Raw genomic sequence first — 60,948 nt, forward strand, 5'->3', positions numbered from 1 at the left:
CCTTGAAAAGGAAACCAACACCTGGAGCGCTGCATCCTCCCTCGATAGATCAGTCTGGGTCAGTGTCTTTGATGTATCATGGCAGAGTCTCCAGACAGTGCTAGGCAGTGTCCTCTGCAGTACACTAACACCAGCACTGCTGAGCACCACCTCGGAAGATATTCTGGCTCCCTTCTGCATGAAATGCTGCATCTGTTAGTCATATAAGTTATCTGGGCTCTAGGTTTTCTCTTACATTTCCAGTTCCAGCTGTCTCTGAGAAAACAGTTAGCACCTTACTTACATTAAACATACTCTTATTTTCTTTTGCAGAATTGAAATTCTGTTGGTTTAGCAATTTTATTCCAAAACCCTCTAAGCTCTGAATATTTCACTTATAATGAAGAATGAAGACTGTGCAGGGATATGCCTTGAAAGACTCATAGGATCATAAATCACAGAATGGCTTTGGTTGGAAGGGACTTTAAAGCGCATCTAGCTCCAACCCCCCTGCCATGGGCAGGGACACCTCCCACCATACCAGGTTGCTCAAAGCCCCATCCAGCCTGGCCTTGAACACTTCCAGGGATGGGGCATCCACAGCTTCTCTGGGCAACCTGGTCCAGTGCTTCACCACACTCTCAGTGAAGAATTTTGTCCTAGCTTCCAATCTAAATCTCCACCCCTTTTTTTTTTTTAAAAAAAAAAAAAAATCCCCTTGCCCTGTCATTATCTGCACATGTAAAAAGTCATTCTCCATCATTTTTATAAGCCCCTTTTAAGTACTGAAAGGCAGCAATGAGGTCTCCCCAGAGCCTTGTCTTTTCCAGGCTGAACATCCCCAGCTCCCTCAGCCAGTTTTCATAGGAGAGCTGCTCCAGCCCCCTGATCATCCTCATGGCCCTTCTCTGGACTCATTATAATACGTCCATGCCCTTCTTGTGCTTTGGGCCCCAGAGCAGAATGCAGTGCTCCAGGTGGGTCCTCACAATGACAGAGTAGAAGGGGAGAATCACCTCCCTCAGCCTGCTGTCCATGACTTTGTTGATGCAGCCCAAGCTGTGAGAGCAAGATGAAAAAGTGCAACTCAAACAGGCTAAGAGATAGGAGGCAGTGGCTATGGCTGTTCCCTACCTGTCATAGTTGAAATGCATCTTAGAAAGTCCAGGTGAGGGATACAAATGTAGGTTAAATAAGTACAAACCAGGACTGTGTCCTGAATTTTAGTTTGAAATATTGTTTCTATGCTAAACCACCAACCCCATGACTTGCTAGAATAAACTTACCAAAAAAAAAAAAAAAAAAAGGACAAATTTGGCAGATCTTGTATGTCTGGAAGGAATAAGTACAAATTATAATGTTCTAGGCACGCACTTCATTGCACTCTACAATGTCTGAGGGATCCAGGACGTGGGAGGTGTCCAAACTTCTACAACTGGTATTGACAGCAAGCTGCAAACAGGACTAAACTTGTGCTTTCCTGTAAGGAGCAGGCTGCAGAGAGGAGCCATCCAAAACACCAAATGGAAATATAAAAGGTAATAAAGCTGCCTTAAGTAGAAACAGCTGGAGTGACAGGGTTTTGCAAGGTAAACAAGAAAACCTTAAACAGCAACTATACCTGCGAATTCATGAGAATGGTCTTTCCCCAAAGAGTCTCAGTAATATACACTTTTCAGGGTAATGGATACAAATAATCTTACTTAGCAATTGATCTGCACAATATAATAAAAAAAGACTTATGTGATAGGGGTATAACCTTGAAAGTTCATGTGCTATAATAAGATAAAAGGCCAAGAAAGAGAAACACGAATTCAGTTATAGTTTCAAGATGAATTTGAGCATCCACAGATCACAATCTCAGCAAATATTATTAAGATGAACACAAACTTTTGTGAGATCTCTTTTTATTATGCAAGCAATATAAAGTGTTCTTACTTATATAATTACCTATGATCACCTTGTTTTATTTTGCTATAAATGAAGGGATACATATGCTTACAGGCACCTTGGCAATTCTACTTTTTCTTTGTAACCCTCAATGAGGAAAAGGCTCTCCTCTCCTCTTCCCTCCCCTCCCCTCCCCTCCAGCTTACATGGGCATTGTCACTAGGCTGAATGAACACAGTGAGAGGCATCTTCCAGTTGTCTCTGAAGCCCTCAAAAATCCCTACAAAGAGAGGAAAAGCTGAGGGTCCCCTAGAGAGCAAGGGAAGTTTTTCTTGGCATGTATTTTTTCCATTACTTCATTTGTAAAAATCTGATATTGCTAGACACCTGTCATGCCTGATATGGTTTTGGATACCTGTCTGAGCAGAGGCATTGCCACGTTAGAGGCAGTCTTGCCCTGTCTTCTGCTTCTCTCTACACAGCTGTTTTGTTCTTTTGCACATCTCTTGGATTTCAGATACTTTCCACACCACTGCTTGGGGACACAATATTAAAAGATGACAGAAACAGCCATTCAGGTCTGAAGAGACATAAAAAATTACAGAAAATCTAAGGACCTGGTCAGATCTTTCAAAGCAATAAGCTAACGAGAGCCTTAAAGCACTGGCTTTCACATCTGCCTGGAAATAGCCATCCTGGATCCTAAAGAAATATTCTCCTTCCTACTTCTGCTGTCTTGCAAGTTCTCTCCTTGCATTATTTTACCTGTGAGTAGTCTGCTAAAGGGAGGATAAATATTTTGAGTTTCTTATAACCCCTTAGCCCAGCCTGGATATCAAAATACCATCTTTTTATCATGCCTCTTGCACTGTGCATCCCAGTCTAAAGAACTGTCAAATTTACAGGTTTGTCATAAAGAACAAGTTATGTGGCCTCACCAGAAACCTTATCTCTCCCCTGTTATAAAGTCAAAGGATTCCATTTGACTCTCTCAACTCACGTATTCCATGGTATCATCATAATAATCTGCTAGAAGACTTAGGTAAGTTCAGTCAAGTACCTACAGGAATGTGCTAAAAGCTGAAACAGAGCATACCAAATATTCACATAACTTGATGTCTACAGCTGCTGAAAAGATTAAGTCAAAGGAAGAGTGAGTATTGGCAGGGTGAAGTACACTGGGTCTTGTCTTCAGCTAGTAAAAAAACATCAGTGGTGTCTGAATAGTGGTTACCTCAAGACAAAGCTGAAACACAGTAAAACCTGGGGCAGGGAGTAATTTGCCCCTGTGGTCTTCTTCTGGGATCAATGGTGGGATCTCCCAGATTCTTCCAGAAGTTAAGATTAAGCAGAAACATGCAGTGGAAAAAAAGATCTGATGTTTCACAATACAACTGATGCTGTGAGTTTCACTTTAACTCATTTCGTTTGCACATTTTAAGAGTGAAAAACTGTCATTCATTTAAAAGTGTTTTACTTTGCACAGTCTTCCATGTAGAAAGCAAATTTTCTGACTTTTTGTGATCATCTTTTTCTTTTCTTGTAAAAGCATTGGTTGTAATCCACAGTTTTAAACAACCACCCGAATATGCAAAAATACACAGCAAGGTCAGAACAGTTGCTTTGTTCGGATTTATTTATGTACTTATTTATTTCCTTTTTTTTCCAAGTAAAACAGCTGGAAAAATCCAAAGCATCTTGTGATTGTAGTTAGTGATAAAAGGAAAAAAATTAAAACTGGAAACTTGGCTGTAACTATCAAATAGATCTAAAACTTCCACGGAGAAAATAAACTCCCAAAATTGCTACCCTTTTGGAACAGGTGGGAGGCAATGTATGAAGACAATTCAACCAATGGCTCATTGTTAAGTGAGTGACCGCTGCCTTTAATGGCTGTTTCCTCATATGGTGCTCTTTCTAGACACCTCATTTCAAAAATTGGCTGCAGTAGATAACCTTGTGGGCATAGTTGCTGCATAACTGCTCTCCCAGTTAGTAAATACAAAAGGCTGTTATTTATTAGTTTGGAAATACCCCAATATGGGCAGCAACAGTTCTAAGGCAGTGAAAACATCGTTGGCACTAATTGTCCTTGCTTGTATTTATATAATGACTAGTATGTTTATACAAAGTCTCCGCTTTCCTGACAGGCATCCAAGATCATCTCCAAAGAAAGGATGAAAACTCAGTGGTTTTATCCCACCTACGGGGAAGCTTTCAGGGATCAGTTAAGACCAATATCTGGGTAACTCTCAGACTACACAGGCAGGCTGCTATAGGCAGACACTCATGCACAGGGTGTTTGTTTAAAAGAAAAGGTCAAAGCTAAATTATTTGTATCTTGGCATAAAGTATTGGTCACATGGGGAAGCAAATGTCTCAAGCAGGGATTGGCCACAGCTGGGTAATGGAAGGAGTCCCTGTTGCAAGAGTCCTTGCAATGATCTCTTCAGCTGTAGTGAACGAGACTCCATGAAATGCTGTTCTGCTCAGTCCTAATCATCCAAACGACCCATGGTCATATGTCAACTCTCCAGACCATGTGTCATCCATCGTTTCTCATGGTCATAAAGCATATTAGTTTACCCTAACTTACTCATGCATGAAAGACCATGCATATGAAAGACATTGCATCTGCAGGACCAGTTTCTACTGACCATTTACAAGTGTCTTACTTACGTTCAGACTCAGCAAGAACTACCTAGGATTGGCCACATTATACACATAAAATGTAAAATTACAGTTTTTAAATTGTTCTCAGCACAGCAGGATCCACCTGGGAGGAATTCTTCAGGACAGTCCAAATTCTCACTGAAAGACCTCCTGCTCCACTTAGCCAAATATTCTGCTGTGAGGGTGGCTAGGAGCTCAGCCAGTCTCCTACTTTCAAGTTGGTCCGTTTTTATAAACCAGTTCATTATCTCATCTATGAAAATAACTAGAAGTGGAGTCTCTGGACCACCCAGGGAATTAATGACTGAAGTGAACCAGGTGTGTACACAGGCGTTGCCCTGATACCTAGGAATACCATAATTATAAGTAAATGATTACTCATACCTCACTTGTAACTTAAATCCCATCACTCTTGCAAAACTTCGGTCTAAATGAAACAAGAGGCTCAGCTTCTGCTGTGAGAGGCAGGTCTTTGGTCCTAGACACCAGCAGTCATTCCACTCACTGCTCAACAGATGACAGAGCCAGCATAACCTGACTCTGAGCTTGTAAAAATTGTTCAGGCAGAACAGACCAACCTTCCTTAGGAAAGTGATCTTCAGAGAAGTCATAGCAGCCTCCTGCAACAGGCAGAGGAAAATAGAGAAAGCAAGAACCCCCCAGAAAGCACAGCTTTTATCATGGGTACTGATGGGTTGGGTGAAAGTGCAAAATCAGCTTTGATCATTTCTACATCTACCAAAGTCCTGTCATGGAGCTCAGGCACCCAAAAGGATGTCTAGCACACAGTGACATCAAATCCAGAGAATAAGGTTATTTCCTACCATATGTGGTAGAAAACCATTCTCAGTGATTACCTAGAAGGAGAAAGATGTAACCATAGAGTGTGCTTGAAAATGGTAGTTCAGACATAGAAAATTTACCTAAGAATTTTACTGGATTAAACATGAATGCCCGAGTGAGCACCAAATTGTTTTTCACATCTTTTTCCAGCTCTGAACTCTTCAATTCTCTTCCTTTCCTTTTTCAGTTCTAACCAGAATTTAGATAAAAAACTATAAGGGTATTTTCCTAGGTTTGCTAATCTTCTTTGACACCTATCAAACGCAGGTGATCAACAATAATGTTATTTATAGTCGCAATGTGGTTTTCTGATGAGTCTGGTTTTAAACCACCCTCAGCTGTTGCTGTTGAGCAAAAGGGTGGCAAATACCTTTATGTACTTCTGTGTTTCCTACTTAAAAAGGCTCTGGCCCAAACACTCAAAACAGTTCCTGATGTTTTCCTTGACACTACTGTGTCTTATCTAAAACAGACAGCTGTGATACAGTCACAAGCCCTTTCAGCTCTGTTCTGCCTTCACAGAAAGTGTCACCTGAAAACAGAGACAGGAAAGATGTCACTAACATTTCATCTGAAATATCTGTCAATTGGCATGTTTTATGTTCCCTGCACCAGCTTGTTCCTAGCTAGAAGGGAGCAGCTGCTTTCAAGGAAATAAATTACCAGCAAAACAGTTTGCCCCAAGAAAGCACAGGCCTGCTTACCAAGCAAGGTCAGGCTGAGGCCACAATGCTGGATGTTGAAAAGCTTTATTGGTGTACCCTGAGCCTCACAGAAGCCTCAGCTGCTACAACCACTTTATTCTTCCGCTGAAGTGAAGGAAATGGTGAGGAGGTCTTGCTCAATAAGGCAATATGACGTCCATCTGTGCTGAGTGGCCTGCAGATGCCCCATTCAGATCTGCTCTCCAATGGGTGCAAATAATTTTTTTGTTATGAATTCTTCCAAAGACTGCTATTTTAACCTTTTCCAGATTTCAAAGTTTCTATTATGGTTTGATAGATTTTTAAATAATACAATATTTTTAAGGGACAATATTTCTTTTGAAACAAGTAGTATTTTTTCCTAAAGACTTACAGCATACATTTTGCTTTGTGAAAACTTTGTGAGAATTAATTCAACAAAATGAGAAGCAGGTAAAAAATTATGTTTCTCAACTTAAGCAGAGTCTATTCTGGCATCTTAGAAAGGCTCTTGTTGCCTTGGCTGACTGATGGCTCAGTCCTGACAGCTGTATTCTAAATGACTACAGCTTCCCAGCTGGTAAGAAGTGTATTTTTTTCATATTTATTGGATTGGATTTATTAGACAAAATTAAATTTGTTAATAATATTAAGAAATCCAGTACATTACTTAACCTTATTGTAAATAAAATGTTGTGTTTCCAAATGTGTTGCCACACACAGGTAAGGTTATTGGTAGTATATTTTGACAATAGCTTTAATTCCCCTGGGATTATATGTTGCATCATTACTTTTTTCAGCTTCTACTTTTTCTTTCCCCTCTACATTAAGACACCATCACAGCCCCACATCTTTGTGAACTTTAGCCTGTTAATACTGTGAAACGTTTTTGAAATTCACCATGTTGTCAGGTTCTGAGCGTTCAAATGGTTTTGGCAGCACTGTTCTACAACAGATTTCCTTGGTAGATCGATCCTGTGAGAACCATTCTCATCTTGTACTCGATCACTTGTATTTGACTTGTGCCTAGAGACTTGTCCTTTCTGCAGAAAGTAGCAAAGTAGATGTCACTTGAATTTTTCTGCTGCAGACAACAAAAACAGTATAAACTGTTCTGCATCAAAAAATAGTATTTTCACACTAATCAATTACATGGATGATGTTTTACAGCCAAACTACATTGTTACATTAATAACTCTAACTAGTTGGATAGCTCTTTAAGCTATGATGGAGGATGCTATATGTATATTTGTCATGAATCTGTATACTTTATATATTTCCAATTTTAAACAGAAGCTGCAGGTGACACTATTTGAAAATAGTTTGGGAAGCTGTACTTGTGTAATATTTTTTTTTTCTGTTTTCTGTCAAAGAAAACTTAAGTACACAAACATTTTGCTGCTGGCAGTGCTTCCATGTTATGTGCAGTGATTGCTGCAAAACATTTCTAACACATACTTTTATGCAGCAGAATTTCTCATAATGGAGAGCCTGCATTAAAGCCTGCATTGTAAAACCAGTTTAACTATATAAATGTAGAGGTATCCATACCAGACTTTTTTTTCTCAGTTGTGGCATTGTTTCCCTTTTCTGTTATACAGGTCTGGTGTTTTACCTCACATTACAATAGCAAAGCTAGCAAGTACGTTTTCAGTGGGTTTCTACTGAACAGGAGTTGAGCAGCAGTTCTACTTGCACAGTCTACTCTTTGTCTCCTCTTCCTGTTCCTTGCAGTCATACTGATCGATCTAAAACAATGTATATATGATGACTAATATCTTACTGCCTTGTATTTGTCGTATTACCAGACTGTGGATGTACAGCAGCTTGATTTCATTTCTATAGGCAAAGGTCGTCTTTTCCAATCATTGCATAAAATACTTAGGTCTGGGGCAGCTTGGCATGTGCACAAGCTCCTCCACTCTTGGCCTCCAGGGACTTTCTAAAAATATTCATCAAAACATGCTCTTGTGGGTAGCTCCTTCTGCATCTGACTGCATAGACTAAGTGTCTGCAGAAAAAGCCTTAACTGTTCTGTACTGACTGCTACGCATAAGCTTTTCTTCTGTCGAGTTAGGTGTATTTATTGGACCTCTGCTTGTTTCTAAGAGCTGCTAAGTCTCTGGCTCATTCAGTCTTATGTTTTGTCACATATGACAGCTGTTGTACCCAAACCTGCCAGAACATCTGGTACTCTCAAAATGGTTGTTCTGAGCTCTGCCTTCACCACTAGATAAGCCACTAAATTAACCAGGCAGTTTTTGATAACAGATGTTTATGTTTCCTTTTGCTGACATAATGACAAATTATGTTCCTCTAAATTCCATATTCAGATGATGGATGTGCATCTTGAACAAATCTTTTATTTGTTAAATTCCATGTGATTCAGAAGATGCAATTAACTTTTCTGGGAGTTCAGTCATGGCTGTTGCCTCCAGACAAGCAAAGATGATTTCAAATGGCTACAAACTGGCCCTTATATGCAGGTAACCAGACTTTCATTCTGCACTTTTCTTTTGTCCTCCTTACTGTAGTATATTACTTGATGTCACATTTCCTTAGTAATTGGATCTACTGAAATTGTGCACGTCATATCTGTGTTATTTCAGAGAAAGACCCTGGGTTCCTTCACAGATTAACTCCATAGTTTTGGAAACTGCTCCTGCAGCAATACAATGATATAGAGGTGTGCATATGCAAAATCAGTCTTACCTATTTTCTGTATTTTTGTCCTCAGTTATTCAATAGTGTCACCTTGCTACCACTCATTGCAAGATGCCTGCTTTCATGGTCTGATATGACTCTGTAACAGATGTAGGGATTTTGCACTTGTTTTGATTTGTCTCAGGAACAGTCCTTCTGATCTCTGCTATTGTGAAATTATTAATGATATAGTTACAGATATTTCAAGAGTAACTGGGTATATCCACAGAAGGGCTCATAAAACACAAAATATCCAAAATCTCCCCTCTCTCAGGAGACATCATGGATTTGTCGGTGTGTTTGAGATTTATGTAGGACAACTAGTAATCACTAACAAAACTGAAAGCTTCTTTAGTGGGTTTATGATTGCCTCATGATGTTAATATTCCAAGATAAGCTCTTAGACCTGGAAGGAAAATTAAAAAGTATTATTTGCAGTAACCTGTGAAATACAGTTTTTCCTACACTAGATGGGAACTTCTGTAGAGGGGAAAAAAAAAAAAAAGTATCAATTACAGCGTCTTCTACAACTCCATATAAATCTTCTCACTAGAATTTTAAAGCAAAATAACCTGATGTCATTGCAACTTACACAATACTAAATTCAAATTTTTTATCTAAAAAGGAAAAAAAAAAGTAATTTTAAAAACTGATTAAAACTTATATGATTTCCAAGAAAAATATCCAAAAAAAAAAATTAAAATTCAATCTGGCAGTATACAAAGCAGCTTTTAAATGTTTCTTAACTTTTAATGAACAACTTTACTTTGCACTTTTATTTCAGTGCACAATAAAAGTCTGTCACTGCTTAACAAACTAGTCAGTTACTCTTACCTATCTGTGACACGTCTACAGACATCAATGCAAATGTAAATATAGTGTGCATGCAGAGGGGTGAAGACTAGTGGTTTTTGTTTTAATCTCTGATACTTTAATACTGCGTCTAATTAAAGCTTCTCAAAGTATAGAGAAACCTCAGTCAGATCTATTCAAGTGCTTGCACTGAGATAATATTAATTTTCTAATCAGAAATTGACTGATTTCTTGAATGCCAAGCTTTCTGTGGGATCTGGTGAGGACAAGTACCCCTCAAGCTGGGAAAGCTTCTCTAATCCATTAACTTCTGTGCCCATCAGCCACTCCCTGCAGCTGCCCAGCACAGGCAATGTACAATTTTGCCAGCATAGCTGAGTTAAGGCACTTGTAGCCTGGAGACAGATAGTGTGGAGCCTCCAAGCCTCCTGCTGCACAGCTGAGGAATATGCAGCTCTGCCCAGTCTCTGATGCTGGGCCAAGGAACAGCTTGTAACCATGGATGTCAGAGAGGACAGTCAGATTTACTCTTGCCAGCAATTGGGAGCAAGTGTGGAACTCACTTCACCTGTAGCTTCACCACATTTTCATGCTTTGTAACCCCTTCACAATCAGAAATGCATTTTCTGCATATATGTCTATTTCTGCATGTAAGGATACATGCGAGTGTTTGTATATGTATGCATATTTATGCCTATGCATATATTTGTAAGTTTGGGTAAAAACGTTTTCAATATTTGATGTAGGTATGCAACAGATATTCCTGATTAATTCTAGCTTTTGGAATTCAGATCCACTTGATAAGAGGTGAACTTATCTAATGAGCAACCACGGTTCTGTGTTTGAAAATTAGTAAATGGGTGCTGCTGGCATTTACTACAGCATGACTCAAGCAGAGATGCAGAAGTTAGTATTCCAGCCTAAATGATTTTAGATTTTTTTTGCCTATTTGCACAAAAACTCATGCAATTCAGCCTGATTCCACTTAATAAAAAACAACTATATCCACATTCAGTCATATGCTGCAAATCAATAGTTGCCAAAATAGAGAGGAAAATTTTCTCACTTAACTATGGAAGACCAGCAATGTAATGCTAGATCTACAAGACATTTTAAAAAGGTAGGGGGAGATAGAATCTTTGTCAGCATGTAATAAAATTGTCAAGAACCCTACTGACTGCACAAAGGAGGAAAAATCCAGAGGTTGCTGCAATTTGTATGCTAAGCCTACAAAATTAATGCAGTTTACTTTTCATGTTCTATTGCCCATGAAAACATGGTAGTTTGTTTTTTTGGTGTTCTTTTTTTTTGTGTGTGTGGGTGTGTTTGTTTGTCTGTTTCCTTTTTATATTCATAACTTTCCATTAATTTAAACCTCAAAACTCAAGTGCCTAACATCAGGGAATGTTCTGTCAGCCGCCTTAGACCTTAATTTAGCAAGGTACATCCTTGTCTTAATCCAACAACTCTACTAATTCTGGTACATAATGACAGGAATTCTAAAAAAAAAATAAGACTTTTCAACCTGCAGCCCAGGCAAGGTCTGTGTTCTGACAAGATGTTCAGGAACAAGGAATAGTGTTGCTTTTTCCTTCCTCTCTGGTGCAGAAACAGAGTGTCATAACTCTGCGATGTCACGTGAAAGGAAGATTCCCTACCTGGCCCTTCATAACCAGCTACAAAATCTGACCCTTTAGAAAAAGGGTTTGCCGTTGCAAGAATGACACAACACTGAATCTCTGTATTGTTGATTTCTTACACTTTCAAAAATATTTTACAGAATTTCTTGCCTTAAAAGTGCATATGGTCCATATGTATAAACCTTCAGCTCCAAAATTAAGTGTTGTAAGACTCCAAAGACTCAAGCTCTACTTTGTCTAATTGTGTTACACATGGCATGGTGAGGTGATCAGCATCATTATTAGCAATTTTAAGGCCAAAATGCTCAACTTGACATGGAGGGGAGGGGAGAGGAGAGGGAAAGGGAAAGGTGGAGGGGAAGGCAAAGTCCTCTTACTGTCCTGACTTTTGTCTTAATTATCTGAGAATGATAGAAATCATCCATAACATAGGATGCTAATATGATTCTTTCTGGATCTGCAATATCTGTTAGGTCAGCCTCATAAACTGCAGCTCAGGCCTTTGTCTTGCTGTCTGACATGTTATTAGCTTTCGGAAGAAATATGAGATGGCTCCTCAGGCAAGGAAAGTGAAGATTAGTAATGAGACTTGCAGTTTTTAAAGGTATTGTCTTTCTGTCATTCATGTTTTCCTTCATCCATAAGACAAAGGCAATAGGAACTTCACAAAACTTGAATTCAATTTTCCCATTAAAAATAAAGAACAAAGACAGAACCTGTGCACTTTTCCATTATTTTTCCTGCAGTCTCTGTAGAATGGCTGGACATTTCCCAGAAGGAAACTCCTCTGACAGCAAAAATATTCAACCCTCCGTTTCCATACTGAAAAATGTTCCACATCAATAAAATAAATCAAGAGTTTCTACAATGATTTGTATACACATATACCAACGTCTTCTAGGACTCGGTTTAATAAACCAAAGCCTTTGGGTTAGTAATTCTGGGTCAATGAACTTGTAGTTCTTTTGCTCCCCTTGCACTAATAAAGCAACACTATTCTTCCAATATTCTCCAGATATTTAAATGTGCTAGTATGCCAAGGAATTTACAATCAGTGCAAGTAATATTGACATGACATTTTTAGATTACCACCTACACTTTTAAAGTATTTGTTTGACTCTGCTCACATGCAAACTAATGGTTTTTTCTGAATTAATATCTGAGTAATATCAAGTCTGCATTTTAAATGTATTTTTAGAGTTAAAATACATGCCACACTCTTGTTATTAATTTGGAATAAATTCCTGGATATGTCCCATTTAAATCATGCAAGTCATAATTATTTTTATTAGGTTAAATTGTGCATGACACAACTACCATAATGTAAGCTGAGGAAGAAATATATCACAAATGTGAGCAAACTGTTCTAGAGGTAGAATAGTAATACCAAGAAAAATAGTAGTATCACATAATAATATATTATGCATGTGGTAAGAGTACCAAGGAATAACAAAATCTTTTCAAAAGCTTTTTTCTTTTTTTTTTTTTTCCCTTGAATTTTTACTTTTGTAATTTGTATCTTGCAATATTGAAAATATTGAATTTGGTACTGGTTCTAATTGTGTGAGAAAGATTATGTCTAGGAAGCAGTAGTAACTCAAAGAGACCTAAACAGAGCTAAGAACACAGTAGCATTAGGTATTACACAGGTGGAAAGTCATTTCATGTGCATATACATTGCAATTGGTCGGCTTTGGGGACCTGTTCAAATGAAGGGCTCAGCAAAGAAAAATACTTTAAAAAATCAGTGTAACTAAGATTACAGCAAATTATAAAGAACCTTTGCTCTACTGTCTGTCTCAAAATGATTCATAACTCTAAACTGTTTGAGACAGATGGAGAGACTTCTCAAACCACAATTCCTCAGCAGTTTAATTTAATGAGAAATTTATTCTCAGTTAATTGTGTCACCTTTGTCTGTTATGTGGGGTACTTATTGGGAAAGTAAAACCTTAAACCTTTTCTTCTTTCACTGAAATTTGATTTTGGGGGTGGAAGGCGTGAGGGGAGTGGCGGGGGGAGACACGCAGAGATTTGTTAATGTTTTCTGTAAAACTGTAGAAAAGGCAATATGTTGCTATGGAATATGTTCTAACACCAATAATAGCAATGAATTGCACGGTGGAGCAAAGAAAGGCAAAACAGGAAAGAGATGAGAATTGTGAAGCCAATAACAAACTTTGAACTTATAGTATTTCACCGCTTGGTGTCACTGTAGCATTTGGTGTCTGTAATTACTTGCCAGTTTCTAGCTGCTTTTTTTCTTTTTCCGTTATTGCTGGTTGTTTGTTTGTTTGTTTTTGTTTTGTTTTTATACTGTAGTCATTGCTGCTGTCCTTTAAAAAGAACGGAAGGCATTAATGAGACTGGTTATACTGGCTAAGTATAGGCTCCTATCGAGGGCCCGTCAAGATGCCAACGCCGTCTGCCACAAGGAAACACAGCTTGGAGCCTGTCCTTAATGTCAGCATGTGTCTTGCGGAGAACAAGTACAATTGGTCCTTTATTCAGTGTCCAGGTAAGTGAGTAAGTTTTAACTGGTCAAACGTTTCAGTGGTGGCAAAAGTTAAATGCAAGGTGAGCGACTTCGTAAGATGTTAGTGATGTTTGTGTTCCCACATGGGGCAGAAAAGGAGCTTGGAAGACATGAGAAATAACATGTTTTGAGATGCAAGGAGTTGTAAGGTAAAGTAAGCTCTAGAGATTTGCTTTGTGAAGATTTAGCTGTGTTTTTTTCCCTAATCCATGCATTATTCTAGTGAGATTTTTTCTTTCTTCAGACCTTAATTGAGATTTTTAACTTTTATTTACTTACTTGCTTTTGGGGTTCTTAAAAAGAAAAGACTGTTCTTTCCCTGAAAGCTGAATAGCTCCTAGTAATGCTTAGGGAGATGCTGAAATAAAATATTTGACACTAACTATATAGAATTAAAATTACTCAACTGCTGCTAAAACCTCTCCTTCCTGTTTCTCCTTGTATATCTATCCCACCTGCTGTTTCCAGACCAGTCTGTCCAATATTCACGTAGTTGTTTGGAGTTCAGTTTACTGTGTGTTGCTTTAAATTTCAAGTTTTCTGTACACGCTTCTCTTTGATTTCACGTATCTGTAGCAAGACTGCAAGAGCCTCTTTGGAAGTTGTGTGAAGTGGTTTCAGTCAGCCTCTCTGGAGCACAGAGGTGCTATGTGACATGCTGTATCTAAGCACAAATACTCATCCTTCTCTTTTTTCTTCAGCCTGCCAGTGCAATGGGCACAGTAAGTGTGTAAATGAAAGCATCTGTGAGAAGTGTGAAAATCTGACAACTGGCAAGCACTGTGAAACTTGCTTCTCTGGCTACTACAGCGATCCTACTAACGGAGGAACATGTCAGCGTAAGTGATGCCTTAAGTCTTCCCGTCCTGGAGTCTTTGATGTTTGATTTTTTGAGACTGGCTAATAGCCCTCAGATCTAATAATGAATTTTGTTGAACATTCAATCAACAATATAAAGCCTTGGGCACCACACTGATTTGCAATAATCAGCAATGGACAGAGCTTGCACAACTTGATGTGTGGAAATCCCTCAAATCTGTTGATGTAGTTATTGACTAACTTGATCAAGTTCACTGTACTTTTCCCTTTACAGCTATACCCTTCTTAAAAAAGGAATCTTCAGACAATGACAATTTTGTGCATGTCTTTCTCTTGGTAACATGGACCGTATTTCACACAAACACATTTACTTGAAAACTATTCAGGCTGTAAATTCATTTCAGTGACTGTTTATGTAACATGCATGGTGTGTCTGATAAGGCTCCTGTGTTTCCTAGTGATCCTAGGCATTTGTCCTAAACTTTCTATGAACTGAAGAAAGAAATAAAAGAAAAAATGTCACTCTGAACTGAGAATATCATAAAACTGATGCTAGCAGAAGAGGACATGTTGTACCAGTGATGGAGCAAATGTGTCCCTCGGAGCCCATAGTTAGTGAGCTACAACCTTTCTTTTTGAAAGGGTACAAATGCATGGACATTTTTGAATGATTTTAATCATCAGATTTGTCTCTGCTGCTTTCCTTATTATCTTTCCATGCCTTTTCTCTCTAATTGGCCTTATCAGTTTGCTGTACATGCATATTTTTGTTCTTCATCGTCATTGGTTTCAAAGTAAAATGTAAAAATGAACATTCTAGTTGAAATATAAAATTAATATCGTGTCAGTCCAATATGCTAACACATGTTTTCTTTGTTTTCAGTTTTGGCTTCAAACCTTTGCAATATTCTGGCAGATTGGCAAGTATATTTCTAACATCAGCCAGTGCAAGGGATGCTGAAGAGTGAAGGGCAGGCCATCGGCTTAAAACCCAATACGATGACAGGAGTTTAATTTAATCTATTTACAAAATGAGAGGAATGAGTCAAAAGAGTATTGGCTAAGATACTGTATCCATGAAACCGGTAAACTGGATCACAAACAGAAGCAATTTCTGCTGATAATTAACATAATTAATACACGAGTGAAAGGTAACATGGCTTACAAGTGTATTAATTATATGCAAGTGTTTACTTATTTTGACTATTTGGAGAGAATAGATAAAATAATAAAAGAAGCAAGCTATCTTCAACAGACTACCTTCTTCCTCAGTCTCTTCTAAAATCCCTCCCTTTAAGGGAGAAAAGTAAAAAGCCAACAAGTCAGTCTTCCTTCTCTGCATTAACTTTGCACACACCTTTCAACCACGTTACCTCACACTGCTGTGGGGTGGCAAAGACACTCTGGAGAATAAAATTCCTAGTTGTGTCCAGCACACACATCCAGCCTCACACAGCATGTTATCTCCCATAAGTACGTCCACAGATGATGGTACTGGAAATGTTCTGGCCTGAGTCTTCAACTGAGATGCCAGTGTGATTGTCATTTCCTTACAAGTCAGACTGTCATCACTAAACACAGCCCACGTTGGTTATTGTGCTTTACACTTCTATAGTCCACCAATTTGTTAGGAATTCTAACCTGCCTTTTACAAAGCTTTTTTAAGTGGAAAGGTTCAAGAGCTGTTGCTAACTCATGCTAGTTGTTTCTGTTTACTTCTGCTCCTTTCAACAGAATAGCTCGCAATGCTTTTTGTGTTCTGTGATTCCTTGCTGATTTACATTAATATTTAATGAATTTTATGTCACCTTAAAGCAAGAAAAAGAAAAGTAAACAGCGTGTAAATCATATTACTAAAACAAACGTCATAAAGTGTGAGTTATGATAAGCACCTGAAGTCCTTTCCTTTCATGAAAGACAAGGTGGAAGCTTTTGGAAGGGGGGATCTGAACACCGAAGAGGACAGTTACTAGGGAAGTGTAGAATGAAAACAAAACAATGGATTAAATTGGGGTATGGCTAATAATGTGATTGTATAAGATGGCACATCTGCTTTTAAGAGTTTTCTAGCTTTCTATCATGAACAAATTTTATTCAAAAAAAAAAATGTTGAAAATATAAGCTCACTTTGCCTGTTCAAGAAATACCTATAGTGCTGATACAGACTTCATGCTGAGTCAAGTGTTCTCGTAATTTTCCATAAGCAAAATTAAAACAAAACTATGGTTTTAATTGTTCTTCTGCCAAATAGACAGTAATTTAATTGTTCTTGCACAATGACTGAAGTTAACCTACCATCCTAGGAGATCTAGTGCAATGCACAGGGTGGATAATAAAGACAGAGTAACCACAAATTATTGTGGTTAAATTGCATGAAAACTATAGGAACTGTCATTCCTTGCTGCTAAGATATTCAGTGGCAGCTTACTTTTTTCTAATTATATTTTTGATAAGTTTTAGTGAAAATTTTCTGTCTCAACAGCAAAATAATGAAAAATGCTTTAACAAGTAAATTAAAGTCTAAGAACAGATGTGTCCTGTTTAAAAATGATAATGGTCATCAGCTGGTGACCAGATCTGCAATTTGTAGGAGTAATACAACTTCTATACAAGGTTTAAACAACAGAAAAATAATCCTTAGCCTTTTCTTGAAGTATTTTTTATTTGACTCATGAAATGATTTATAGAAAAGATTCTTGATCCCTGTTGATTTGTATGGGTACCTTTTCAATGACTATGAAATCTCTTTTTTCATCTTGAATATTTTATGGAATCCTACCACATGCCCTGTACAATCCCATTCCATGCTGCACTTTCTCCATGCCCATTATTTCATAATTAATATAGATCCCTTATGTCATGACCTTGTCCTTTATTTTAGCAAAAAGCTGGAAAGTGAATGATGCCAAAGACAGCCCAGCTCTCAAACCAAGAAGAACACAGATTTTACAGGCTAATGGATTCCTTCAACTAAGATAAGTGAAAGCAGAGTACATTATTCTCTAAGGTAGTTGATTTAGAACAGTTTAACTTTGATTGATGAAGGTGTACTGATACTCCATTCTCTTCAGCAGGCCTGCAGCATTTGTCATCTAATCATTTTAAGTGTCATGGCTCATAATTTAGCCTCTTTTCTGGCACAAGAAATCAGTGTTCTAGGGGTTCCAGTTTTATTCTGAGTTGCGTACTGTCTACACTCAAACATAATTGTGCATGAAGAGAGTCATGGTTGCCTGTTGGTTGTAAAAACTGCAATCTGAGAAGACAAAGTAAGGACAAGCTTTATGTGAGGGCTGGTAAGCTCTCTCTCAGCACTCAAGTGCAAGGAGAGGGAAATAAAGGGCAGAACATGGTCTGTTGGCAGGTTGTGAGTGCAGGATGGAGGTGCTTCTTTTACCTGTAATAATTCAGCCTGTTTAACAGCTTCAAAAATTTCTGGGCTGGAATGCTACTTCCACACAAATTTCTCATCCTGTATTTGGTTTAGGCTGTCACATAATGGACTAATTCAGAGGGCCTATCTAATGTGACTGACATCTTTTTACAAACAATGTACATGTTCTATAAACAATGGCAGGATGACTTTATGTTTTCTGCTCTTACACTACGGTCTCAGAAACACTTGAAATAAAGGGACAACCTGTTGTTGAGTCTTATCACAATGCAGCTTGTTTGATTCTCCCCAGAATGGGCCTGCAGCTTTCAAATGAAGAGCCTATCATGCATTTGGAAACTTTGTCTGTTTTCAAAGATGAGATCTGAGATCCAAGCTACAGTCACAGGACTTAACAGTACTCTCCTCCAAAATAGGTTTTGCAGATTTCAGAACTCACAGAGTATGTGGCTAAGTGCTGTTGTTTCAGTGAATTCCTCTGAAAGCATTTTGTGACATTTCTTTGTACCAGACTAGAGCAGAGGCAAATACAAATGGTATGGTAATATGTAATATTTACTTCTTCAAGCAGGCAGGTCACAGAAAGAAGAGAGAAGTAATTCCTCCCTGCTGTTCTTCTCTTCTGTAGTTATTTCTATTTCCTTTTTTAAGATGGCGAGTTTCTTGTAGCTGCTTTTCAAAGGGAGAAGCATGTGATGTATGAATCAATTGGAAGTAGGCCATGGGTGTTACAAAAATATATCTTTGCTTTCACTTGTTACCGTGTCACACAAATATACCTCCCACTCATTTGGAGGCAGAGAACCAAACATAATTATCTGGCTCCATCAAGTGCTAGAACCTTTTCTTCTGAAAACATCAGCATCAAAGGAAACGTGTTTGCTACAAACAATCCTTGAGTTCATACGCTCTAGGATTTTTATCACACATTCCTGGATCCTTCCTAGAAATGCCAGCTGCCGTACAAAGCACCTTAGCTGGAAAGAGAGAAACTTTTGCTTCTTTTTTATTATGTTGACCAGATGTTGTTGATTTAACAGACATCTGACTAGCCTTTATTATCCATTCAGTTGGTTGTTTGATATCTGAATGGGGAAAGCAAAATATGATTTTAAAAATGAATTTTATCAGGTCTACCTATATGCATGTTTTCCTCTGCCACAGTCCTGCACGGAGTAGCCTTCTCAAAACCAGAAGGTCCCTGAAGTAAAGGAAAGATAAGAGCCTGAACAAACTGACTTTCCCCTTTGTAGGAGCTGATATGCATAAGCATCGGTAGCAATAGGGAAGAAAAATTACTTCTATATCTTACTCTTCTAATTAAATTCCTCAGCAATTTGGAAAGCTGCTGCCAGGGTCATCACTCTTGGCATCTCTCTGCTGCACTGATCCAGCCACCAGCAGAGAGACCTCATGCAGCCTGCTGCATGGAGGAGACTGTGGAAAAGACTGCAGTCATGGTCTCCACTGATTTCCTCTGCTCCACCAACAAAACCCTGCAAGTATAGTCACTCTGGTAGCCGTATGAGAGGAAGCTGAGCCTGTATTATAGCAAATGGCACCTACTCCTCAGCACTGATTTTTTTTTCCAAGCCCAAATAGCTGCCGTCTGCTGCTTCATCCAAAGGAACAAATCCTACTCTACTGATCCAGGTGGTACCAAGCTAAGAGGAAAGCAAAAATAGTGCTGACACCTCCAGAGACTACAGCTCTGATATTTGGAAAGGCTGTGACAGGCTTGAGCGTCACTACCTCAATTTCTCCCACTGCAAGGGGTGCTGAATGCCATAGACCCAGGTACAGCGAGGGATGGGAGTGGGACAGAGGCGCCCACCCCTCTGCACCAAGGAGGGTGCACTACCATGAGAGTCTGCCTGCAAAAAATAGCCTGGTGCTTTCTGGGGCAGGCTGAAAGACAAGGATCCAGACCCCCAGGTCCCAGGAACAACCCCAGACACCATCCTTGTCATTCCAGCTCCAGGCCTTCTCAAAAGAGGACCAAGGATTTAGCAGCTCTCCAATGGTAGTTGTTGGCTACTGGAGACACTGCACCTGGCAAAGCATGTGCAAGTTTCTTTCTCACTTTCATTTTTTTATATTTTATTTTATTTTATTTTTTTATTCATTCAGCTGATTAAATCAATCTCTGTGTTAGGAAGATATATTCCAGCCCACAAAACATTGCCTTTCACAGGATAACCCTCAATACTCATTTACGCTGTAAAAATACTTATGTGTTTTAAATTAAATAAGAAATCCAGTCTCCCTGTCTTTGTCTGTTTTTATGTGTTTGGGATGTTCTTCTTTGATTCTTAAACTTGTATATTACTTAAGACCGTAATGATATCTTTTGTGATGTAATCTCTGGGAATGAAAATGCCAACAGGGAGATGCATCATTATTTTAACAACATCAGACAAAAGAAATAGATTAGGATCATAAATCATGTAGGGGATTCCTGAATCCACAGGCTGGGAACACAGTCTATGGGAGTAATGTGTGCTGTGTGTGCAGCTGTGACCTCTGAAAGCAATGTCTGAGCCCTGCAGTTATGGTGGTGGGGAGGTTTCTCTAGGGAAAGACAGACCGGTTAAGCGCTTTCATGGTTTCTAACCCTCAGTTGTAAACAGCTCAGCTGTAGCACTGGAAATGATGGACTGAGTCTGTGGACCTCCTTCTTTGCTAACCCCTTTTCAAAGACAGATTTTTAGGAGTCACCAAAAATTATGCCTCACTGAAAATAACGTACAGATTTGGGGCTTTTCCTTAAGGCAGGTGGTGCCCATTTGTTTACCTGCTGTGCTGTGTGACAAGTGTGTATTTGTTCACATGCACATAACAGTCCATCTCCTGCAGCAGACAGGAGGCTTATGTTTCTGTCTCTCTAAATAAAGATTTTCTGTAGGACTGCTGGCAGGTCATCCCACAGATCTCCAAGTGCTTCTGAGGTGAGAAATATGGCTTCGTAACCAAAAGATAACATCTTTATCTGCAGAATATGCTCAGAAAGCTTTCTAGCTTTGCTTCACTCTCCTAGTAAACCTTTATAATGCCATTCATTCCAGGACCACTTAGGTGGTAACATTTTTACAGCATGACTGCTAGTGCTGTGAATGAAATGTAAATGCTCTGACACCTCGTTGTATTCCATTTTTTCACACTAATATGTTGATGGATTTGGCAAAAGGTGCTTCTCTGTTTGTACACATGCATTTGCAGCTTGCTGCCTCGAGGGTCATCTCTGTTTTGATGAGGATTGTGAGTCCAGCTGTGGTGCATATACCATAAAGTAAGTCCTGTGGCTAGATGTGTGGAGAAAAGAGGGGTCAAAATGTTGAGGTCACTGGTGCACCCTTAACTCCTATCAAAAATTTGCACAGAATATTAGGCATACAATACATTTGGGTGCTGTGAAGAAGGTGCATATAGTTCTTGGAGAACCTCCAAACATGTCAGGATGCTTCTGGAACTGAGCAGCCAGCTCCCCTTTCTTCATTACTGAGACAATGAGAAAAGGGAGAGAGGTTTGGGATTTTTCTGGAGGATTAAGAGTTTTTTTGGGGGAGCGAGGTGGATTATTTTTGTTTCTTTTGTTGTTGTTGTTGTTGTTCTGTGTTGCAATTCCAGTCACCATTCTCGTAGATTGTCCCATTACTGTAAAATAATCTTTATGCTAACTATTACATTTTGTTAATTGTTTAAATTTGCAGATTGTGAGGGCTGTCTACTTCACATCTCCCTGTCAGTGGAGACAGCAGCTTAGGGAGTATTGTCAGTGTCCTTTTGTCCCGTGTCCTTTTGTGATAGGGAGTATTATCAGTGTCCTTTTTTTGTGTCCTTATTTTATTAGGACCAATCCACACAAACCATAGCAAAAACCTCCAAACTTTTCAAGTTCATTTATTCATTTTACCACTACTGAAATGCACTGGGGAAAAAAAAATGTTTGGCAACTTTCAATCTGTTTTCTGTTGGACCTATTTCATCTATCTGTGCTACATCTGTACTGTCACCATATGACTTAATCTTGGTAAGCATTGTTACAAAGCCTGTTTAATTGATTAATAATTGTCCATTTAGTTGCAAGTGCAAACATTAAGCCCATAAAGTTTTAACATGTTAAAATAACCACAATATTTATTCCTCTGTAACTTCTAGATAAAAGATAATGTGAGCAGTCTCACTTTTACTTTCTGTTCACTAAAGTACGCGTTATTTTTATCAGCTGGCAAATAACCTTTAGTAACAGCTTTATTAAAACTAAACACTTGCTTGTGATAGTTAGTTTGAAATATAAATACTTTGAGTGCCAGAATATCTTTTGGTTTCACAATATTTCCAATTAAACTAGTTCCTGTACAGCTTTCCAGGCCACAGTCACAAAGGTCTGCGATGCAATGAATAATGACAGCAGAAGTACTAAAATGAAAATATTGCATTGAAATAGAAAATCTATTGAATGCTAATTTACTGAGTTCTCAGTGAGATCGGGAATGAAGGTTTTTTTCTGTGCTCTTAATCTTTTCTGTGAAAAAAGGTGTCTCCACATATCTTTCTTTAAAAGCTTGTTTCAGCATAGACTCACTCAGTTCAAGAGTCATGCCCTCTATGTGCATGTTTGTATGCTCATCTCTTTCAGTTTATGCATACCATAAAGGATTTTATTTTCACCAGGATTTCAGAATTGCATATTGCAAATGCATTGGAACATTTTAAGACCAATGCTCATCCTCACTAACAGGCATCAAAAAATTCTTCTCTAACTGCATCTATTTATGTTACTAAAATTTGTTTGCTTTTAAAGTGTTTTGAATCTTTTTATCAATCAAGAAATACTTAACTGAGCAAATTCTGTTGAAAAAGAAAGCATTGCTGTACAAAGCTCATCCGAATTTGGTTTTACTGCTGTTTCTCAACCATGGTGTAACACTCTGGTATACTGTTCTCCTTTGAAGCTATATGCTACCCAAGTCTTTTGTATTGTATCACCTGCGTTTACAAGTTCAGTGCTGACACTTCTCTTGATTCTACTGTGAGCCCCGCTGTGTTTTGCTAACATCACAGCTTCTGGGATTGTTAGTGCTTGATTTAAAAAAAAAAAAAAAAAAAAAAAAAAAAAAAAAAAAAGAAACCTTTAAGCTCTCAGGGGTAATTTCAGGGGTGAAAAAGGAAAAAATAGGTAAGGGTATACCAGGTATGCACAAAACAACTCACAACTCATCCCTCAGGCCAATTTTCCAATTTCCTTTAAGCAATATTTTAGGAGTTGATTTTTTAAACAGGAATTTGTGGTGTTGAATTAAGAGTTGGATGACTGGTACTTATTTGAATTACCTGAAAAGTTTTCAAGTTTCCTCATCTAAATTAAACCCAGATTTGAAACATCAGATCATCTTCCAGCCAGTGGAAGCACGACAAAATACATCAAGTTACTATAACCCCTCCTTTCTAAGGAGCAACAGAATCTCTGAATAATGCCTTTTCCAAATGAACTTCTTGATAGAGTGGAATATATTCTGTTCGTGAACAGTTTAGCCTTATCCCCACAAATCAAATTATTTCCAAAAGATCCTGAAGGAGTAAAGTCTCTTTTCTGTCATCAATTCAACTCCTGACGAAGTAGAAAAACCATGACAATCTCAGTCACTTTAATTAATGTATGTCTCAAATGACATTTTCTCTATCTGTATGATTTGCTTATTAGGGCAAGAAAACCAGCATGGGTTTCACGAACACATCAACTAATTAGGCAACATTTTCTGAAATTTGCACACACTTTGCAGCCAGTAAAGGACAAACAATGGTCTGTGAGAAGGTATTACCATTCCTTAGGATGAGGAATCCTAAACAAATTCACTTATCACTGCAAGAAGTACAGAACGAGCCTTTGGAGCATGGGAGGAGTAGTTTCCCACGGTTTATTCAATTTGTTTAGTATACTGCTGCACATTTTTCTGTGAAAAAGTGTTCACTACAAATTTGGTAGGATGCTGACTTCCTACAGTAAACCTTCTGTAACCAGGGATATATCTTACTTTTAAGCCTTATCTGGAGCTACAGTGCTGAGGTTCTTGTCTCACAAGACTGAAGTAATGGAAATAACAGAGAGGAGCTATAATTTGTAGATAGTGGGATTGTGCTTTTTTCCACTTGTCTGAATTTTAAGAATACTAGTAGGTGATATTTTCAAGGTGAGATTATGTTTGATGAATTTTCTCAAAGTTTCTTTTTTTGTTAGTTCAATTGGTTTTAATAAAGGGGAAAATTGAAGGTGTGCAGAAAAAAAAAAAAAAAAGAGAGCAAGAGTGAGATCAGCATTTAACCAAGCACTTCTCTTTTTAACTGACGTGCAGAAAGCAAACTCCACAATCAGTGAAATTGTAAAGTAGGTATGTTTATTCAGCGCTGGGCAGCACGAGGAGTAGTCCCACCAAAGTCGTGCGCACCCCAACGCGGCACTTGCCTTGGTTGTATGTGGTGAAGAGTTACATATGCATGAAGTTTCTCGAGACGCCTATACATATGCATGACCTATCTCCGCTTTGTATTAAAATTAGTTCAGGGAGTCATTCTCATAGATTCCTCCTGTCCACGCTTGCGCAGTGTTTTCTGGTAGTGGTTGCCAGGGGTCGTGGAGATGAAGATTAGTGGATCTTCCTCGTCACTGCTGGTTGACCTCTTGTCTCAGCGCAGACTCGTAAGCTTCTCAGCTTCTGCTTAAACTGCAGATTCGGTTTCAGTTGGTTCTTGAAATGTGTTTCCTGTTTTCTGTCAGGAACTGTTAATCGTGAGGAATCCCAGAATTTCCTGCCTCAGTTTCTTTGCAGAATAAGTAGCGGAAGATATAGTACATGTCCCTTACCTGTCTTATTTACTAAAATTCTTTTGGCTTCCTTTCACATGCCCATTAGCCTATCTTATCTACTGAAATCCTTTTGGCTTCCTTTCATGTGCTCATTAGCCTATTTTATCCACTAAAATTCTTTCAGCCTCCTCTCATAACCTCTAAAGTAAATTTGCCTAAAGTCCCTAATACACCTCAGGCTGGAAAAATTTCTTTTACATCTCAGCCTGCACTAAGACCAAGACAGGGAAAGAAGTCTCCATAGAGAAAAATCATATAGGAAACTCTCCGCCACAAACAGGATTGTGAGTAAACAGACTTTCCATTCTTTTGAGTCTGGTAAACTGTACTCTCCCTGGTTTATTATCTTGGATCTGCTTTTGTATGTTTTACGAAGTGCCTGAATGAACTACTCAGGTTGAGCCAATTTGAAAGTTTTATCTTTCTAGAGTATCACATAGGAGTTATGAAGAGATAACTTCTTCATGTGAACTACTGGAGGGTTAAACCCCCTTCTGCCACAGCTTGAGACTCCACTTCAGCCCAGGAACTGTATATAACTCCCACCTGAAATCCTACACACAGGATTTAATGTCCTTGCAAACATTATGGAATAGGGTATTTTTGCAACATGGGATGTTATTAGCAAGTATTACAATCGTTAAACTTGATGGGATATGAGGGGAGAACAACACAGAAAGGTGCACAATATGGTTTATCTCATTTTCACTGGATTTGCTTGAATAATTCAGAAGCACTGCAATAGCAGTGGTATGAGGTTCCAGACTGAGTGATGACAACGTACAGTGAAAAAACTTTCACTATCCTTGATCTTTCTGAACTTTGTGCCTACCTCTCTTCCAAACCTAAACAACAAGTGGTCTTCAGAGCACTAACATTATTTCAGTTCTAGTTATGCATTAAAAATATATATATATATTCATTGTTTGAAGTATCTGTTTTTACTGCTACTATTATTGTTACTACTATGAGGTTAAAGAGATATAAACTGTTGGGGGAGAAATATTTTGTCTTCTGTTATGATTACCGTTTCTCCTAGATCTGATTTATTCGTATCATAAAGGTCTAATGCTTTAAGTTCAACTGGATGCAATTCATTATTTTAAAATTATAGTTGTAATTTCCAGCCTTTTTCTGCAAATCTAGGAAATACAACTTCATATTTCCTCAGCACTATTTTAACTGTGGACTTTATAATAAAGATTTACCTATTTTATTTTCAAACAGTCATCTTATTAATAAAAGAAGTAAATTGCATAAAGTTGTACTGATAAAGTCCATAAGGTGAACATTGTTATTAAATGACCTAATGTTCTTGATCAACAATTATGTTTCCATTTTAAAAAAGGGCTTGGACATTACGAATCTATTTATATGCTATGCCTCAGGCTTGTGGAAATATTAAATGATCCCCTTAATATATTACAAAAGCAACAGCGAACCTCAGTCAAATACGAGTGACCAAATATAAGTGTAACAATTTTAGGCCTACAGTCCTTAAACTCAGTGCAGTGACTTTTTTCTTTTTTTTTTTTTCTTCTTTTTTTTCTTTTTTCTTTTTTCTCTTTTTTTCTCCTTTTTTCTTTTTTTTTTCTTTTTTTCTTTTTTTCTTTTTTGTCTGACATAAGAAAATGAACAAATACTTCATCCCTCTTTAACGGTATCAAAAAAAGGTAAGTGATACCATTTAATCATGTGGCTGCACCTTCTGTTTCACTGCAAAGAAGTGCTCAGTAGGTAATTATGCACAAGGTTCAGATTTAATAATGGGAATGGGATAGCTTTAGTCACAAGCCCTAGGTTTCTGATCTATGCTGGGTAAAAACACCCTTAGCATCATCCTCAGAAAATATTTCTTTTTTGGTTTTGCTGGCAGTTTAGCAAGTTCTCAGGCATTTTACTGAGGAAAACATAGTTTTTGAAGCTGAAAAGTATAGTCTGACCAGGGAATGAGGTGCCAGATGCACTGTTCAGAATGATTCAGGGGGATTGTGTTCGGTGTATGTGGCAAGGATTTGATAGCAGGGGGGCTGCAGGGGTGGCTGCTGTGAGCAGAGCCCAGCAGCTGCCCCATGTCAGACCAGAGCCAGCTCCAGCTGCTCCAAAAGGGACCCACCGCTGGCCACAGCCAAGCCAGGGATTGACGTTGGTTGGGCCTCTGGGAGAGCATTTGGAAGGAAAAAAAAAATACTGCTGTTCAACAGCAGCTGGGAGAGAGGAGTGAGAAGTGAGAGAGCTATATCCCTGCAGCCCCCCAGGTGATTGCAGCAGGAGGGCAGGAGGTGCTCCAGGCAGGCAGCAGCAGTTCCCCTGCGGCCTGTGGAGAGGCCCCTGGTGGAGCAGGCTGTCCCCCTGCAGCCCATGGGTCCCACATGGAGCAGATCTCCACGCTGCAGCAGGTGACTGAGCACTGACACAGGTTGTCCAGAGAGGTGGTGAAGCCTCTCTCCTTAGAGATATTCAAAAACTGTTTGGATGTGGTCCTCGGTAACCTGCTATAGGTGGCCTGCTTGAGCAGAGGTTTGGGCCAGATGGTTTCCAGGGATCCCTTCCAACCTCAGCCATTCCATGTCCTCTGACTCTGGGAAAATGGCAACTCATTGCAGTCCCTGTGTTTCAAGAGAGAGTACCACTTGTGGGGAATGAAAAAAGTAAGTGAACTGGGGGAAGACCTTTTTCAGCACCAAAGATGGTATTTCTCACCAAAACAGTTTTGGACACACTGGACGTAAGGATATCCTTGATAATCCTTGGTTGATCATGGGGGCTGGGAGAAATGCCCTTAGACTAGAAGAAGGCAAATGATATTCCTATCTTCAAGAAGGACAGGAGGGACTGTCCAGGGAATCCAGGCTGGTCAGCCTCATGTCAATGCCTGGGAAGGCGGTGGAATAGCTACTCCTGGAAACCATTTCCAGGTAAATGATAGAGAAGAAAATTGTCAGGAGTAGTCAGCGTGACTTCACCACGGGGAAGTAGTGCTTTACCAACTTGATAAAACTCTGCAATGAAATGACTGGCCAGGTAGCTCTCGGGATAGCAGTGCACGTTGTCTTTCTATACTTCAGTAAGGCCTTTGATGCTGAGGCACAAGATCCTTATAGACGTGCTAGTGAGCAGACAGTGAGATGGAACAAATACTGTCTGAACCAGGATGAGAGAGTGGTAAGTGGTGCAAAGTCTGTTTTGAGGGCCAGTAACTAGTGGTCTATTCCAGGGGTCAAGAGGGGTCTGCTCTTATTAAATATCCTCATTGATGATGCGGATGATATGCCAGTGTGTACCCTCAGCAAATCTGCTGACAACACAAAACTGGGAGGAGTGGCAGATACATGAAAGGATCATGCTGCCATCCAGAGGGATATGGACAGGTTGGAGAAATGATCTCACAGATCTTCTTGAAATTCAACAAGTTCTTCATCTTTGGAGGAGCAACACCAGGCACTAGTACATGCTGGGGTTGACCCAGCTGCAAGGCTGCATAGAAGAGAAGGCTGTAGGGGGCCTGGTGCACACCAAGTGGAACAAGAGCCAGAAGTGTGCCCTTGCCACAAAGAAGGCTAATGGTAACCTGAGTTGTGTTAGGCAAGGTATTGCTAGCAGGTGGAGGGAGGTGATCCTTCCCCTCTCCTCAGCACTGCTGAGGCCACACCTGGAGTGCTGTGTCCACATCTGGGCTACCCAGTACAAGAGAGACATGAGCATAATGGGGAGAGGCGACAAAGCACAGGGCCACAAAGGTGGTGAAGGGACTGGAGCACCTCTCCCATGAGAAGAGGCTGAGGGAGCTTGGCCTGCTCATCGTGGAGAAGAGGATGCTCAGAGGGCAATCTCCTCAATGTGTATCAGCAGCTGCAGGGAGAGTGCAAAGAGGATGGAGCCACGCTCTTTTCAGTGGTGCCCAGGGCAAGAGGCAGCGAGTGCAAACTGGAACGTAGGAACTTCTGCTTGAACATCAGGGAGTGCTTCTATGCTGTGTGGGTGACTGAGCACTGATACAGGTTGCCCAGAGAGGTGGTGGAGCCTCCCTCCTTAGAGATATTCAACAACTGTTTGGATGTGGTCCTGGGTAACCTGCTATAGGTGGCCTGCTTGAGCAGAGGTTTGGGCCAGATGGTTTCCAGGGATCCCTTCCAACCTCAGCCATTCCATGTCCTCTGACTCTGGGAAAATGGCAACTCATTGCAGTCCCTGTGTTTCAAGAGAGAGTACCACTTGTGGGGAATGAAAAAAGTAAGTGAACTGGGGGAAGACCTTTTTCAGCACCAAAGATGGTATTTCTCACCAAAACAGTTTTGGACACACTGGACGTAAGATAAGCAGGCATTCAGTGGCACTCATGTAGTTCTGGGAATCTCAGCAACTGTGGGCTGTAAAACTGGTTTTCTTCCAGCGCTGTCCATACAATTTGTCAAAAACTCTCTTGAATTGTAATTTTTTAACAGGTTCCTGTCTTGGTGACTGAGTTGAGGCTCTCCACCAGAATACTTAAGTTAATGTGAGAACGTGGCTGTTTTTAGTGGTGCCCAGCACCAGGACAAGATACGAGGAGCACAAGGTGAAACACAAGAGATTCTGTCTGAAGAGGAATCGTTTCTTAACTGAGCATGCAACTGACATACTTTGCTTGGAGAGGCTGTGGTTATCTCCATCACTAGAGATTCAAAAGCAATGCTCCTCTCCCAGCACATCTACCCCATTGACCTTTAGAACCATAAGGCATACAAGAAAGCAGTAGAAAGGTAGAAGAAAGCAGCAGTGGTGGGGATAGCAACATCAAGACATTGGTAGCAATGCAGAGACTTTTCCTGCAGTTTTCTTGCCTTTATTCATTCAGTGTCTGATAATTAGATTCATACTACTGATGAGAGCCTACATGTACCCCTGGGGGGCTGGTGTTTGCCCCAGCAGCTGGCCCAGCCCTGGTTTGCCCACTCCTGGGTCACTGCCCCAGTGTCACCGGTGCAGTGTCCTCTTGGGGGGCAACAGAGAGTTGTGGGAGGCAGAGGCCCTCCTTCCGGGAGCTTGTCGTCCCCCCCTGTGTGAGCGGCCTCTGCCCTGTTGACCAGCAGAATGACCAGCCACATCATCCTCTGGCTCTTCCCGGGCCACTCCATCCCCAAGAATGGGAAAAGGGACAGAAGAGGGGTGGCTGAGACCCCCACGAGGAGCAGCAGTGGAATATCTAGGGAGCTCCTCTGTGTTGGCTCTGGAGGAGGACAGGGCAGGAGTGGAAAACTCTCCGAAGGACGCAGAAGGCCCAGGGGAAGTTTCAGGGCTGTCTTCCAGCTCCATGGCATCAGTGTCATTTAGGCTCAGCAGACAATGTGCCTCCCAACCACATTGACGTACAGTGAACTCAATGAGCTGGTGAACAAATGCTACTGTGTGGCTTCGCAGGTAGAACTGCAGCCATTGGACTAAAGCATCTTCTTGCAGCCCAAAGATGCCCAGGCTGGACATAATGATGTCCTCCACCACATCTTCTTCAAAATTCTCAACATCAAGAAGCCGCTGAAGTTCACGGTGCAGCCAGGGCAACAGGGACTGAAGCAAAGCTGGGTAGTCTCGGAAAAGTGATGCCCACAGAAGGGGGTGGATGCCACTCAGAGGAGCATTGGACGCCAGCCCCACAGTCAGTAGCCGGGATGTTACAGGGCGAGGGGGGCTGTGTGTGGCTGGGCCTCCAGGAGCTCTTCTTCTATGGTTGATAGTGACCAAGGCCTCCACAGATGGTCTGATGGTCAGTTCTTCAAAGTCGTTGTCCGCCTGCACTGAGTGCACAATGGAGGTCACTCTCCCCTTGCAAAGGGGGCACTTGGGCTTCCTCTCCGCCCAGCGCTGGATGCATTCAAAACAAAATTGGTGGAGACACGGCAGTACATAGCCAGCATTACTCCACATGTCTAGACAGATTGGGCAACGCTTATCCAACGCTGTGGCCATGCTCCCCCTGGGCTCTGAAGGGTTGGGCAGAGGTGGGATCACAAGCTGCTCCCTCCCACTGGTGCTGCAGCAGCTGGTGTCACGCTAGAAAGGGAGGAAAGGACAAGGTCATGGGCTGAGCTGGGGAGTGGTGGAAGAATTGTCCAGGTCCTTCTCAGGGAAGAAACCCTTACAGCTGACCAGGGGGATGTGTCCCCACAGCGCTCACCTCTGCTCTTCCAAGATCACTTCCCGGGTGCCCTGGCTGCCTGAACCAGGCAGGGCTGTGGGAGAAGCTCTGCTGGCTCTGGGGAAGGGCCCTGAGAGCTGCTCCAGCAACTCCCACAGTACAACGCAGCACAGACCAAGAGCACAACCAAGGCAACCTTCGCTCCTCACTCCAGACTTCACATAAAAGCTCAGCTGGGACACAGGCACAAGCTGACTGTGTGACACCTTGCCCAGATAAACAGCGATGACCACACAGTCACAATCCATCACTTGCAAACATCACTATCCACCAGTCAGGGACATCACAATTGGTTCTCACCCACAGCACTTGCCCTAGCAGTGTTCCAGCCTGCATCAGCACTTGCACCATTACACGTGTGTCTGGGGCATCCTACAAAATGCCCTTGTTCACTCCATCCCCCACATTGTTTGGCTTCTGATGAACTTTCAAGTTTCATGACAGTTGACGAGGCCTTGGCTGGCCATGTCTTCCCAGGGCCCAGTCAAGTCATTCTGGCAATGGTATACACCTCTTGCAAGGATTAGTCAGAAGGTTATTTAACTTCAACAGGTCTCACAAACCCAAGCTGCCCCACAAAAACAAATTCCCAAAAGTGATATATCCCTCAACGTATGAGAAAGAATTCACTTTTTATCCAACACCTGTCCACCAAAGTGTGCAATGAAATTAAAGAATCCAAGAAATGAATGAAAGAATTGTTCCTAGTTGACACCTCATGTTCACAATTGATGACTTAAATGCAGAGCCAATGGAAGAAAGCTCTGGCACTGCCAATAAAAGGACACTCATAGCATCAGTGTGCTCTCTTCACAGTCCCTGCTGGATGCTTACCTATAACATAATGCTAGAGAAATCACCACAGTTCCCTCAATGTACTCATCAGAACTCATCCTGATTCTGATGCTCTAGGCATCAAACCCACTCACAATGAAGGAAACACTCTGTCTTAGAATTAAATTTTTAAACAAAGATGTTTGAGGAACTTTTTCTGCTCCCTCAGCAGTCTTCTGCACCTTGAATGTAGAAACTGCTTGCCTGGACTGAACAGGTGGTACAAACATTTCTCTTATGTGTCAGTGGCACTTGGCCCAAACCCACTGACAGACACAATGTCAGTACATCAGTACAGCATTTTCTGATTACTTCAGAAACTGGACAAAGGGCACCAAGAACAGACAAGAAAACTCTAAATAGTAAATACTAACTTTAAAGGAAAATACATAGGAAATGCAATAAATTAAATGGCTGCAGAAAAGACAAAATGAAAAGTCATAGAGAAGTGAAATTAATATAAGTTAATTTAATTTGTTTACTATGGAGACATCTACACCTGAATTGTCTATTTTCCTCTACAGTTAATGGAGAGGTGGTGATAATCCCCCCAGGGGAAGAAAAAGCAGACAACACTGAAGAAGTGCAGGAGCAACACAGCCAGTAGGGAAAGCAGTATTACTTCTCTGCTTTTCTCTTTCCCTTCTAGATTCTGGGGCACTGCATAAAAAAGCAGAGAATTATATAAAAAAGAAGAAAAACATAATCCCAACAGATGTACAGACTGGGAGATAAGTGGCTGGAGAGCAGCTCAGCAGAAAGGGACGTGGGAGTGCTGGTGACAGCAGGCTCAGCATGAACCAGCAGTGTGCCCTGCCAGCCAAGAGGGAAAGCCACAATGTGGGGTTCATTAAACACAGCACAGCAAGACAGCCAAAAAGAGATGATTCTCCCACTGTATTTAGCATTGGTATAGCCTCACCTTGAGTACAGTGTGCAGTTCTGGGTTCCACAATATAAGAAAGGTGTCAAGGTACTTGAAAGCATCCAGAGGAGGGAAACAAAGCTGATAAAAGGGCTGGAAGGCACGTCCTGTGAGAAGTTGAGGACACTCCGGTTGTCCAGTCTGGAGAAGAGGAGGCCAAGAGGCAATCTCATGGCTATCTGCAACTCCCCGGGGAGGGGAGGGACAGAGGGAGGTGCTGGCCTCTGCTCCCTGGAAACTGACAACAGGGCTGGGAACAGGAGAAAGCTGCACCAGGGGAAGTTCAGACTGGAATTAGGAGAATTTTCTTTACCATGAAGGCAGGGAAAAAATGGAACAGGATTTCTAGCAAGGTGGTTGATGCCCCATGCCTGTCAGTGTTCAAGAGGCATTTATATAATGTCCTCACTACTGAGCTTTAACTTTTGGATAGCCCTGAAGTGCTCAGGCAGTTGGACAAGATCTTTGAAGGTCCTATCAAACTGAACTGTTTTATAAATTCCACTCTGGTAGCAATACAATCTCACCCTAGATGCTTTCCCTAGTAAGAAGTGTTCTCCTCCTCTGCTTGCAGAAACACAGCTTTTCAAGGTAATGATGGGCTACTGTGCAGACAAAAATGTAACAAAAAACATATTAATCTTGGCTGATCCTGGTGCTGTGCCTTATGATCCAAGTGTAATTTGTTGACTGATGATAGTATATAGGAGTGAGAAGGGCAGGAATAACTAATCTATTTCTTAGGGTACCCCTGGGAAAATTTTAGAATACTTCTTAGCAATGTCAAGATACCTCCAGCAGTGACATAGGATCAGTACCTCAGTGACTACAGACAGGATGAACCCAACACCATTCATTCTGCAAAAATCACAACACAAACACCAGGGGTGAAACTTAATTCATAGCAAAGTGTGACTTTTACCCAAAGTTAACAAAAATGCTATTTCTGACTGTTCTGAATCTCCACTGCTAAGTGCCAACACCGCTGGACATTCTCAAATTAACTTACATATTCTGGAAGAGAGCCTCAACTCAGTCACCAAGACAGGAACCTGTTAAAAAATTACAATTCAAGAGAGTTTTTGACAAATTGTATGGACAGCGCTGGAAGAAAACCAGTTTTACAGCCCACAGTTGCTGAGATTCCCAGAACTACATGAGTGCCACTGAATGCCTGCTTATCTTACGTCCAGTGTGTCCAAAACTGTTTTGGTGAGAAATACCATCTTTGGTGCTGAAAAAGGTCTTCCCCCAGTTCACTTACTTTTTTCATTCCCCACAAGTGGTACTCTCTCTTGAAACACAGGGACTGCAATGAGTTGCCATTTTCCCAGAGTCAGAGGACATGGAATGGCTGAGGTTGGAAGGGATCCCTGGAAACCATCTGGCCCAAACCTCTGCTCAAGCAGGCCACCTATAGCAGGTTACCCAGGACCACATCCAAACAGTTGTTGAATATCTCTAAGGAGGGAGGCTCCACCACCTCTCTGGGCAACCTGTATCAGTGCTCAGTCACCCACACAGCATAGAAGCACTCCCTGATGTTCAAGCAGAAGTTCCTACGTTCCAGTTTGCACTCGCTGCCTCTTGCCCTGGGCACCACTGAAAAGAGCGTGGCTCCATCCTCTTTGCACTCTCCCTGCAGCTGCTGATACACATTGAGGAGATTGCCCTCTGAGCATCCTCTTCTCCACGATGAGCAGGCCAAGCTCCCTCAGCCTCTTCTCATGGGAGAGGTGCTCCAGTCCCTTCACCACCTTTGTGGCCCTGTGCTTTGTCGCCTCTCCCCATTATGCTCATGTCTCTCTTGTACTGGGTAGCCCAGATGTGGACACAGCACTCCAGGTGTGGCCTCAGCAGTGCTGAGGAGAGGGGAAGGATCACCTCCCTCCACCTGCTAGCAATACCTTGCCTAACACAACTCAGGTTACCATTAGCCTTCTTTGTGGCAAGGGCACACTTCTGGCTCTTGTTCCACTTGGTGTGCACCAGGCCCCCTACAGCCTTCTCTTCTATGCAGCCTTGCAGCTGGGTCAACCCCAGCATGTACTAGTGCCTGGTGTTGCTCCTCCAAAGATGAAGAACTTGTTGAATTTCAAGAAGATCTGTGAGATCATTTCTCCAACCTGTCCATATCCCTCTGGATGGCAGCATGATCCTTTCATGTATCTGCCACTCCTCCCAGTTTTGTGTTGTCAGCAGATTTGCTGAGGGTACACACTGGCATATCATCCGCATCATCAATGAGGATATTTAATAAGAGCAGACCCCTCTTGACCCCTGGAATAGACCACTAGTTACTGGCCCTCAAAACAGACTTTGCACCACTTACCACTCTCTCATCCTGGTTCAGACAGTATTTGTTCCATCTCACTGTCTGCTCACTAGCACGTCTATAAGGATCTTGTGCCTCAGCATCAAAGGCCTTACTGAAGTATAGAAAGACAACGTGCACTGCTATCCCGAGAGCTACCTGGCCAGTCATTTCATTGCAGAGTTTTATCAAGTTGGTAAAGCACTACTTCCCCGTGGTGAAGTCACGCTGACTACTCCTGACAATTTTCTTCTCTATCATTTACCTGGAAATGGTTTCCAGGAGTAGCTATTCCACCGCCTTCCCAGGCATTGACATGAGGCTGACCAGCCTGGATTCCCTGGACAGTCCCTCCTGTCCTTCTTGAAGATAGGAATATCATTTGCCTTCTTCTAGTCTAAGGGCATTTCTCCCAGCCCCCATGATCAACCAAGGATTATCAAGGATATCCTCACGACATTTGCCAGATCCCTCAGCACTCATGAGTGCATCCCATCAGGGCCCACAGGCTTAAGATTGCCCAGATTGCCTGAGCTGACCCTCTTCCACCACATGTACCTCATCGTTGCTCAAGCCTTTCACCCTGGCCTCTGGGATTCCCAAAGGCTGGTCTTGTCAGTAAAGATGGCCTTGTCAGCCTGAAGCGGCCTTTCCTCTCCAGTCTGCAGAGGGGCAAAGAGGTTCTGCAACGGTACCTCAGGCTGCAGGTGAAGGCTCTTCCTCCTGCTGGTCCTTGTACTGCTGCAAGCTCCATACTTATCAGCCTCCCCCTCTTAAATGCCCCTCCCTCCGTTAAATGCCTCGCCCTGCCCTCCTGGGTGGGCCGCAATTAACCCATGTTGGGGTGGGTGCTGGGGTGTGGGAGGGCATGTGGTGATCTGTGTGGTGCAACAGGACCAAATCTGAAGAGTTTTGTGTCTGGGTTCTCCTCGTGACAGAATAACGCAACTGAAATTGGGGTGTTTTGTGCTTGGTCAGAGGGAGGGCAGGCTGGAAACTTTGTGTCTCTGGTGCTACCTCAGTAATTATCCAGCCTGATCTGTAAGGACATAGAGGGGGAAGATAACCCAGTCCTGGAGAACGTGCCTGTGACCAGGTGGTGAGGTACTCACGTCTGTGGGTGTGCAGGTGATCTGGTTCAGTGTGTATGGCTGAGCGGGGATGGCAAGGTAAGGAAGAGCAGGATGCACTCAGCACGCACGAGAACAAGCAGTGAACATAGTGAGGAAGACCACCAACAACCACCAGAGACCCTCAGAAGACCACCAATACATTCAGGGACATTTGCATGTTTTTAACAAGTTATGGGAAATGTTATGGATATGTTGATAATCTCCCGGGAATGTAAAGGATATGTGTGTGTTGGTTGTTTATAACCCCTGTAGCTTGGACAATTCAGCACGCACTATAGGTGGGGCGATCCCCTGTCCATCTGGCACCACAATTAAAGAATGCCTACTTTCTAAAACTCCGAACTGAGTTTTTTCGACCAACTTTTACAATATCAAGCCTAGAAAAGCTTGCTCAGAGAGCTGTCCGTGTGAGTTTTGAATGTCTTCAAGTATGGGCATTCTACATCTCCGGGTCACTCATCTCAGCATTTTAGGAGACTTTTTTGTAGTTTTCATTAGTTTTCATGCCTTTATTTTATTATCTGATCATTAGGTCTGGAATACTAAAGAAAGTGCCCCCCCCCCCCCCCCCCATCTCCTTGGTGACTGCAGAGTGCCCCAGCTGCTGGCATGGTCCTGCTATTGCCAGATCCCGGGGCACCCTCCTAGTGTCATCTATGAGCTTGCTTATGAGGGCACCTGCCAGCCCTCCTCTGCTGGGGGCACCAAAGCCCCCCACATGAGCGATGCATGCCCTGGGCGGGAGCGGTTGGGCCTTCTGCAGCCTCGCCACACTCCTCCTGCAGCTGCTCCCCCTCCCCCGAGATGGGAGGGAACAGGGGTGGGGGGAAAGTAGCTGGGACCCCTATGCAGGGCAGCTGTGGAGCTGCTGGGAAGCTCTTCTGCATTGGATCCAACGGGGATGCGAGGGGAGGACAGGTCAGGGGCAAGAGTTGTCCCTGCAGAGGCAGAGCTGGAGTCTGGGAGGCCCAGCAGACGTCAGGCCTCCCTGCTGCAGCGGTGCACAATGATGTCAACAAGCTTCTGCACAAATATCACTGTGTGCCATCTCAGAGACAGCCGCAGCAGCCAGATCAGGGCATTCTCATCCAAGCCAATGAGGCACAGACTGGACATGATGACACCCTCCGCTGCAGCTGCTTCCCAGCTTTCTTGCCCAAAGAACTGCCTCAGCTCCCCGCGCAGCCAGGGCAGCAGAGACTGGAGCAAAGCTGGGTAGTCTCGGAAGAGCGATGCCCAGGTGCTGGCCTGAACAGCACCCACAGAAGAGCTGGGCACAGATCCTGCAGTCAATGACCGAGATGCTGCAGGGAGGCAGGGGGGCTGCATGTGGCTGGGCCTCCAGGAGCTCTCCTTCTATGGCGGATGATGACGAAGGCCTCCACAGGTGGTCTGATGGTCAGTTCTTCAAAGTCATTGTCCGCCTGCACTGAGTGCACAATGGAGGTCACTCTCCCCTTGCAAAGGGGGCACTTGGGCTTCCTCTCCGCCCAGCGCTGGATGCATTCAAAACAAAATTGGTGGAGACACGGCAGTACATAGCCAGCATCACTCCACGTGTCTAGACAGATTGGGCAACGCTTATCCAGCGCTGTGGCCATGCTCCCCCTGGGCTCTGAAGGGTTGGGCAGAGGTGGGATCACAAGCTGCTCCCTCCTGCTGGCGCTGCAGCAGCTGGTGTCACACTAGAAAGGGAGGGGAGGACAAGGTCATGGGCTGAGCTGGGGAGTGGTGGAAGAATTGTCCAGGTCCCTCAAGGAAGAAATCCTTACAACTGACCAGGGGGATGTGTCCCCACAGCGCTCACCTCTGCTCTTCCAAGATCACTTCCCGGGTGCCCTGGCTGCCTGAACCAGGCAGGGCCGTGGGAGAAGCTCTGCTGGCTCTGGGGAAAGGCCCTGAGAGCTGCTCCAGCAACTCCCACAGCACAACGTTAGTACCAAGGCAACCCTTGCTCCTCACTGCAGACCTGCAAACCACGCTTAGCTGGAGTGCGGGCACAAGCTGGTACAGTGAGACTATGCACCTGCATATCAGCAGCGATGACCACACAGTCACAATCCATCACTTGCAAACATCACTGTCCGCCAGTCAGGGACATCACAGTGAACATCCTCATATGCAACACTTGCCGTAGCCTGCACCAGCACTTGCACCACTGCACACAACCATGCAAAGAGAGCTCCTGGAAGCCCAGCTGCACACAGCCCCCCTCACCCTTCAGCATCCCAGCCTTTGGCTGTGGGATCATTGCCCAGTGTTCCTCTGTGTGGCCTCCAACCCCACATCTGGGCATCACTCTTCCAAGACTACCCAGCTTTGCTCCATTCCCTGCTGCTTTGGCTGCACCACAAACTGCAGCTACATCTTGGGGCTGAGAATTCCCAAGCGGATGTGGTGGAAGACCTCATGATGTCCAGTCTGAGCACCTTCAGGCTGCAATAAAATGTCTTGATCAGGCTGCTGGGGCTCCTTCTGAAAAGTCACACAGCAATGTTTGTTCACCCACTTATTGACTTTGGGCACCAATGCATTCAAGAGGACTGCCATTTGCTGAGCCTAGAGGACTTCTGTGCTGCCATGGGACAGGAAGGCAGCCCTGCAGCTTCCCCTGGACCTGCTGTGTCCTTGGGAGAGTCTCCTACTCCTGCCCTGTTCCTCGCCACCAGCTCTGCCAGAGACAATGCAGAGGAGCTCCCCAGCACCTCCTCTACTGCTCCTCATGGGGGTCTCAGCCACCCCTCTTCTGTCCCTTTTCCCGTTCTTGGGGACGAAGTGCCCTGGAAAGAGCCAGAGGAGGCTGTGGCCAGTCCTATGGCCAGTCCCTACACTGCTGGACAGGGCAGAGACCACTCACACAGTGGTGGTGGTGGGGGAGGGGAAAGCCCCCAGAAGGAGGGCCTCTGCCTCCCACAACTCTCTGTTGCCCCCCAAGAGGACACTGCACCAGTGACACTAAGGCAGTGCCCTAGGAGCAGGCAGACCAGGGGCAGGCCAGCTGCTGGGGCAAGCACCAGCCCCCTAGGGGTACCTGTAGGCTCTCATCAGTAGTATGAATCTAATTATCAGGCACTGAATGAATAAAGGCAAGAAACGTACAGGAAAAGTCTCTGCATTGCTACCAATGTCTTGATGTTGCTATCCCCACCACTGCTGCTTTCTCCCCACTTTACTGCAGCTACGCCTACTGCTTCCTCATGTGTTGGATGATCCCTAAGGTTATCTCCAGGTCCAGTGCTGAGGAGAGGAGAAGGATCATCTCCTCCCACTGGCTGGCAATATTTTGCCTAATGCAGCCCATTATCCTTCTTTGTGGCAAGGGCACACTGCTGCCTCATGTCACTCTTGGTGTCCACCAGGACCCCTACATCCTTCTCTTCTGTGCTGCCTTCCAGCTGGGTTGCCCCCAGCATGTGCTGGCCCCTGCCATGCGTTGTTTCCTTCCCAGATGCAGGACTTTGCAATTCCCCTTGTTGAATTTCATGAGGCATCCAGTAGGGATTGCAAAGAGATAACACGGGATGAAGATCTTACTGCTTTTTTGACGATCATGCCAAAGTTTTCCTTCCATTTAGTCTCTACTTCAGTCTCCAAATATGAACAGAAAGTTTCATGAAGTAAAATATCTTTAATTCAAGGTCTATTGCAAGGTCCAGCATCTACTTGTGTCTGCCCAGGTGCAGGACTTCACATCTCTTGTTTGCCCTTCTCCTCTAACAGGAACTTCATGTGGTTCCTGTCAGCCCATCTCACCAGCCTGTCAAGATCCCTCTGGATGGCAGCACAACCCTTTAGAATATCTGCCACACACCCCCTGTTTTGTGTTATCTGCAAAATATGTAATTGATACCTCTGCAGCTCACCCAAACTTTCCATCCTTCAGCTACTGCACAGCACTTCCTCTACACCATACCTCCTCATGGCTTTAAATTAAGCTATCAAAAGCACGCACTTTTCAGAAAGCATGTTTTTCTTCTGCTCATGGTTAATGCCACAAAAAGCAACGTACACATACTTGGGGTCTTCTGCTTGTTATTAATTACTATACTGATTTAGAATGATGATAGCCCTCTACAAGGGTGTCACTTTTCCCCACTTCAAGCTTTGAGATTACATTTTGTCCTTCAGCAGAAACCCTTACAGAACAGTGCACGGCAGGGAAGCAAACTCTTGCAACTTGCACTGAACAGGTACTGTGTTAAAGAAGCAGCACATAGAATCACAGAATCACAGAATCATAGAATATCCCGAGTTGGAAGGGACCCATAAGGATCACCAAGTCCAACTCCTGGCACTGCACAGGTCTGCCCAAACATTTAGACCATGTGACTAAGTGCACAGTCCAATCTCTTCTTACATTCAGACAGGCTTGGTGCAGTGACTACTTCACTGGGGAGCCTGTTCCAGTGTGCAACCACCCTTTCAGTGAGGAACCTCTTCCTGATGTCTAGCCTAAACTTCCCCTGCCTCAGCTTAACACCATTCCTGTGGGTCCTGTCACTGGTGATAACGGAGAATAGGTCACCTGCCTCTCCACTCCCCCTCGTGAGGAAGTTGTAGACTGCGATGAGGTCCCCCCTCAGCCTCCTCCAGGCTGAACAGGCCAAGTGACCTCAGCTGCTACTCATATGTCTTCCCCTCTAGGCCCTTCATCATCTTCGTCACCCTCTTCTGGACACTCTCCAACAGTTTAATATCCTTCTTGTACTGTGGTGCCCAGAACTGCACACAGCACTCGAGGTGAGGCCGCACCAGGGCAGAGCAGAGCGGGACAATCACCTCCCTCGACCGACTAGCAATGCTGTGCTTGATGCACCCCAGGGTACGGTTGGCCCTCCTGGCTGCCAGGGCACACTGCTGGCTCATATCCAACTTGCTGTCAACCACAACCCCCAGATCCCTCTCTGCGGGGCTGCTCTCCAGCGTCTCGTCGCCCAGTCTGTACGTATAGCCAGGGTTGCCCCATCCCAGGTGCAGGACCCAGCACTTGCTTTTGTTAAACTTCTTGTGGTTGGTGACCACCCAGCTCTCCAATCTGTCCAGATCTCTCTGCAAGGCCTTTCCACCCTCATCCGAGTCCACAACTCCTCCAAGTTTGGTGTCGTCAGCAAATTTGCTCAAAACACCTTCTAGTCCTACGTCTAAATCATTTATAAAAACACTGAAGAGGACTGGCCCTAAAATGGAGCCTTGAGGGACCCCACTAGTGACCATCCGCCAGCCTGATGTGGCCCCATTTACCACAACCCTTTGAGCCCTGCCCACCAGCGAATTGCTCACCCATCGTACGATGTTTTTGTTTAGCTGTATGCTGGACATTTTGTCCAGTAGGATCCCATGGGAAACTGTGTCAAAAGCTTTGCTGAAATCCAAAAATATCACATCAGCTGGTTTCCCTTCGTCGACTAGATGGGTGATCTTATCATAAAAAGAAATCAAATTTGTTAGGCAGGACCTACCCCTCATGAACCCATATTGGCTGGGACCAATGACTGCATTGTCCCCCAGGTGCGCTTCAATAACTTCAAGGATCATCCTCTCCATAATTTTACCAGGCACTGACGTGAGACTGACAGGCCTGTAATTGCTAGGGTCTTCTTTCTTACCCTTCTTGAAAATTGGCACAACATTTGCCAGCTTCCACTCAACTGGGACCTCTCCAGATTCCCAAGATCATTGAAAAATAATTGAGAGAGGTCCCACGATGATGTCAGCCAGCTCTCTAAGCACCCTGGGATGAATCTCATCCGGACCCATGGACTTGTATGGATCCAGGTGGAGCAGCAGATCCCACACACTTTCAGGGTCGGTTGGGAGTCTGTCATTCCCACCGTCATGGTCCTCCACCTCAGGGCACCAGGGGTCCTGAAGCCCATCATCAGCGTTGAAGACAGAGGCAAAGAAGGCATTAAACGTCTCTGCTTTGCCTGTGTCCTTGTCTGTGAGGTGACCCTCCCCATCTAGTAGCGGACCTATGTTTTCTTTGGTTCTCCTTTTTCTGTTCACATATCTAAAAAAAAATTTGTTACTGTCTCCCACAGACATGGCCAGCTTCAACTCTAGTTGGCCTTTGGCCATACAAACTTTCTCCCTACAAACACGAACAGCATCCCTGTATTCCTTCCTCGTCACCTGACCCTCCTTCCAGCAGCCGTACACTTTCTTTTCTCGCCTAAGCTCCAGTAGAAGATCCCTGGTCAGCCAGGCTGGCCTTCTGCCCTGCTTGCCTGACTTCCGATATTTTGGAATCACCTGATCTTGTGTGCTTTTAGGAGGCAGGGCTTAAAGATTGACCAGCACTGATGGACGCCAATGCCTTCAAAAGCAGTTTCCCAGGGGACCTTGCTGACTAGTTCCCTGAGCAGCCTGAAGTCTGCTTTCCCCATATCCAGGGCTGAAGTTTTGGTGGCAGTTTTCCTTCTGTCACCATAAATTCTAAACTCAACCACTTCATGGTCACTATGACCGAGACGGCTGCCAATTGTCACGTCTCCCACAAGACCCTCTCTGTTCTCCAGCAACAGGTCTAGGAGGGCACCTTTCCTTGTTGGCTCCCTTAGCACCTGCACCAAGAAGTTATCATCTAGGTGCTTTATGAACCTCCTGGACATGCTTGTGTCAGCCGTGTGGTAATGCCAGTTGACATCTGGCAAGTTGAAATCCCCCATAAGGACAAGGGGAGTTGATCTCGAAGCATCTCTTAGTTCTGCAAAGAATAATTCATCGGCGTTGTCGTCCTGGCCAGGTGGTCTGTAACAGTCTCCCACAACGACATCCCCTTTATTTGTTCATCCCTTAATCCTTACCCAGAGGCTCTCAACTTTGCCATCGCCAACTTGAAGTCCCACACAGTCCAGCCCATGCTTCACATACATCACCACCCCGCCACCTCGCCTACCCTGCCTGTCCCTCTTGAAGAGCCTGTAACCATCTATTGCAACACACCAGCCACAGGACTCATCCCACAAGGTTTCGCTTATGCCGATGATGTCGTAGCTGCAGGACTGGGCCAAAACTTCTAGCTCATCCATTTTATTCCTCATACTGCGTGTGTTTGTGTAGAAGCACTTCAAATGCGCCTCCCTACACATAGCACCTTGTGTAGCCGACCGAAGGGCCTCACTAGCCCACGGTTCCTCTGATTCTAGTGCACCATCCCTTAGCTCATCACCAGCATGCCTGGTTTTATGCCCTTCCCCCTTCGACTCTAGTTTAAAGCCCTATTATCTTCTTTCTCCAGAGAAGCCACAGCACTACTTCTACCATTGGACCTTGCATTCAGATTCGTACACCCACATGAAGCATCCACTGGTTTTGCTGGGGCCTTCTGAACAAGCAGTGTCTGTCCCTGCTGAGGTCCTCTGAGATGCCGGTGACCTGCCCAGCTCAGGCTTCAGGGTCACAGCCTCAACTTGGACAGAGGGTGTAGAAGGCTAGTGCTTCGCATTCAGCTCTGCAGAATAAACTTTCTGTGGATCTAGGAACAGACTTTCTGCACTGCTAGATGCCACAGATGTGTTGAATGGCAGGGGTCAAAGAGTGTAGTGAACACCTTGTTGGTGGACGGTCACTAACATTGTCACTAGGACACGCAGGAACAGCACGGCATTTTTATCAATGGTCTAGAGCAGGAGTACAATGCATCTGCAGCAAGTTTGCTGAGGGTTGTAAAACACTGGAACAGGCTTTCTAGCAAGGTGGTTGATGCCCCATGCCTGTCAGTGTTTAAGAGGCATTTGGGTAATACCCTCAATAACATGCTTTAACTTTTGGTTAGCCCTGAAGCAGCCAGGCAGTTGGACGTGATGTTCTCTGAAGGTCCCTTGTAACTGAATCTATTATAATCTAAAGCATTTTAAATAGCTACTTTTAAGACATAAGTACTTCTTCCTCCCACTCATACATATGAGAAGAAACAAAAGGCCATACTAGAGCAGGCTGACTTTTCATCAAAATAGTGAAGAGTAGCTGGCTTTGAAAGTGGTTAAGCACAGGACAGATAAAGTAAATCTTCCCAGTTATCCTTGTCATAGTGTGTGATTATGCTCAGATTCAGTCCTCAAATACATGCCAAGCCAAAGGTATCTTTGAATTGATATAGCTTTTTGACTGATTTTATATTTTTAATCCCTTTTGAAGTGATGTAAATCCTCTGTCATTGACAGCACGCTCTGACAAAGACTGAGTGTAGCTATGGATTACCATCACCTCCGTTTTGTTGTTTTGAACCTGACACATGCTAGCCCCATGTTCCTTCTGTAAGGCAGGACAGTGAACAAATATCCTCAAGCCATCTTTTCCATTCCAATCACTGTTCTACAGGCTTCTGTGAACTGTAGTTCCATGGTCATCTTTGATTTAACTTTCCTAAATGCTTTAGAGTTTCTCGAGTTTTACTATAGTTTTTCTTGGTCTTCTGTATTTTGAGAAGAAAAAAAGCAGCACACGTGTAAACTGTATATGCATCATGGATTTATACAGTGTGAAAATTATGCTTTCTGTGCTGCTTTCTCCTCCTAGTACTTTCTAACATTTCATTTGCTTTTGAATCCCATGTGAGCACTGTCATGTACATGTCAATATACTATTATAATGATCATCTTAGTGTCCACTGCTCTGTATGTAGAGTTGCGTGTGTGTCTTTTGGCACAGGCATCCCACTCCATTTATCTACACTGGTTTCTCAACGCACTTGTATACCATATATGTAAAATTTTATTTGACCAACCGTTAATTTCTCCTTTTCCTTTTTTTTTCCTTCTTCTCTCGTGACTAGAGGGCCCGTAACTTTTGTTTTTACTGATTTTGCACTGCTCGTCCTGTTTTTCTTAGCTATCCTCCTTATTTTGGAACAATGGGACCTTCTCCTTATCTTCTTAGATACTCCCTACCGCTATACTACTGTCATGCCTGCACAATCACTTTTGACTATGCAAGGTTAGTGGAATTTTACACTGCAAAAACACCTTCTGTTGCAAAAACACGACTTTATTTCTCACAAAGGTGACACGGGTGTCCAGACTCAGCTGGATGGAGGTGAGCATGAGGCAACTGAGCTGTCTGCTCTGCTGTTCCTGAAGGGGTCCAGCTCCACACTTCGTCTGCAAATCTTACATTGCTAAAGCCAAAGAGAATTTTGTGCTGATGAGTAGAATGTTGACTATTCCTTACACACTAGAAAATGCATCTGAATGATGATGTACGTTTCTAGATGTTTTCGGTATATTATCTGCAGATTTTATTTACAAAATCCAAGAGCTGTTCTGCTGATAAGCTGTGCCCCACTATGGAAAATCAGTGAGGCCATGAAACAGTTTTAAAGTATACATCACCTGCTGTATGTAGCTAATAAGCAAAGAAAGAAATCCACTTTTTTTTTCTCTTTGTAAACTGAACTCGCTTTCAGACAAAATAATTTACTACTGATGAAAGCTAATTCACCATGTCCACTATATTCTTAAAAGATTGTTTCCTTTATCATTTGAAAATGCACAGAAGTCAGACATGCACACACATGTGATATATACATGTATCTGAGAGGCTGGCTTTCAAGCTACCTTATGTAGTGATAGATACTAGACTCAGTAAGGTGAGACATGATATTAATGAGTGTTTTAGAAATTGTAAAGCAATTTCTTACAGCTATACTGTAATAGAGTGATTTTGGTTTTACTTCATAAATTTAGAGAGGAAACTACCTGCTACTGAGGTAAAGAAATTTTCATAGATGGTTGAGAAGGTAATAACAACAGGAATGCTGTTAGAATGAGCTAATATACTTTGCATTGCAACAGTCTTTGGAATAGCCTAGAACACTCTAGATTCATGTGACAAAGATATGCGCACAACTTTACATACAAAGCAGTGGGTACTGAGATGCTCATTAAAACAGCTAGTCTCATGAAAACAGAGTCAGTGCTCATGTGAATGGTTGTGAATATAAAGCCATGTGCATTAGAGAAATACATTACTGCTGAGTGCAATATTGTTATGCAAAGAGCTGTATGGAATAGCCCTAAATTTTCCTGAAGTTTTTCCCATGGTTAAAATCTTTTGTATATATATATATATATATATATGTATTTACTTTTGAGAGTCCTACTTGCTTAGCACTTTGAAAAGACAGCATAGTTCCACTAGTGTGGATTCATTTGCTGTCTCACAGTCTGGATTAGCAATCCCATGAATATCACTGCTATGAATCATTGCCTTCTTGGTGGTTGATAGCAGTCTCAGAGAAGAACAGTCAAAGAAATTGTCTTCTATTAAACACATACACTGAACCAATATTTCTTTCTTTTCATTCCTGCACACAGTGTACTTTTAAAGGGCAAAGAACAATAAAGTTTCAGCACCTCATTGTTGTTTCATTGAATCACAACTGCACAATTCTCTACCATTTGAAGAACATTGACAAGAACAACAAGATACACTGGAGTTTATAAATTTTCAGATCAGAGACATCTGTACTCTCTCAAGGTCAGCTAAAGTCAAGGATAGAAAGTAAAGAGCATGGGTTTGAGTTTTTTTGGTCTTTGTGATATACTTGGTCTTGACCACATTCTTAAAGATAATGTTTATTGTGATGTTAGACAAACTAAACAGTTCACATGTGTTCTGCAAATTTGCTGTTTTTAGAGAAAAAAATAAACAAACAAATGTATGCAAAATGCATGCAAGAATGTTCAATGTTGGGGTTATCTTGGATCACTGGGACAGAGATTGTCACTGGAGCCAGAAGAAGAGCTCTGAGGACTAAAAAGCTCTGCGGCCAAGTACTGTGTGCTCAAGAATAAGGGTACAAGTGAAAACGTTTTGAAGTCTCTGTGGCTGGAATCCAATGGAAGTTTTGTTTGCTTGTTTGTTTTCCTGCAGGAAATACCACCTGGAGGGCTTCAGTAATTGAGTTACTATATTGCCTTTATTGAAATTACCTCTGGGACGAATGCACATGCTGCCAAAAGAGGTAGACTTAGCTTTTTTTCTTTTCTCTCAGTTATTTGTGTCTGCATTGTCACTTCTATCTGGAGAGCCAGGGAACTGACCTGGCTGAAGAATAACATCTTTTCTGGCTAGGCCAGTTTTCAGCCGGATCATTTTCCTGAAATAATTCCTGTGTAACCTGAAACAAAAAGTATAATGCTATTTCAGGGAAGGCATGGAAATTCTTCTCCAGTCTGTCATTTTTATGATATGCACTACTTTTATGACACAGCTCACGCTTTTTGTGTTGTGTGGTGGGATGTGTCACACATTTCACGATAGGCTTTGCACTTTGAGAGTTGTGTGACCCACATCATATGTTGTTTGTTGTGTGACAGGATTTTTGTGTGGAATCCTTGTGTTTGAAAGATATTTCATATATTCATATTTCATTGAACATTTGAACTCATTTCATATTTCAAGAATAACTTATCTTTAACAAGTTAACATTTATCTGTATATGCACAGAAATTGAACCACTGTTTAGGTAGAATAGCCTATCTTGCTAATCGCTGTGGAAGCTGGATATGCATATGGAAGTGCATATTTTTGTTAATTGTATTTTCTTTCTGATTTGCATGAGTTTTCTGTTGTATCAAAAAGGGGCATCACACTAACTACCCATCCATCAGACAGTAACCACTGGATTCTGTTTTCTGCATCAAGGTGCTATGAAGATTCTCTGAAGCTCTAAAAATTAACCACATCCCACAGTGCCAGCTACTTCTATCTTAACTAATGGTAATCTGAACTTTATCTACATTTAGAACAGCATGGCACCATCTGTATCATGCTTTATTTATTCAATAGCAGCCTTTGATTTTGTCATCCTTCAAAATATGACAGGTCACAGTATATACATAGGCAGGAACCATCGATAGTGTATTAAATCTCATAGAAAATTGTATTTCTGGTAGATAACATATCTTTCTTTGTCAGTATCGAACCATCACTTTTCTGTATGGTGCCAATAGCAACACACCTAATGCTAGTCTGAGATGTCAGGTAAGAGCAAAGGCCAGTCTCTTGGTTTAATTGTTCTCATTAGCTAGGTCTGAGTGGCTCCTTGCTTCAGGTGTTAATGATGAGATTTCTTCTTAGCTCTCCACTGCATGAGGGACCTCAGTGCCTAACTCGAGATTTTCAAATGCCACCCAGAAACATGGTAAGCTTCTTGAACATGCACATCCCGCCGTTTTGTGTACACAGCTGAGGGACTATACATTTAGTGATATATAATAATATACTAATTATGAAGGAAGACATAAGCTGAATAGATCTACCTCGCAATCATTGGAGCTAAAACAACCAGAGGCTCTTTTCACTGAGTTTTTAATAGTTTGACTGATTTTAAATGGATTGGACTGTTGTGATAGTGACAAAAATAATAATAATAAAAAAAATATATTTCTGATTATCAGTCTCTTAACCAAGCCATTACTCTATATTCATTGACACACACACACCACACACACACACCACACACACACATACACACCCTCTCTCTCCACGCTTCTAGATTGTTCTTTTATTTGTTTCTTTTTATTGATACTGAGCATTTTTGTGGGGCTTTTCCTCCAGCGTTAGCTGAAGAAATCCGAGAATCTGCCGTGCAGATCAGCGCGGGCCATCTTCCCGCCCTACTGCTGCCGCTGAGGAGCTGCGGGCTGCGGTCGGTGCCGCCGGGCAGCCACAGGGTTTATATTTTATTTACTGACTGTAGCTGTGTTTGGTCGCACAACACCAGCCGCTTCCACAGCGGCCTCCCGACTCCATGTGCAGGGTACCCGCACCCCCCGCCGCGCACAAGATGGCGGCGCCACCCGCCCCGCCGCCATTCCCGCCGTGCCCCGCGCCCTGCGTCCCCGCCCCGCCGCCCCGGGCATCACCGCGCTGCGGTGTGGCGGCGGCGGTGGTGTCGGGATGGCGCTGGAGACGCGGCGGATGGAGGGCGACGTGGAGGACGGCGAGCTCTCCGACTCGGACTCCGACATGCCCGGAGCCGGCTCCCCGGGGGGCCAGCAGCAGGTGAGGGGGCGGCGAGGCGGGCACCGGGCGCGGCCTTCCCGGCTCCGCCGCCTCCCGGTGTGGGTGCAGGCCGCGGCCGGGCCGGGCCGTTCAGCTGGGGGACGTTTTTGGGGAGCCCCCCTCGGGCTCCGGTGGTCCTCGGGGTCTGGGGGAGCTGGGCGGAGGGCAGCCCGCCGTGCTCCCGGGGCGTCTGGTCGGGAACAAAAGGCACAAAGCGCCCCGGGCACACGTGGGGGTGGCGGGCAGCAGCTGGTGGCCTGCCCCGGGTGGAGGTTCGGCTGCTCCCCGAAATGCTGGGGAGGTGTGGGGTGCTCCGGGTGTCCCTGCGGGTGTGCGGTTGTTAGTGCTCGAGGTATATGCAGTAACGTGAAACATAGGTATTTTGTAATATAAAACAAGTTGAAGGCCTTTCTTCTCTCTCTGCTTATAGGAAGAGAAGAAATGTTACCATAATTGTGGTGAATGCAGTAAGGGTTTTTTAACCTCAGATTAAGAGAAGTGTAAATCTAAATATCGCAGCACAGTACGTAACTTTGTGATAAGAAATCAGCCAGGGGAAACCTGGAATTAGCAATAAGGGAAGTGCTTGTTGTAGAATGGCATGGGCAGCATGGCCAAAATTTCCTTCCAGTTGTGAATAAGAATCCTGGGTTATGTTGCCTGTGGTGTTTCCACAGATTACTCAGATTTGATTCAATGTTCTAAATTTACCCATCAGATAAATGGGGAATTACTATCTTATGAATATTATAGCAATTGGGCTTGTTTGTGGAACATGTTAATACGTTTTGGGTCTTTTGTCTAAATTTATAAGTGGCTATGGTGAGTCAGTAGCATGTTCTTGCTTTAAAAGAAGAAAAAACTGAAGCACAGGAGTTTCCGGCTGAATATGAGGGGGCACTTCTTTACTGTGAGGGTGGCAGAGCACTGGGACAGGTTGCCCAGAGAAGCTGTGGAGTCTCCTTTTCTGGAGATACTCAAAACCCACCTGGATGCCATCCTGCACAATGTGCTCTAGGTGATCTTGCTTGGCAGGGGGGTTGGACTTGGTGATCTCCAGAGGTCCCTTCCAACCTCAGCCGTTCTGTGAAAACCGAGTTCTTCTCTAAGGTGTTACCATCACTAACTGTTCATGTCCTGTCCTGTGTGAATCAGAATCAGCACACCCAGTTCAATTCTCAAAGTCTGAGCAGCATCCAACCATTGTGGATTTATAGTTCTTTTTTTCTTTTCCTCCTCACTGGAGACCCAAGAAGCACTATTGTCATTACAGGTCACTAGTCCAGATCTCTTTCTGGCAGGTCAGACTCCAGAGAAAACGTTATTTTCTCTACTGTTACAGAAACTTTCACTAAGTTGATCTGGTGGTTTGCTTTTTTAAAACTACTGTGCGTGTCTGTCATTGTCTGAATTGGGATTTGTAATAGCTTTGCCAGTCTATTAATAATCTTACTTAATGTGATTCAATAAAGGTTATGTTAAGCAGTTCAGTGACTCTTGAAATGTTTTTTTTTCTGTAGCAACCATGCTGTAGAAGCATTCAAAACAGAGGAGTTTCATAAGATGCTCACGTCAACTGTAGTCCATAACATGCTTATAGAAGACTGCCCAAACAGCCACAAATCAAGATTAATAACTGCTAACTAATGAAATTTTTGGCATGACTTGATAGCTCTTTTTCTTTGCAAAAGTTATTGGATTAACAGATATTTATTTCTTCATTCCAGAAATCACATGACGGCAGTAATTCAGGCAGACCTTTCCAGAGCAGCATTTCATCCTGTGCACCAAGCGTTCCTTATCGAACAACCAAAAGTGTGGATTCAAGTGATGAAAGCTTTTCCGAATCTGATGATGACAGCTGTCTGTGGAAACGAAAACGACAGAAATGTTTCAACCTTCCTCCTGCGAAGTCTGAGCCTTTTCCACTTAACCAGAGCCACCAAAAACAAACTGCTCTAGGTGGTAAGAAGGTCAACAATATTTGGGGTGTTGTGCTCCAGGAGCAGAATCAGGATGCAGTGGCTACTGAACTTGGGATTCTAGGAATGGATGGTAGTATTGACAGAAGCAGGCAGTCTGAGACTTACAATTATTTATTGGCTAAGAAGCTGATGAAGGAAGCTCAGCAAAAGGAGGCAGAGACATTAGATAAAGAACTGGATGAATACATGCATGATGACAAGAAAACAGCTCCAGCGGAAGAAGAAAATGGACAAGGCTTTCTCAAACGGAAGCGGCCTGTAAAAGATAGACTGGGTGAAAGACAAGAAATGAAATATAAAGGAAGGTATGAAATAACAGAAGAAGATTCAGACGAAAAAGTGGCGGATGAAATAGCTTATCGGTAAGTTGGGTAATGATGCATCTGCCTTAAATATGGGTGAGATGCTGATGGAAAAAAAGGCAAAAAAAGAAAAAAAAAAAAAAGCTTTCTGGCTGCTAAACCTGTAAAAAGCATGAGTGCCTTGTGGCTATTTCCAAAGTCCTGAAATTAAAATACAGTATTATAATTGTTGTCTTTTAGAAACATCCAGTAATGGTGTCCAAATTTTTGTTTCTTTTTTGAAAGGGGTAGGTAGAGGTTGACTGGAATGATGTGTTATTTGACAGCAGTGGCAAGGACAAATACCGTTTCTCACTATTTAGATTTAACAATAGCTTTTTTAGGAAATACCCTGTATTTAAAAATGAGAATTTAAAGTTAGATGCCGATGTACACATGCTGTTTTCACCATGAAAATCTGAGTTATAAATCTTTGAAGCTGTAGTTGACTTAGATAGTGTAGTGCTTTGGAGAGCACGGCTTCTGACACAAGTTTCCTTCACATGCATCGAACATCCCTGTCTGCAGAGATGTTTCACTGCTGCTGTAACTAAGGGCTGTGCCAGGGCTAGACACCAGCACTGAAATTAAGCCTCCTCTCTTTTTATGTTGTGAAACTGTGCTGCAGTTCTGTGCTAATCTATGCCAGCCAGCATTAGGGTTATCAAGCTCCAGCCACGCACAACATTATCAAATTCTTTTCACAGTCCTGCTCTTTACTGACTGTACACTGAGCTGACAGTCTGAGAAATAACCTGTTCAAAATCCTATTGTGTTTTTTTTTTTTTAAGGGTTAGTTTTCAGGTAAGGTTGTTTCCCCAATCAGTTTGCTGCTCAGTTTCCTTTAAGCTTACACTGGCAGGGCTGGACTGATGCAAGGGAATATGGGGGCACATGGCAGTAGTGATTTAAGATTGATTTAAGCTGCTGTATTCTTTTCAGCAGTGCAAAGGAACAAAACTGGTAACTAGGAAACAAGTTAAAGGACTTTCTGATTTGTATATTGACATCTCAACTGGGTTTGTTGATCATTGTTGATTTCTGACATATGATACTTGGTATTGCCAGATGCTGAAATACAGCAAATAGGCAGTGATTAATGCTGTTATCAGTTCTCAGTATCTTCTCATTTGTGAATCTGAAAACTTGGAGCATGTCTCTTTTAACAAACTTTTCTTTGTTCTGTTTAGCTTCATGACAATAAGGGCAGAAGCCCTTTTTTTTTTTTCTAATTATTTATAGGAATAGCTGCACTGAACTATGTCAGTAGAACTGTGTTTATAGAGGTGACAGCACCATTATTTAAGCTGTGCTGTGCCATCTGTGCCTGGATCCATAACCTTGTGTTGTGCTGGCCCACACAATGAATGGAAATGAAAGAGGTTTTCTGTCAGTCTTGTGCCATTTTTGCCTCTTACCTTGCTCAGTCCCTGTTGCTCTGCGTAGCATTAAAGTGCCCAGAAGAAGGTTGTACAGGAGTAGAATGAACACTAGGTGGAGATATGACTTTTTAGGCTGCCTCTGCTGGTAACAGAAACCTCTGTAAGGAGTCCTGATTATCTTAAAGTTGTCTGCATCTCTGAGAAACCTTTTCCTCTCATCCAATAATTCACAATTTAGAACTCAATCCTATAAAAATATAAGAAAGAATTCAATTTCTGATGCCTTATCGTTCTCTGAATTCAGATTAAGCACAACATAAAGTGTTGCTGGCTTGGTAAACATTTGCATGGTTAGGACAATTGTAGCATAGTCATGTCACGTAGAGCGCTGAGGGCTGGAGATGGTTTTCAAGAAACTTTTGTAGTTGCTGTGATCTGTTGCTCCTCAAAGTTTAAACCTACTGCTTGGGATTGTGCATAATTAGATTTGTCATTTAAAAAAAGAGAATTTAGAGCAAGAACTCTTGATCTTGACAGGTGGTTTTGATTTGTGGGCTTAGGCTTTTTTCCAGTAGGAGTACACATTTTGGCACAGTGACTTGATGCTGTGTAAAACTTCTCTTTCATGCAGACTCACAATAGAAAACTTATTTACTTAGGACGTTGTTGCTAAAAAAAAAAAAAGGCAATTTAATTCAGTAGTAATGTGATATTTTTTTCTGTTGGCATTTGATAGATTAGGTAGATAATTTGATAGATTTGATCATAGGTTGGTCAACATCCTGTTATTTTACTATGTGGGTTTGTTTCAGTTGCACATGTTAGAGGGTGACTTACATTTGCTCGTCTCCTATTACTTGTTGATTTAACTGTTTCTAACTAGCCTAAATGTTACATTTACTGTAACATCTGTCTTCTTTGCTGACTTTGTGCTCATAACTCTTTTAAAGTTACAGTTTGGTGTAACACTTCTTTTATACTGTAATTTCAGATGTTTAAAAAGGGCTTTACAGTTTCTCATATGATTTAACTTCTCACAATTCAACAGAGGGAAAACAGTGCATTTTTATTGAAATAATTATTTAAAATGCATACTTTAGAAGTTACTAGCGCTTATAAACTCGATATTATAAAATTACATTTTAGAAGCCGCTGAAACACATCTAAATGTGTAGACACAGATTTTAGCACAGTTTCACGTCCCGTGGAATAAGTTGGTGATTATGGAAGATCTTTGGGTGATTTTACTTGAAATTCTACTGACTGTACATGTGTTTGTTTGTTTTTCTCTCTCTAAGACTTTGTGAGCCAAAGAAAGATTTAATTGCCCGAGTAGTGAAAATAATTGGAAAGCGAAAAGCCATTGAACTGCTCATGGAAACAGCTGAAGTGGAACAAAATGGTGGACTGTTCATAGTGGTAAGGAGGATGTGATATTGTGGGTTTGAGGTTGGGGAGGATGCTTTTTACTTGCAGCATGTTTAAGTAATACTATTGCGTAGCCTTCACATTTAACAGGTTCTCACAGATGCCATGCATTAACCTATGGCCTTCTCTCAGGAAGGAGATCTTTCATTTGAGCCATGAAAGTCACTTAGCAGTAAATAATAACGTAACCGCCAGCAGGGTTAGAGGAAACAGTGAGATGAATGAAACTGGAAATTGCCCAACTTTGTGTCCTCAGATCAGTGTATCTTTTACAGTGTTAACATGTGCTACCTGCTTCTCTTGGGTTGTTTCCCTGACAAACTTAAGAGTAAGGAATTCTAAATCATGAATAAAAGCTTCATTTTTTAACCTGTTTCACAGCACTAACCTACTTAGGTTAATCAGCATGCAATCAGAGGTCAGCATACTATGCTGAGCATTTCTAATACCACGTTTGAAAAGTAACTTTAAAAAGCGAATCTGTTAGCTTTGTTGTAGGACTGTTAGTTTGTGCGCCAGGAGAGCAGAAACAATCACTGATTTCTGTCACAAATTATAGTAAAAATCCTGTATGTAATGGATAGGCTGTAAGTTTTTGTTCATGTTTTTGTTAAATAATGGTCTATAAGGCAAATGAAAAAAAAATTGAAGGAGGAGCAGGAAGAGCCTTGTGTATAGTTTATATTTTTTACATTCAATCATTGCAGGTCAGGGAGAAAGCTTTCTAGCTAGTGAATTCTCTTAAAAGCAGTCTATTGTCTTGAAGGATTAAAGTATTTAATAAGTATTTACAAAGGAGATGAAAGGACACAACTTCTAGTGGCACAGACTGTTTGGCTGCAGATCAGAGTATACCATTTGAAAGGCAGATTTAGTATACTGTTTTTCTTGGTTGGGATTTTGTGCGACTAGGATGATAGAAGTATGTGGCATCTGCTGTTTCAAGAACAGTTACAAAAATCGAGGCTCCTTGTTAGAACTTTCGGATTGTGTTTGTTATTTAGTAGAAAAGTGTCATTTAATACGGTATTAGGGCATTAGAGTAGCAGCTCAACCTTATATGCTGTGAATCGTAGTTGAAAAATATTCTGATAATTAGTATTTATAATTTATAAAGATTTCAAAGTTGGGTCTGTTCATGCTTCAGTATGATGCATCACACCACTGTTGTTCCACTGAAAACTACTGCATTGTGGGGAGAAACTTACACCTTAGGCAAAAATGCAAAATTCTGCAGATAAATACATGAGATTCTACATAATTTTATGAAATTAATTTTTGACTTTGTACTATGCTTTTATGTTAGGAATATTCTGAATATCTAACCTAATACATGCATTATTGCAGACAGCTGTGAGAGTAGTTAGAATATGTTAGCATTTTATGTCTTCACTACCAAGATCAGAAACAGAGTGTAAGTGAACAATTTGGTGTGATGTTCTAAAGCAGATTTTTCTGAAGCCTTATACATTACCTGTCAAAATGTAGCAACCTTGTAGTTGACCTTCTTATGACTAGAACAGCCGCAAGTGAAAAAGAACCAGGGTCATGGTTATATAACATGTAGTACAGCAGAACTTAACTTTCTGGATTTTGTCTCAGTAGAAAGCAATGTCTTTTGTGCTGTTTTTGTATCAACAAGTTCTTGTTAGGTTTCCTGTCATCACTAATTTCCTTTTTCCCTATTAAGAACGGTACCAGGAGGAGAACACCAGGGGGTGTTTATTTAAACCTGCTGAAGAATACACCCAGTGTCAAAGAAGAACAAATCAAGGTAAAATTGTCAAGAGTACAAGTGATGATTGCCCAAAGTAAATTTGGGGGGGGGTATTCTGCCAGAAACATTACAGTTGAATCCTTCTCATAACTTCTCGCAAGTTTAATTCTGTTATTCCAAAGGAAGTATATTCCAAAAAAAACAGCTTTTCATATTCAAAATACAAGCAAATAACAGTTGATGAAGTACATTCACACAATGCAAAAGGAACACCTTTTATGTATTGCTAGTCACAAAAACTTGCTAGGGATAATGAGACTGTAGAGTCCGAAGAGTTAAATGCTGTATTTTCTTTACTTTGTATATGCTTTACAGTAATGTTACCTATGGTTATTTTAGTCATTACAGTATTTTTCCCTTTGGACGTCTGCCTCATTCTATACTGGTTTAATGATGTTCTCTTATAAAATACTTCTGTCCTGTACAGCTCGAGCTGTAGCACCAGGCAGTAGGGGCTGTCACACTGTGATCTGAACCTAGCCTTAACTGCTCTCTGGCCTCATCTGTGGTGCTTACCACCTTAGTTTTGTGAGCTTGTAAATATTACTGCCTTTCCTTTTACAGTATGAAATAGTCTGAGATGGTATTTTTCATGCTATTAAAACAACTTTGTTCTTGAACAGTATTTGCCATTTATTTAAGTTTGTTTAAAGAATGACTCGTTTGTTTGTAGGTGGCTGGTGGCTACAGCCCATTCTACGTATCATCCCAGTATCTTGTACTGGGAAAGAGATGAACTAACATAAATGTGATTGTCTGTTGTAGTTTAAAAAAAAAAATCTTCCATAGCTTACAGTAGTCACAAAAAGATGCGACTTTAATCACTTTACCTCATTTCCAAAAAAAAAAAAAACACCTCTTCTACCCCTCCTCTGTGCCCTAGTAATTGTGTGCCTCATTCTTCTCCTGCTAATACTGGCAAGTGTTTAATGAGGCAGCAGTTTTTACTAAATGAACTTGACTGATAGTCTGCGACATCATTTGATACACAGTCCTGTGCAAAAACTAAGTGTAATACTGTCATCATGCCAGTTGTCTTCTATGCAGATCTCTCACAGATTTGTTTGTCCTTAGCAATTGTCTTGCAACTCCTGGGGTGAAAAAAGCATTAATGTTTTCCTTATGCAACTTCCATTTTTCATAAAATGAACAGGAAAAAAAGGCATGTAGCTGTATTTAATTATGTTACATGATCTTTTCCCCCTTAACATAAGGAGGAAACCTGTAGGAGTAATACTTTGTAGGAGTTAAACGCAGGGGTTTACAAAAGTTTGGCAGTAATAATCATGATTCCTGGCCTCAAATTTCAGTTCTGGGAGAAAGCATTTAAAGTTGTAATAGAAGCTTTCTGTCAGGATTTCTCTACAGGTCACCTTTAAAAATTTTCTTTCAATTTGGCATAAAATATTTTTCTTAGAGTGGCGTATGTTGGAAGAGACCTCTGGAAGTAGGCCCTCTGGTCCACACCAGAGGCCTACACAAAGGCCTGTGGCCTGCACAAAGCAGGGCCCCACTACAAGAGGTTGCCCAGGACCACATCCATACAGGTTCTGATTGTTTCAGAAATTCAGCCAACTGAAAATTATGCCAATACTCAGTCATCCTTACAGTCAAAAAACATCTGCCAGTGTTCAGGAGGAACCTTCTGCGTTTCAGTTTGTGCCTGTTGCCTCTTGTCCTGGCACTGGGCACTGCTGAAAAGAACCTCAGTCTGATTTCTTCACGCTTTTCCTTCAGGTTTTTGTATATATTAATGAGATATGGGACCCCTGGAGCCTACTTTTCTCCAGGCTAACATCTTAGTGGCCCTTTGTTGGACTCTGTCCAGTATGTTTGTATGGCTCCTGCAGTGGGTAGCCCAGACCTGGGCACAGCACTCCAGGCGTGGCCTCTCCATCGCTGAGGAAAGGGAAAGGATCACCTCCCTCCACCTGCTGGCCATGTTTGTCTAACGTAGCCCAGGACACAGTTACCTTCTTTGTGGTATGGGCACGTTGCTGGCTTACGTTCAGCTTGGTGTCCATCAGGACCCCCAGGTCCTTTTCTGCCAACCTGTTTTTTTTCAGCCAGTTGGCCCCCAGCATGTTCTGGTGCCTGGGGTTCTGCAGGTGTGATATTTTCTTCTCGTTGAACTTCGTAAGTCCACTATCAGTCCGTTTCTTCAGCCTGTCAAGATCGCTCTGGATGGCTGCATGACCCTCTGGCGTATCAGCCACTCCTCCCAGTTTTGTGTTATCTGCATGTTTGAAATGAAAACTTAAAGCATTACTTACATGGTAGTTTGAAATCACTGAGAAATTATATAATAGAATTATTTATGGGGCATTTTTCTTAATTGCTATCTCTACTCATACTTTTAGTCTGAACAATGTATATATTAGTTATTGTTCAGCAGTATTAGTCATAAAAAGGACTTTACTTCATGTTCTCTTTAGGAAGCACTAATAAAATGAATATACCAAACCTTTTTTTTTTCTTCTTTCAAGGAAATATTCTATCTGGAAAACCAAAAGGAGTATGAAAACAAAAAAGCTGCTAAGAAGAGGAGAATACAAGTTCTAGGAAAGAAGATGAAAAAAGCCATCAAAGGGCTTAACCTGCAAGAATACGATGATGCATCTCGTGAGACTTTTGCTAGTGATACAAATGAGGCTCTGGCTTCCCTGGATGATTTACAGGACGGACACCATGAAGCAAAGATGGAATCTGAAGATATTATAGAAATTGATAATGCTCATGATCTGGAGATCTTTTAATTCACAATGATAACGAAGTCTCTATGAAACACAATAAATGAGTGTTTCTTATTATCCCATGACTTCATGTTTTCTAAATTGCAGAAACATGGGAAATACTCGATGGTGAAGAAAGTGACATAATTCTTGCTAAATTTAACAGCATGGAACATGTTAGTTGTCCTGTTGTTTGCTAAGTCTTCAAAAACTCTTAAGATTTTTCTAGATAACAACTGCATCACTGTGTTTGTCCCTTAGGAACTTTTTTCTAGCCATGTATTAAATTTAGGTATTAAGTCTGTTTTAACCAAATACATCCTACTTAGTGTGCTGAAGCTAACAAAGTTGCAATCAAGTGGGGGATATTCCTAATTACAGTTGGACAGAAACACTAGTATAAAGTCAGTCTTGATGTAAAAGATCCTGTGGTCTTAATATGACAGTGAGTTGACAAGAATAGCAGTGTTTATAGGATTAAGACCTGTAAAAGCAGGTTGGCTTGTGAAATTAACCAAATTTTCATAGCTACTGACTTTTTGATAACAACCTTGTAAATAAGTACTGTTGAACAGTGGATGTTGTAAATTTCTGCAGCAGTTCACTCCATTTTATAATAGTGGTTTGAGCTTCCAACTTGTTCTGTCTAAGCTTTTTCCATGAATCCACAGACAACTTATACAGATCTTTTTGTTCTAAAACGTAAGTGAATTCTTTCTGAGCAGAAATTTAATATGTTTTCCCCCAGAGGGTCTGTAAGTTCTGTGTGCAGGTATGAATATTGCAGTTCTTGTCTCCACGCTTTTTCTCATGTGCAGTAGAATGAAGATACGTGCAGCTTGCATAAATTCAGAAGTTTTCCTTTGCCTGAATCTTAAGAAAATAATAGTATGCAAAAGATAATTTTTACTTGATGCAGAAGACTGCTGTGTAGTTCTTAAGTTTGAAGGTAACTTTTATGTTGAACATTGCTTTTAATATAATTGAAGAGCATTTGCAACACTGTTATGTATGATATCTACATACTTGGTCACTAAAATAAGTTGTGTTTTCTGTGAATATACGCTATTTTTCAATATAAAAATGAAATCAAACTGATCAGTTTGTTCATGGTTTTTTTTTTGGTGGTGGTGGTGGTTTGTGGTTTTTTTTGTTGTTTTGTTTTTTGATTTTTTTTAAAGAATTATTGATTATACAGTGCTCTGTTTTGGTGTTTTCAGAAATCAGAATGTGTGCACATGGAAGGAGAATAGCAGTGTCATACTCCTTTTTTATTTTTTTAAAGGATTAATTATTATGGCCCCCTGTCAAAATACATATAACTGGGAATAAGAGAATACCAAGCATGCTTATGAAATTTCCACAGGAATTGTCTGATAGTAACTATTACTCCAGTTTAACATCTCAGTCTCTTTCCTCTGTGGGTTACAAATTAAAGACATACTCAGCATCCTTCAATTTACACAGGATTGTATTTTACCAGTTTAGCCCAAAGAGCACAGAGCAGATGAATACCTGAGCACCACAGCTGTAAAGCTGTTATCTTCTTGTCATTTTTCAGAATTATTGGAAAGAAGCAGGTGCCAAGCAAGCTAGAAGAGAAGGGCCTAAGGGTTCCCTACCCTTGATAGTCAAGTAGCTGAACAGAGGAATTTTTCTTGCATTGCTTTCCCTGCCATGGCAGTCTGCCTCAGCTCTAAATAATTTTCTGTGCTCAGCAGCTGTCTGGCAGTGTTAACACCCCAGTGGGTTTCCTGTAGATAGGTATAAAAGCATATACTGGATAGGCAATATGCCAGTTTGCCTGGCCTCTGAAAAATATTTTCCTTCCTCCCTCCCTTTCTTCCTTCCTTCCTCCCTGCTATGGTTTTGTCTGTTTTTTTTTTCCACCAGTCCGCAAGCAAATGAATCCTCACCAGAGGATTTCACAGGTAGGAGGAAGGCATAGGCCCACAGCAGTTTATTCTCTATGGGATTGCCTTCCACAGTAGAGGACCATGTATATGAAACAAGCTTTGGAGTAATGCTAAGCGTGAGTTCACATCAGCGATTATGTGAGGAGTTACACAGATG

At 42.0% G+C, this 60,948-nt stretch overlaps 3 protein-coding genes across 8 annotated transcripts; 2 read left to right on the plus strand and 1 right to left on the minus strand.

Annotated features, from left to right (window-relative positions):
* Nucleotides 1-5,853: 5,853 nt before the first annotated feature.
* On the plus strand, nucleotides 5,854-20,789 carry LOC310889030 (attractin-like). Of its 5 annotated transcripts, XM_083815990.1 has the most exons (6): nucleotides 5,854-6,211; nucleotides 8,402-8,554; nucleotides 11,698-11,828; nucleotides 13,547-13,742; nucleotides 14,462-14,599; nucleotides 15,463-20,789. In XM_083815990.1, exons 4-6 carry the CDS (start codon nucleotides 13,637-13,639, stop codon nucleotides 15,513-15,515), a joined length of 297 nt encoding a protein of 98 aa, XP_083672116.1. In that variant the 5' UTR covers nucleotides 5,854-6,211; nucleotides 8,402-8,554; nucleotides 11,698-11,828; nucleotides 13,547-13,636; the 3' UTR covers nucleotides 15,516-20,789. The 5 variants fall into 5 exon arrangements, 4 of the variants coding, with proteins under 4 accessions (XP_083672116.1, XP_083672118.1, XP_083672115.1 ...); XM_083815989.1 differs by lacking the exon at nucleotides 11,698-11,828 and having other exon boundaries at nucleotides 5,855-6,211; XR_014576331.1 differs by lacking the exons at nucleotides 5,854-6,211; nucleotides 11,698-11,828 and adding an exon at nucleotides 6,251-6,648.
* A 2,283-nt stretch (nucleotides 20,790-23,072) lies between these two features.
* On the minus strand, nucleotides 23,073-35,844 carry LOC310889203 (E3 ubiquitin-protein ligase Topors-like). The gene is made up of 2 exons (XM_083816331.1): nucleotides 35,782-35,844; nucleotides 23,073-30,868 (listed from the first exon to the last, which is right to left on the minus strand). Exon 2 carries the CDS (start codon nucleotides 30,782-30,784, stop codon nucleotides 29,795-29,797), a length of 990 nt encoding a protein of 329 aa, XP_083672457.1. The 5' UTR covers nucleotides 30,785-30,868; nucleotides 35,782-35,844; the 3' UTR covers nucleotides 23,073-29,794.
* Nucleotides 35,845-48,268: 12,424 nt separating this feature from the next.
* Nucleotides 48,269-59,973, plus strand: PHAX (phosphorylated adaptor for RNA export). 2 transcript variants are annotated; one of them, XM_083817620.1, is made up of 5 exons: nucleotides 48,269-48,367; nucleotides 50,958-51,577; nucleotides 54,237-54,357; nucleotides 56,057-56,140; nucleotides 58,630-59,973. In XM_083817620.1, exons 1-5 carry the CDS (start codon nucleotides 48,284-48,286, stop codon nucleotides 58,897-58,899), a joined length of 1,179 nt encoding a protein of 392 aa, XP_083673746.1. In that variant the 5' UTR covers nucleotides 48,269-48,283; the 3' UTR covers nucleotides 58,900-59,973. The 2 variants fall into 2 exon arrangements, with proteins under 2 accessions (XP_083673746.1, XP_083673745.1); XM_083817619.1 differs by lacking the exon at nucleotides 48,269-48,367 and adding an exon at nucleotides 49,050-49,230.
* Nucleotides 59,974-60,948: the final 975 nt, after the last annotated feature.

Source organism: Anser anser (genome assembly GCF_964211835.1).
Source record: "Anser anser genome assembly, chromosome: Z".
Taxonomy (NCBI): Eukaryota; Metazoa; Chordata; class Aves; order Anseriformes; family Anatidae; genus Anser; species Anser anser.

Excerpts from the sequence above, each read along its gene's own strand:
- LOC310889030 (XM_083815990.1), top strand. The coding sequence starts at position 13,637 with ATGCCAACGCCGTCTGCCACAAGGAAACACAGCTTGGAGCCTGTCCTT. Across the intron at positions 13,743-14,461 it reads GTCCTTTATTCAGTGTCCAG|CCTGCCAGTGCAATGGGCAC; the intron begins GTAAGTGAGTAA and ends TTTTTTCTTCAG. Across the intron at positions 14,600-15,462 it reads TAACGGAGGAACATGTCAGC|TTTTGGCTTCAAACCTTTGC; the intron begins GTAAGTGATGCC and ends CTTTGTTTTCAG.
- LOC310889203 (XM_083816331.1), bottom strand. The coding sequence starts at position 30,784 with ATGGCCACAGCGTTGGATAAGCGTTGCCCAATCTGTCTAGACATGTGG.
- PHAX (XM_083817619.1), top strand. The coding sequence starts at position 49,126 with ATGGCGCTGGAGACGCGGCGGATGGAGGGCGACGTGGAGGACGGCGAG. Across the intron at positions 49,231-50,957 it reads CCCCGGGGGGCCAGCAGCAG|AAATCACATGACGGCAGTAA; the intron begins GTGAGGGGGCGG and ends TCTTCATTCCAG. Across the intron at positions 56,141-58,629 it reads TCAAAGAAGAACAAATCAAG|GAAATATTCTATCTGGAAAA; the intron begins GTAAAATTGTCA and ends TCTTCTTTCAAG.